The 70,987-nt window shown below is 50.7% G+C and overlaps 1 protein-coding gene across 1 annotated transcript; it reads right to left on the bottom strand.

The window, feature by feature from the left end:
• Nucleotides 1-18,942: 18,942 nt before the first annotated feature.
• On the bottom strand, nt 18,943-44,955 carry MAL (mal, T cell differentiation protein (MAL blood group)). The gene is made up of 4 exons (XM_008007930.3): nt 44,758-44,955; nt 24,550-24,717; nt 23,003-23,128; nt 18,943-19,658 (listed from the first exon to the last, which is right to left on the bottom strand). Exons 1-4 carry the CDS (start codon nt 44,848-44,850, stop codon nt 19,584-19,586), a joined length of 462 nt encoding a protein of 153 aa, XP_008006121.1. The 5' UTR covers nt 44,851-44,955; the 3' UTR covers nt 18,943-19,583.
• Between the last annotated feature and the right edge of the window lie 26,032 nt (nt 44,956-70,987).

Genomic DNA, 70,987 nt, shown 5'->3' with positions numbered 1-70,987 from the left:
ATGTGTAGAGCTAGTTCCCAGGGCCCTCAGGATGGAAGCCGCAGGTGTAGAGTCCCCTTGAGTCCCCAGTGAGAGCTGGACTCGGCAGCGTGCACCCAGACACACACATTCCTGCTTCGCGTGGGCTAGAATTAGCGTGTGACCGTGCCATCTCTGAGACCTTCCAGGAGCCCCTTGATCTCACTGATGATGAGGCTGAGGCCAGGACCTTCCAGTACCTTCTCAGTCAGTGGTTTTCAAACCTGGCTGACCATAAATGAACCTTCTGAAAAAGCTCTTTAAAAATGCAGATTTCTGGCCAGGTGCAGTGGCTTACCCCTGGAATCCCAGCATTTTCAGAGGCTGAGGCAGGGAGACTGCTTAAAGCCAGGAGTTTGTGACCAGCCTGGGCAACATCGTGAGACCGTGTCTCTACAAAAAATAAAAATTAACTGGGCGTGGTGGCATGCACCTGTAGTCGCAGCTACTTAGGAGGCTGAGGCGGGAGGATGCTTGAGCCCAAGAGTTCAAGGCTGCAGTCATCTGTGATTGCACCACTGCACTCCAGCCTCAGCAACAGAGAGAGACCCTGTCTCAAAAAAAAAAAAAAAAAAGATTTCAACGTCCCTTACCCGTTACCTGGCAACTGGATCCGAATTTCCAAGGCTTGGGTCCTGGACTGTATTTTTTAAAGCTCCCAAGTCCAGGCAACACACAAAACAAAATGGCATGTCAATTCCATGGATGCATCCAAAGGTGAAAATCCCCCAAAAATTATGGCACATCTATAGAACATTACAGTAGTCCTGCAGTGGAACCTTCTGAAATAAGAATTATTCCCTTTTCTGGGTGAAGCTTTTCTTTGATTCCTTTAGTATCCGACAGATGAAGTTTTGAGACACCAACAGATGGAGGCCAGTTAAAAGGCTGCTCATCTCTGGTCATCTCTTTTTCAAGGTGCAGTTTCTCCTGAGCCTAAATGTCCTGGACTCCAGAACTGGCGGCTCATGTGGCCCCGCAGGTGGACACAGAGGGGTTTGGCTGCAATGCACAGGCGGGCTCTGAGAGCGCGACCCAGTGGGCGTGGGGCATTCTGCCTGTTAGTTATGGCCCTTAAAGCAGAAAGCACAGGTCTGGGCCATAGTCTTGCTTGACTCCTTCCTTCAGGACCTGAAGTGGGTATCTGGTCACTAAACAATAAGCAAACAGCCTCCAAAGATGGATCCAGCCAGGAAACTGCAGGCCCACGTGATGCAGCCACCTGAGCTGACCTTCCCGGGAAGGGGATCGCGGATCGTGGTGGAACTTGCCTAAGTTCATGGGTCCTGATTTGATGTCTCAGCCTTTCTCCCTGAGAAGGAAAAATCTTCATATGATGGGGTTGGGGTGTCCCTAGGGCTGCCAGAACAGTGGCCCCCAGGACTGGTTCAACAACAGTCTATGACCGTAATTTACTAGAGCATCTGTTTAAAAGAAGAAAGCCTTGCCATCGATCCGCTCCAAGAGAGACCCCTAAAAACTGATAAAAGTCACACCCGTCCTTGATAAGTCTCTTGGCAAACTAGGAGTAGAAGGGAACTTTGTTGAGATAAATGATGCTTCCTAGAGTAAGCCTGGGACTGAGTGGCGAAACCTTAGAGACCTTTCTTCTTTTGCTGCGGGGAACAGGGCATGCGTGCCTGCTCATTCACCGTTCAACTCTGTCTCAGGAACTGACCCAGCACGGCAGGCTGAGAGGAGGGACAGAAAGGAACAAAGCAGTCTTCATTCCAAGGGACATAACTGCCCACACAAATAATCCAAGAGGATCAATGGCAGAGCCTTAGAGCAAATGCAAGCAAGGCTCAAGGCGGCCCGATACAGGTGACCCCATAAAAAACCATAAGGTGGCCAATGCCCCAGCAATGGCCAGTTAGAAAAAGTAACATAAAAGAGATCCCAGGCATGGAGCACAAGTTACAGAGACCACAGGAAGCGGGAGGACTTCACGCTAAGTGAAATAAGCTAGACACAGACAGACAAGCTAGACCGACAAACACTGTATGATCTCACTCACTTGTGCAAGCCGAGAAAGTTGAACTCATAGAAGCAGAAAGTAGAATGTCGGTCACTTTGAGGAGATAGTCAAAGTACACACAATTTCAGCGGGGAAGAATAAATTCAGGAGTCACCTGCTGCACCACATGGTGACAATAGCTACTAATAATGACGGATTGCATTCTTTAAAATTGCTAAGAGAGTAGATTTCAAATGTTCTCACCACAGAAAAATATGTGAGATAATGCATGTGTTAATTAGCTTGATTTAGCCATTCCACAGTGTACACATACATCAAAACATCGAGTTGTACACCATAAATATATACAGTTTTTGTGTTTTCTTAAATTAAAAAAAAAAAAAAAATATATATATATATATATACAGTACTTCATGCCAGACATTCTTTTCAGTGTGTTGACTGTTCTGTTCTTGCAACACCTTTAAGAAGCTGGCATCATTTTTAGAATAGCCAAAGAAATTAATGGAACAGGCTGGGTGCAGTGGCTCATGCCTGTAATCCCAGCACTTTGGGAGGCCGAGGTGGACAGATCTCCTGAGGTCAGAAGTTTGAGACCAGCCTGGCCAACATAGTGAAACCCTGTCTCTACTAAACATACAAAAATTAGCTGGGCGTGGTGGCGGGCACCTGTAATTGCAGCTACTCAGGAGGCTGAGGCAGGGGAATCTGTTGAACCCGGGGGCAGAGGTTGCAGTGACCCGAGATCATGCCATTGTACTCCAGCCTGGGCAACGGGAGTGAAACTCCGTCAAAAAAATAAAAGAAAGAAAGAAATTAATGGAACAGGATGGAGAGTTGGAATGTTAACCATACATGCATGGGAATTTAGAAGATCTTTCAAGTTATCTATTGGAGCAATTGTTCATCCAATTTGGAAATAAAGTCAGACTCCTACCCCACAATACTGACTAATTAACATCATGGAAAAGTAAAAGCAATGATAACCACATTCCACTATTAATACCACTGTGCTAATAATTGTTAATGCGTATGCCTATTAGTAATTGGCATGCTAGTTAACAGCAGTCATTTGTGAGTGCGCTGAGTGCTGTGTGGGCCAAGCTCTGCTCCCCTGCATCATCTCATTTGATCCTCACGACCGCCCTGAGAAGTGGACACAGGCAGGTCATGTCCCCGCCCAGTGTTGCCAGCTGGTGAGTGGAGGAGCCTAGGATGTGAACTCAGACTATGGGGTGTTCTGGAGCCTGGTTATAGCCCTTAAAGCAGAAAGCACAGGTCCGGGCCATAGCCTTGCTTGACTTCTTCCTCCAGCACCTGAAGTGAGTATCTGGTCACTAAACAATAAGCAAACAGCCTCCAAAGACGGATCCGGCCGGGAAACTGCAGACCCACATGATGCAGCCACCTGAGCTGACCTTCCCGGGAAGGGGATCGCGGATCGTGGTGGAACTCGCCTAAGTTCATGGGTCCTGATTTGATCTCTCTGCCTTTCTCCCTGAGAAGGAAAAATCTTTTTCCCTCAACAATAACATGCATATAAAGTATTTATTGTAATTTCAGTAAAAAAGCTAAACGAATATGCGTGTGGCCTAGAAATAGGGAAAGTTGGCTTAATCTAAAAAAATCCAAAGCCATGAAGTCACGACTGACAATTTGACATCCACGCTAAAAACTTTCTGCAACAAATTACATCCTCAATGTTAAAATATGAGGAACAGATTGGAAGGAAGGGACAACCCAGTATAAAAGTTGGCAAAGGATATAAATAGATAATTGTCATAAGAAGAAACACAAATAACCAATATGCTTATGAAAAAGGTGCAGAAACTCACCGGCAATTAGAAAAATGTGAGTTCAAATGACATACATTTTTTACAAAAATTAAAAATATTGATAATATGTGTTGGTGAGGGGTGGAATGAAATAGACTCCTACATTTGGGGTCACATTTAACATTATCTGTCAAAATTGAAAGTGCACATGTATCACCTACTACTGAGAAGTTTCACTTCTTGGCATCTGCCCCAGAGAAAGGCTCCCAGAAGGATTTGCGATAGTCCTGGTACTGTTTTCAAACAGTGGTAACAATTAAATGACTGTTGACAAAAAGTCCTAATCAGCAATGTGGAATATGCGTCTATCCAGATATGCAGAGTTCTGTAGGACATATGATCGTGTGGAGAAAAGTGTCTGAAAACAAGCTTGTGGGACACAAACACGCCCCTGCCCATAAGCAAATCAAGTATCACTGTGTGCCTCTCCAGACCCTTCCAAGGCATCCACCTAGAGATCACTTCACTTTACGGGTAGGAGCTGATGAAATCCTCCAGCCTAGGGGGTCGGGTTTGGACGGCTCTGCACCAAACAGATGACTGCAGCCACCTCTGGGGAGGTTCTGGCGGGGGAGTGATGGGAGAAATTTGGTTTATTTATTAATTTTTAAGAGAAAATGTGGTCATGGCCTCCTTGTTTCCCCTCAGAGCTGCCTGTGAGCCCTCCTTTCCACCCCTTTCATGGATCCATGTCTTCATCGTTACAGGCTGTATTTTGTTCCCTCAAATTCACATGTTGAAGTCCCAATCCCCAGTACTGCAGAATGTTACTGTATTAGCAGACCAAACCGTTAAAGAAGCAGTTAAGTCAAAGTGAGGCCATTAGGGTGGGCCATAATCCAATATGACTGGTGACCTTGTAAGAAGAAATCTGGAATGCAAGGGACTGAAGGGTACACGTGGACAGAGGGCCAACCATGTGACAAGGCAGTAAGGGGGTGGCCATCTGCAAGCCAAGGAGAGCAGCTTCAGCATGAAACCAATCCTTGGAAGATTGAAAACGTTTTCTTTAAGATGGGGAGCAAAGCAGCCAGGAGAGGTGGCTCACGCCTGTAATGCCAGCTACTCGGGAGGCTGAGGCAGGAGAGTCGCTTGAACCCGGGAGGCAGAGGTTAGAGTGAGCCAAGATCACACAATTGCACTTCAGCCTGGGCAATAAGAGCAAAACTCCATTCCCAAAAAACAAAACAAAACAAAACAAAAAAGATAGGGAGCAAAGCAAGGATGCCTGCTTTGGCCACTTCTATTTTATAGTACTGAATCTTAGCCAGAGCAACTAGGCAAGAAAAAGAAATAAAAGGCATCCAAATGGAAAAGGAAGAAGTAAAATTATCTCTGTTTGAAGAAGATATGATCTCATATGTAGAAATCCTGAAGATTCCACACACACACAAACCTGTTAAAATAAATGAATTCAGCAAAGTAGCAGGGTACCAAGTAAATATACCCAAAACCATTGCATGTCTGTATACTAATAATGAACAATCTGAAAAAGAAATTATGAAAACATATTACTATTTACAGTAGCATCACAAAGAAGTTTAGGAATTGACTAAGGAGATGAAAGATTTGTACAAGGAAAACTGCAGAACATTGTTGAAAGAATTTTTTTGTTTGTTTGTTTTTGAGACAGAGTCTTGCTCTGTCACTCAGGCTGGAGTGCAGTGGCATGATCTCGGCTCACCGCAACCTCTGTCTACTAGGTTCAAGTGATTATCTTGCCTCAGCCTCCCTAGTAGCTGGAATTACAGGTGTGCACCACCATAGCCAGCTAGTTTTTTGTATTTTAGTAGGAGACGGTTTCACCATGTTGCCCAGGCTGGTCTCGAACTCCTGAGCTCAGGCAGTCCACCCACCTTGGCCTCCCAAAGTGCTGGGATTACAGGTGTGAGCCACCGCGTCCAGCCAGGTTCTTTCTTTTCATGTTGCTGAGTTTCAGGAGTTCTCTATATATGCTGTGTATTAATCTCTTATCAGATGCATGATTTGCAGATATGTTCTCCCATTCTGCTGGTTGTGTTTTGCTCTGTTGATGTTGCCTTTTGGTGCACAACACTTTTAAATTTTTATGAAGTATGATTTGCCTGCTTTTTCTTTTGTTGCTTGTGCTTTTGGTATCATATCCAAGCAGCCGTGGTTAAACCCAACGGTGTGAGCTCACTGTCAACAAGTCTTTTTGTTGCCCACTTAGTGCCCCTTTGTTCGCATTTGGTGCTTTGTGTCCAGTGACCCTCAAGCACAGTGCTGAAGTGCTGTCGGATGCTCGAGAGTGCTTCCATGTGCCTTGTGGAGAAAATACCATGTTCAACCAGCTTTGTTCAGGCGTGAGTTATAGTGCTGTTGGCTGTTATTTCAGCATTAATGAATCAACGACATACATTAAATAAGGGTGTCTCTAAACAGAAATTCACATAAAACAAGATTACATGTTTCTCAGCTGACAAAAATGTTGTGGCCATAGGCTCATAAGAACCTCATCCTCTGTTTATCCTGCGAGCAGCAGTTCAGTGTTCTCTAATTCAGTGTTTGTGGTGAGTTTATAGAACGTAACTCCTGTGATTAACGAGAATGGAGTCTGTCTCTATCATCATCTAATAGAAAATATGAAAAATATTTGAATGCACATTCACAAAAGAAGCTATACAAATAGCCAATAATGACACAAAAAATTGTCCAACATCATTAATTGTTGGGGAAATGCATATTAAAACCTCAAAGGGCTACCACTATGTACCCATAAGAATGGCTAAAATCTTAAAAGATTGATAATAGAAGATGTGGAGAAACTGGAACTCTCATACATTTTTGATGGGAATGGGAAACGGTACAACCATTTCGGAAACCATTTTGATGGTTTCCTATAAACCTAAGATTCACTGACAATTTGACTTGGCCACTTTACAACTAGATATGCCCACACGGAGACTTTCACGTGAATATTCCTAGCAGCTTTAGTCATAATAACTAAAACTGAACCAAGCCAAATGTCCATTGGCAGATGGATGAATAAATAAAGACATATTCATGCAATGGGTTACTGGGGGAAAACAGCAATAAGAAGAAATGAACTCTGACGTGCTCAAAACATGAATGAATTTCATGCACATCATGCTGGACAAAAGAATGCAGGCACCGTGTACACCTTGGATGAACATACCGTGTAGGATTTGATTTATATAAAATGCTAGAAATGACAAATCAACCCATAGTAAAGAAAGTAGATTAGTGGTTGCCTGGGACTGAGGGGTGAGGATGGTGGGGATTGACTGGGAAAGGCACAGGAACTATCTTACGTGATGGAAATGTTCTTTCTTTTGATTCTCATGGTTGTCACATGCATGCATGTATGTGCCAAACTTATCAAAATGTATGTGGAAAACAGTTGTCTTTTATTAAATGCAAATTGTGCCTCAATAAGGTTGTTTTAATTAATTATTATTTTTGAGACAGAGTCTCGCTCTGTCGCCCAGGCTGGAGTGCAGTGACATGATCTTGACTCACTGTAACCTCCTGGGCTCAAGTGATTCTCCTGCCTCAGTCTCCCGAGTAGCTGGGACTACAGACGTGTGCAGCACCATGCCAGGCAAAGTTTTGTATTTTTAGTAGAGATGAGGTTTCACCATGTTGACCAGGCTGGTCTCAAACTCCTGGCCTCAGGTGACCCACCTGCCTTGGCCTCCCACAGTGCTGGGATTATAGGCGTGAGCCACCGCACCAAGTCCCAATAAGGTTGTTTTTTAAAATATAAACTATTAAAACAAAGATTACCAGAAATCCCAGGAATGCCTTTAATATAAAACAGGGAGATCAAAACAAACAAAAAGTGAGTATAAGGGAGAATAAAACATCCATACGATTATTAATATCCTAGGAGGGGAAAAAAGAAAATATAACAGATCCGTGAAGCAAAGAAGGATGACTTTGAAAAGGAAAATCAGAGCACAGAAGAAATCTCTTAGAAATACGTTTTTAAAAATTAACAATAAAAATTAAAAACTCAGTAGAAGGATAGGAAGACAAATTTGAGGAACTTCCCAGAAAGTAGAGCAAAATGACAAAGAGAGAGAAGACAGTAAAATAGCCGGGCACGGTGGCTCATGCCTGTAATCCCAGCACTTTGGGAGACCAAGGTGGGCGGATCACGAGGTTAGGAGGTCGAGAGCAGCCTGACCAACATGATGAAACCCCGTCTCTACTAAAAATACAAAAATTAGGCGGGTGTGGTGACACGCACCTGTAATCCCAGCTACTCAGGAGGCTGAGGCAGGAGAATCACTTGAATCAGGGAGGCGGAGGTTGCAGTGAACTGAGATCGCGCTATTGCACTCCAGCTCAAAAAAAAAAAAAAGACAGTAAAATAAAGAAACTTAGACAGCCAGTTCAGAAAACTGGATACACAAATAATAGAAAGTCCTAAACAGGACAGAAAAATAGGGCAGGAAATCATGGAAGAAATAGTAACTCTGGAAGCTTGAATATAACAGAACTATGCCTCTCACATTTTGAAAGAAAATTACTTTTAACCCCAATTTTATTCTCAGCTTAACTATTAATCAAGGGTGGAGGCAGAATAAAATGTTGTCCAACAGTAACAGTCTAAAACCCAGCCATACCAACTCCTATTAGTCAGTTTTCTAGGCGGTCACTGGAGAACGTGTCCCTGCATGAACGAACCTGACAGGAGCAAGAGCTGTGCACACAGCAGGAAAGGGGAGAGGTGCACAGGGGCGAGGAGGGGCACCCAGGAAGACGAGGCAGGGACTGTGGGCCCCAGGCCTTGAGGGCACCCCGTGCAGGTGGGAAGGCTCTGGGAGAGACCCCCCAGGAGGAGGAAGCTGATGGAATACCTGATGTGTCTGATGATCTTGAGGGAGACTCAAAAAATTGTCACAGCCCAGGAGTTTGGACCAGCCTGGGCAACATAGCGAGACCCCGTCTCTACAAAGAAAAATATCAGCCAAGCCTGTGGGTGCACATCTGTAGTCCTAGCTACTCAGGAGACTAAGAGGGGAGGACGGCTTGAGCCTGGGAGATTGAGGCTGCAGTGAGCTGTGATTCCGCCACCACACTCCAGCTTGGACAACAGAGCGAGACTCTGTCTCAAAAAAAAAAAAAATTGTCACCAGATTCGAGTTGCATTAATGACAAATAAATAGAAGAAGAAAAGCCCCTTCTCTTGAAAAACAGAAACAAACAAAACACAAAAAACTCCACAAAACCCCAAACTGCAGGCAATTACTAGCTTCATGGGAAACAAAAGAAAGGAGAAGTGGTTCTGGTGCCCTGAATGGCTTGTCTCTGAAGAGCATGACATACGGCGCTACGAAGGATGAACTCTGACCTCTACAAGATTCCCACGCAGCCACGCAGGAGGGTGGAGGGAGGGGAACTGAATGCAGGAGGTGGGGGACGGAGAAGGACAAGAGCTCAATTCTCATCATCCAAAGTGAGGAATCTGTAAATCTACTTGTTTTGTTTTGTTTTGTTTTTTCCTTTTTGTGGAGAATTGGGCCTGGCTATGTTGCCCAGGCAGGTCCGTGCTCAAACAGTTCTCCTGTCTCTGCCTCCCTAAGCGCTGGGATTACAGGTGTGAACCACCACGCCCAGCAAGAAAACCTCACTCTTATTTACGCACAGAGCAAACAAATGCCAACAGGATTAGAGTAAGAGGTGGAAGCGGCTGCCTCTGCCTCTGGGGGAAGAGGAGGGTGCAGGAGGGCAGGAGTGCAGGGCGGTATCAGGAGTTTTTGTGAACCATCTGAGCTTTCAAACCATGTTCACATCTATGCTTGGTAGAAATAAAAATGTCAGGATTACTAACACAAACAAAGAGAGCACACTGGAGGCAGAGAAACGGGCAGAGCTGCAGGCTGACTTTCAAGGAGTTGGGCTGGGCAGGGGAGAAGAGGAGCGGGATTGGCGGTTTTCTTGGGTCTGGTGTGATTTGGGTGTTGTGAGTTTTTTGCCTTTTCATTTTTGCTTATGCATTCATCTGGTTTTGGTTGTGTTGATGGTGCTGTTGCCTTGAAGGACGCAGCGATTGGACTGGAAACTGTGTGGGCGACCCCGCAGGGAGCAGAACGGCCACTGAAGACGGGGGAGACAGCGGTGTTGGAAGGAGGCCCGAGGTCTGGCAGTCGGAGGGTGGATGTGACCGGGAGGTGGGTTTGTAGAGGGGGAGGGATGAGCAGGAAGAAGGGGTCCAGGAAGGGTGCCTTCCTCTAATAGGGAAGCTTCTTCTTTTTTTTTTTTTTTAATTAAAAAATTTCTATTTTTAGAAGTAGGAGGTGAAGTTACTCCCTGTGCCAAAGGGAGTGACCACTAGGAGCTTGAGGGGTGAGTGAGTTCCACAGGGCGCTCCAGTGGCTGGCTGAGGCCCTGCTTGGGTAGGAGGCAAGGGTGCATCGATTCCGTGAAGCCACAGACTGTTCTCAGCACCCCGGGCGGGAGGGCAGGAGGGCAGGAAGGGAGAGGGCTGTGTCTCTGTGGCTGGGGAGGAAGGAAGCCTCCCTGGTGCCCACCATCCGGGCAGGTGGCCGGAGCGCGACTTTGCACCTCACACAGGTCTGCGTGTGGATGTGGAGACCCTGAGGAGTCAAAGCCAGACCCACGGCTGTCAGCGTGCGGGTGCCCAAGGAAGGGGCGCTTTCATCCATGCCTGTCCCTTGAAGCTCTCTCCATCCCCAGCCGCTTGCTGTAGACCTCAGATGGCTTCTGCAGCCTGTTCTCTCTCACAGCTGTCTGGGAAGTAACTCGATCGGAGCTTGCTTGAGTCTGCTGGGGCTTGCTTATAGCGCCTCAAAAGCTGGGTGGAGGGGATGCTCCTGTGGGTTTGTCCTCTTGCCCCTGTGGAAGCACATGCTCAGCAAGACAGAGGACTCAGACCTGGAAGGAGTGAGCGGACCTGAACAGCCAGCCTCTTCCCAAACCTGGACCCTGTGTCGGGACCAGGCCAATGTGGGGGCCAGGGGACCTGCCTGTCTGGAGCGGGAAATGCTTGCATTCTATTCCCCTGAAACAAAACAGGACCAGGCGACTGCCTTCTTTACAAAAGTCTCTTCCGAGTCCTGTTAGGTCAAACGATTAGCACCATCCCTGTTTGGGGTGTATAACAAACACCTTTTTCTTTTTTTTGGAGACAAGATCTTGCTCTGTCACCCAGGCTGGAGTGCAGTGGCCCAATCATAGCTCCCTACAGTCTCAGCCTCCTGGGTTCAGGTGATCCTCCCACCTCAGCCTCCTGAATAGCTGGAACCACAGGTGCACACCACCATGCTCAGATAATTAATTATTTTTGGAGAAGCAGGGTCTCCCTGGGATGCCCAGGCTGGTCTCAAACTCCTGACCTCAAGCGAACCTCCCACCAAAGTACTGGGATTACAGGCATGAGCCACTGCACCCCACCAGTAAGTTTTACTGTAAAATGTTGGTTTTTTGCTTTCCAAATCCCCAAATAGTCCCCATTCTGGTGCCCCATGCACCACGAGGAGCACCTTCTTTGTGGATTTTCAAGGGTCCCTGGCCAAAGTGCAGGCGTCTTTGGGAACAGTAGCCCTTTTAAGCCTCAGAGGGAAGCCAGGACAGCAGAGAGCGTGCATCCAGCGCAGTCTGCGTATGGGGCTAGGGTGGGAAGAGTGCTCAGGGGAAGACAGACTCAGAGGGAGGCAGGGAACATTGAGGATGCAGAAGTCCAAGTGATGCCTCTGCCTGGCTTTATCTGTGTGTGGCGTTAGCCAGGCACGAGTCAGCCTCAGAGAACCCACTTCCTCATCTGCACAGTGGAAATGATCGTAGCGTCTCTGTAGGACTGTCTCAAGGTGATAGTGGAGAATGCGTGTGGAGCTCTTAGTTCCAGTCACATAGAGAATGCACACCAGCCACTGCGGGGCCTCGTGTTTCATACAGGAGGTGACGACATTCGGCAGATGGAGCAGGTGGGATGGGGCGCAAGACTGACCACATGGCCAGCTTTCTCTGTCCCTCCATAACCTCTTTCTACCCACGTTCCCTCCAAGTGAGTTCACACACCCTGCCCCTTCCGTTCCAGCAGGGACAGTGCCAGTGTCCGAGGGCACACTCTGTGCGGGCAGCCCCTTCCACTCCAGCAGGGACAGTGCCAGTGTCCGAGGGCACACTCTGGGGGGGCAGCCACTCCAGCAGGGACAGTGCCAGTGTCCGAGGGCACACTCTGTGGGGGCAGCCACTCCAGCAGAGACAGTGCCAGTGTCCAAGGGCACACTCTGTGGGGGCAGCCACTGCAGCAGGGACAGTGCCAGTGTCCGAGGGCACACTCTGTGGGGGCCGAGGGTACACTCTGTGGGGACAGCCACCAGAGGACTGGGCGTCTTTCCCCTTTGCCTGTCAGCACCGGAGCCAGAAAACTGCCCACCTCAGAAAGTGGGGTGAAGGGCAGGGCAGGCCCTATCCCAGCATCTGGCTGCCCAGACTGGCTTGGCTGGGCACGCCATCTCGGTCACATTCTTGTGACTGTTTGTCCGAGGTGGGGCACAGGCCTAGATTGGAGGCCGCAACCCCGATTGTAGAAGTGAGTAGTCCATGAGAATATGCTGTCCGTCCACCTGCACTTGCCCTGCAGGCCACCATCTCCTGGCTCGGTGGCAGGGATGAACCACGGGTGGGGCCCTCAGGGTCAATTCTCTTCCTCTTCCCTCGGTCACCACCTGTCCTGGGGGACTGCGTGGGGCCCCTCAGTCCTGCTAGCCTGTTGAGGGAGGCTATGGGGGAGCATCAGCAGAGACCCAGCCGTGGTGTCTGGGAGGCAGTGGAGTCCTGGGAGTGGGGTCTGGAGGGTGGGGCCCTGTAGGCTTAAGGACAGCGGGTGGGGTGTGGGGAGCCTGGGTGCCCAGGAGCAGGAGTGGGACAGGTGTAGCGCCCTGGAGGAGGGGGTGTGTGAGCTGGGCAGAGTTTAAGCCAGTGGATTACATCCTCATCACCACCATCATGCCACCAAACACCCGTGGTACAACCCACCTGGACTGTGCTGGGGGATTGTGTACATGACGCGAGGGGCAGTCGTGCCCCTCCTTCCAGCCACCGGTGGAGGCATGTCCTGCACGACCCACAGGTGTCACCAGCTCTCACCCTAGAAGGTGGAGGCCGCGGGGCCAGACTCCCAGTGGGCAACAGACCTGGAAGTTGCCTTCAGCGAGCCTCCCCGGGCCCTTTTCGCCCCCTTGCCCTGTCTTTATCATGGGTTACTCCCTGTTCTCACCAGCCCCCGTCTCTCTCTCTGCCTCAGTGCAGGAAGCGATGAGGTACCATAGGAGAGGCGGGCAGCAGGGGCTCACAGGGGAGGCAGCCTGGGAGGTGGGGCCGAGGCCACCCTGGCGCTGACTTGTCTGGTGCCCTGGCCACACTCCCACCCTCCTGGGGTCTGGGCTCTTCATCTGTACATTCCCGGCTCCTCCCAGTGCCGCTGCACCTGCCTGTGACTGGGGCTTCTCTGGCTTGGCTGCTCCTGCCTGGGGGAGGGAGTGGAGAGGCCCGCCCGGTGACGGTGACCCTCTCAGGCCCTCTGGGAGTTCCTCCCTCACTGTCAGGGGCTGTGGCAGGAATGGCCTCTCCCCGAAGCACTGGAGCTTGTTTTCCTAAGTGGGACTATTTTAAACTCTGTCATGGCTGATTAAACGTTCAGTTCGATGGGAAAAAGCAAAAGTACCAGCCCAAGTTCATGACAGAATGCCAACAACGTGGTTAATGAATAAGCATAATGTGAATAGCCATCGTCTGCCCAGGCTGGAAACTTCAGGATCATTCTAGACCTTCTTTTTCTTCATTCCCACAATGATAACAGCGGCCGGTACTTCCTGAGATGTCCTTGGTCCCAGGGACTCATCTGCACCGAGTCCTCAAATCCTCCCAGCTGCCTGTGAGGTGGAAATACTATTCCCATTCTGCAGACAGGAAGCTGAGGCTGAGGGGGCCACACACGTGGGCTGGCTCAGGGTTCCATGCCCTCGGCCACTCCCTTTGGCTGCTCTCAGTTCACCAAAATCTGGCCAAGCCTCTCCCACCTCCCTGGTCCAGCCTGCCCGCCCACACCCACAGCATCTTTCGGCTGGACGGCTGCCACTGCCCAACAGATATCCCCTCTGGGTTCGCCCCCTGGGTGAAAGCCAAGCTCGGCTCTGCCTCCAGGACCAGCCCGGGCCCTCCCAACCTCCTGAGGCACCCCTCGCCCCCCCAGCCTTTGACACACACCTGGTCCGGATCACCCTTGTTCTACCCCGGGAAGCCCTTTCTGCCTTCTTTGTACGGCAAAGCCTCCCTCGTCTCCGACACCCCTCCCTGGCAGGTTGGGCTCCTGGCTGGGGTTCCTGACACTCCTCAAGTGCCGTCTGGAGTTTTCAGTATTGGTAAAGTCAGCAGTATGGTTGTGATGGACTTCTTAGCATGTGCCCCCTGCTCCCAGAGGGACAAGGACCCTGCCACAGTGAGACATGAAGCATGACACTTAGCCTCAGGGGCCCAGGAGCCACTCTGCTGGAACCAGGATCCACGCCTACTTGCTGTGTGACCTTGGGTAAGTCACTTAACCTCTCTGTGCCTGAGAGTCCTCATCTAAATTGTATCTACCACATAAGGTTGTCACAGGATTAAGTGAAGAAGTAAAGCACTTCAAGCAGCACCTGGCACCCAGCGGCGCTGGAAGTCCTCTCACGCAGTATGTCCTGGGTGCCTGCCTCTGGCTGAAGGAAGTCCTGGCTGCCGAGCACTCTGTGTGGATCCAGCCTCTCTGGGTACCCTCTAGAGAGCCTGGCAGTGTGATGATCTCGTTACCTGGGAAGGCAGAGAGCAGCCGCAGCTGGGAACCCCGTATCTGCTCCAGCACCCAGCTCTTAGAAGCTGCCGTCGCCGGGTGTGATGCAGACAGAACAAAGGCCGCTGAACAGCGAGGAGTGGGAAACATCACTTCAAATCTGTTTTTTCAAATCGCGTTATTTTAAATGCCCTGGGCGGATGCCCACGTGTGCAGGGACACTCAGCCTGTCCAGAGGCGCTTTGTCTCTTTGAAAGGCCTCATTGTAACCCCACACCGGCCCCAATTGATACCCAGAACAACAGGCCCTTGTGTGGGCGCTGAAGGCAGGCTCGCTCCAGCCCACGGCTGGCAGCGCAAACCCTTTGCTGCCTCTTTAAGGTCAGCGTGAAGCAGCCTTCAATATTCCATTCGGGCTGCTTTGCAAAAATAGTCCTACAACCTGCGGGGGTGGGGGTACGAGACGCTTTTTAGAATTCGGCTCTCGAACGTTGAAGAAGCCCGGCTGCCATGAGCCGTGTCTTCTCCAGAAGGGAAGATCGATGGGGCTCTGTCCTGTGCCGAGTGGGGGGCAGGAGCTTTGCTTCCTGGGACACCTCCCAGGCCACCCTGCCCTGCACGGGGAAGGCCACCAGGAGGATACCTCCAGGATCACCCCCTGAAGCAAGGGAGCCACAGCCTCGGAAGTCACAGGCCATAGCCTCCAAAATGTCCTGGTTGGATTTGGCTGGTAGCTACCGTTTGCTGATTGCCCTCTGGTGATGTGCCCCCTCCCCACACACGTGTCCATAATGAATCACAAGCCCCATGGAGCTGCTCGAGGGCCATGGAAGGCAGGAGGGAATGCACTGATCAGATCACTGTCCAGTCAAAGCTACGCCAGAGCGCTCCCAGCCACTGTCCGAAACCCTGGCCGCACCCCCATCAGAAACATCCTTTCACCTGGCATCTCACTACTCACTGTCATTTCCTGATAGGCCAGAGGACAGACATGCCTGAGCACAGGTCAGCTGGAGCCGCCCTGGGGCGCTGGGCCTGCTCACTCATGCGGCTGTGTTTACTGAGCACTGGCCCCATGTCCCTCCTGGCGCCTGGCCGGGCGCTGCATGTTCCTGGGTCCATGGACAGCACACGAGCCACAGGGACAGTCAGGGGAGGGGGAAGCCCTTAGCAGTGACCCACGAGGCTCAGTTGGTCCAAAGCCCCCAGTCCTCTTCTCTGCTGGGCCCATGACTTGGTGGGGACGACAGTGGGGTGACTGACTATGGTCCCGCCTATTCTGCAAGCTTTGGCTCTGAGTCACAGCGTATACATTGGCCTCTTCTTAATCCTTTCTCAGGCTTGTGGATAGATTTTTCTCTTTATTCTGTGAGCTTAAAAATACCCAGTTCCTCACCTTTGCAAAGTTATCAGCCAGACTGTTGCCTTTGGCTCTGTGGGGGCTGCAAAGTGGACCCAGCAGCTACCTGAGCTGGTGTGGCCGTGGCTGCAGCTCTGAGCAGATAGCTCCTCTCCAGCAGACGCTGAGTCCAGGGCCTGGCTGTGGCCGTGGCCTGCTATAGGCCCTGCTGGTGGTCTGGGCTGGTGGTCTGGGGGGGTGGCGGTCTGGGGGGTGGTCTGAGGAGGTGGTCTGGGGCGGCGGTCGGGGGCGGTGGTCGGGGGCCATGGTCCAGGGGGGCGGTCTGGGGGGGCGGTCTGGGGGGCGGTCGGGGGCGGCGGTCGGGGGGGCGGTCTGGGGGGCGGCGGTCGGGGGCGGTGGTCGGGGGGGCGGTCTGGGGGGGCGGTCGGAGGGGGCGGTCGGGGGCGGCGGTCTGGGGGGCGGTCGGGAGTGGTCGGGGCGGTGGTCGGGGGCGGTGGTCTGGGGCGGTGATCGGGGTGGTGGTCTGGAATGGTGGTCTGGGGAGAGTGGTCTGAGGCGGTCTGAGGCGGTCTGGGGTGGTGATTGGGGGTGGTGGTCAGGGGCGGTGGTCTGGGGTGGTGGTCTGGGGGGTTGGTCTGGGGGGTGGTCTGGGGGGTGGTCTGGGGCGGTGGTCGGGAGTGGTGGTCTGGGGTTATCCTAAGTGCCTGGCTTCATCACTCTGTGAAGGCCCCTGCCTACTAGCATCATGTCAACCACTAAATCTCACTGCCACTTCCTGGGAGATGGGAGGACAGCCCGCAACGAGGACAGGTCTGGGTGCCTTGAGGTCATATCAAGCCAGGGCTCCAGGGCCAGAGGGAGGCAGCCCTCAGTCCAGCTGCACTTCTCACCACCTGCACCAGCCTCAGTTTCCCTGCCTGTAGGATGACGTGGCCACTGGGAGAGTAACGGAAAGCTTTGTATGGAAAGTGCTTACACAGTGCCTGGCACAAGACAGGAGCCCCCAGAATGGCAGGAAGATGGTAACACAGGAATGAATTTGGATCTTCTGGGCAGTTGCATTTGATCCAAGTGAGGGCCACCAAGCAGGCAGTCTCTGTCTTGGGTGGCACCAGGCTCTGCCCTAAAGGACGTCCCCTCCTGTGTAACACCCAGAGGCAGAGAGGTGAGGCGTGCCAGCAAGAAGCAGCTTTGGGAGCTAGACACCATCCCCCCAGTGGTCCCAGCACACGGAAGGTGCTCAGTCGGTGCCCCTGCTCTGCAGCTTGCTTCACCCAGCAGGCTTCTCTAATGTCCCCGTTCCCAACCCTTCCTACCCAGGCATCGTGGGCTCCCAGGGGAGCAGCACCCATGGATGGCAGGGCTGCCGCCAGCACGCATGTGAACCTGCAAGCACAAAACAGCCGGACAGGGACAGAGTTGGGAACAGACATGTGGGAGCAAAGAAACCCGACAGGGGATGGGGGGTAAGAGTGGGGGGTGAGGAGGAAGAGCAAGACCAGGAGGGGGCATTTTTGAGGCTGGAAATGAAACCTTGCCCATCCAATTTACATCGAATGTGAATTCGATGCAAGTCAAATGTGAAATGAAACTGCAGATTTAAAATATGCCCAGGGCTAGAAGAAATCAGAAAGTGGTGCCAGAGAACCATCGGCAAAGCCTATGGCTGAAGAAAAAATAGAGAAAGAGTATATGAAAGGTTTTTGAAAAAGAGAATGATTAAAATGTCAAAACATTGAGAAGCCCTTGGGAAACTAAGCCTTCCATTTCTCCTTCTCTTTCTCCTTCTCCTTCTTCCTCTCCTCCTCCTTCTTTATTGTTCTTTTTCTTTTTGATGAAGGTAAAAAGTGAGCTTCATTAACATGTTGCTGGCTTCCTGTGGACGGTTTTGCTGAAAAATGGGACTTCCCTCAATCAACACTTGCTGGAAATTTTGTTAAACACGTAACAAACTTCCGATTACTTCTCATTTGTAGTTTAATTTTTTCAAGGTAAAGCCCCAGTCAAACCTTTTGCTCATGATGTACTATGAAACGTTGGCTGGTTGAAGTTGTGGCCGGTTTCTGGTACCAGTTATCCTGGGTTAACAAAGGACCTCCTGAATAGACCAATTTAGTTGTAGAATCTCCAAGTTGAAGAGGAGTAAAATGTCAACTGAACTCACCACTTGAGGCTTGAATTTTATTTATTTTATTGTATTGTATTTTAGAGACAGGGTCTTGCTCTGCTGCCCAGGCTGGAGTGCAGTGACACCATCACAGCTCACTGCAACCTCGAACTCCTGCGCTCAAGTGACGCTCCCGCCTCAGCCTCCTGAGTACCTGGGACCACAGGTATGTGACACCGTTCCCGGCCTGAAGCTTGAATCTTTGCCTCCATGGCTGCCAGCAAGAGGTCGCAGATGCTCTGCCACACACCTCCACGGCAGGAAGCTCACGGGTCTTCGAGCACCTGTTCCAACATCCCATCTCTGGAATGGCACTAACTGCTCGGAGCCAAGGGATAAAGGAGCGTTTCATAACACCTGGGCTTTCCAGATCCCTAACGCAGTGCCTGCTTCCTAATCCCATCTCCTTTCAACCCAGACATCTCAGACCCAGAACGTGGCATTCACCCTTGTCACCGTACTTCCTTTCACTCTGTAATCTCCTCTCCTTTCTCTCCTATGGAGTGGCCCGAGGAAATTCTAACATAATGTATTATCCACATAATGGGAACAGAGCAGACTGCCCAGGAACATGCTGATGAGTGTCACAATGGAAGGAGGTTCTAGTGGGGCACAGAATGTTGTGTCTTGTAGGAAGGAGAAGCTGCCCCCGGCTGGCACTTGGCCTGTTTCCAGAGAGAGGGGAAAGCCATCTGGGCAGGTGGCTGGGAGGGTGGGCTCCCCAGCACCGAGCTCTGAACGTGCAGTGGCCGAGCACACACAGTGTCTGTCATCTCAACTGCCACCTGATGCTGTCTCTGGAGATTCGGGTTAAGTCAAAGGATTCCTCAGAAAGCTGAAATGATGGCATTCCTGATGCGGAGGAATTTAACCCAAGCCCAAAAAAACACCCAACAAATGTACTGAACATAAAGACACTTTATAAAGTATTTCACAGGGTTGCCATCTTCCACCTTGGACCTCTGGAAAGGTCTGTAGGGTGAATTTTAGTCCCCGTGACACACAGAACATCCGTGAAGACTTAAAACGTGCCACAGGAGGGGACGCTCAGGAGAGCCTGTGGAAAATTCCAGCAGGTAGTTCTCGAGAGCTGGTCCAGGGGTCAGCAGGGGATCCGTGTCTCCTTCTCAGGTCAGGTCCCCACCTCCCACCCCCAAACAAGAAGTTCCCCTTTCACAAACAGGAGGCGACCCTAGCAGACAGCGCAGCAGTCGGAGGTTAGACGCAGCGAGCTCCCGCCCTGGACGCGAAGGCACACGGGAGAGTAAACGCAGCACCCACAAGCAATAGGGCAGGGCTTTTTTTTTTTTTGTCGGGGGCGGAGGTGAGGGGTTGTTTTCTTTGTTCCACCATCCAGGGCATTTCTGTTTTCTAAAAAGTTATGCCGGAAGGTGGAGTGGCCAGTTAACACCGTCTGGGTTTTCAGCTCAAAGTTCTGTGCGGCTTTACGAAGACTTCCATCTGATTAGAGAGAACACCGCATGGACCACGTAGAGCAGAGTGGCTACGTAGGAGAACACCTGGAACCAAGAGAACTGGCCGTTAATGGGTTTGCGCAGGAGGGCGAGGCACAGCGTCTGCACTGCATCCAGCCTCACACGGGGCGCCAGACCCAGAGAGCTTGGGCTGCCACTGCTTCTCGCCCCTCACATGGACGCCCTCCCTGCTGAGCCCAGGCGTGCACCACATCCTCTCAGTACAGAGCTCCGTGTGGCCTAACAGCCGCCTGGACCTGGTGTGCAAGGTCAGACTCTCCACTATCGCCCAGCATCACACCGGTCTCAGCCTGAGGTCTCGGCTGACCTGAGATGGAGCCCTCAAAGGCCCCTCCAATGAAAGCATCTCAGGCAGGTAACTTTCCAGGGACAACGTCCTCTCTCCCCCAGCAGTGAGACCAGCACCCTCCAGCTGTGGTCCTGGTGGCTTGGTTGAGAGATTGTAAACACCTGGGTTTGCTGGCCCCGGTGAGAGTCTCCGTGCCGCCCGGACGCCCTCGCCCTATCATTATTTTGTTTTGGGTTCTTAATGTCACAGGTGTGGCTGAGGGAGCCGGACTTCATAGGGAGTGAGGGACAGCAAAGGGGAGGAGGGAGTTTGAGCTTTTGTCGAAAGGAGGGGCCTTAGTGTTGGGACCATCCACTCAGCCACTGTGGCCCCGGGAGCGATGACCCTGCTCGCTGGGGACTTGCTGTGTCCTCCTGAGCACTGTCTGCTCCCATCACCCCACTCCCTGAGGCCTGCCTGCTGCCCAGCCCAATCTCTGCACCTGGTTTTGTGACCTTGGGTGGAGGTCAAGACTTTCCAGCTCGGGCATAACATCCATTGAGGGCGGCTACGCCTCTGTGACTCCTGAAAATGCCCATCCACCCCAGCCCTCAGGGTGCCTGCTCTCCTGCCTCTACACCCAGGCAAGCCCTTTCCCTCACTGCCCGCAGGCGGCCAGGAAGCCGAATGATTGAATAACACATTTAAGAGAGCGTATCTGGGGCAGGCAGTCAGACACCAGTGGGCAGCCCTCCGTAGACGGTGGGCGTTCCAGACCAACGAGGGCCTTTGGCAGAAGCACCTTGGAAGTCCCCAGCAGGAAGAGCAGTGGAGACTCATTTTCCAAGTGGGGTCAAGAAATGGCCCACTGGGAACACGCAGAGCTGGGCACGAATGGGGAAATTTTGGCTTCAGAAAACTCTCTCCCTAAACTGCAGCCATCGCCACCTACTATTGTATAATCTAGAAACCTCCAGATTTCTCCAGAAATTTCCATCTCGTCCCAGTCAACTTCCACCAATCCCCGGGGTCCCTTTGGCAAAGCAGCTTTGCCACCCACAAAGGAGAGAGGGAGGAGCTCAGCTTGGAACAGGCCCTGATTAGTAGCCACAGAGTGGAGGTGAGGCAGGCTGGCTGCTTCCAAAACCAGGCTGTGTGAGAGAGGGTGTGAGGTGCCTCCTTGCACCCCAGTATCCCCTGGACTGGACGTGCTGCGGTTGGGCGGGTCTGGGATTGAATCCTGAGTAACGAACTTCTTTCTCTCTCACAGTCAGATGCAGTTGATACTGTGAGTTGAAAGGTGTGACTTTACATGGAACACCGTGCAGATTTCCCCTTGGTGGTTTTATTTGGGTGCATCTGCCAGCTGAGAACACTCGGTTCTCAATTGTAACCCTCCTGTCTGCATGAGCATATTTGTGTCTATCCATCTCAACTAAAAAAATGGGAACATGGTCAATCATGGGATGGATAAATAGCTGTTGGTCTATTCCTACAAGGGAATACTACACAGTAATAAGAACAAACAACCCACATCTACACACCTGTCGCTTGAGTGAATCTCACAAACACAAGGGTGAGAGAAAGATGCCACACGAGTTCCCACTGTATAATTCCACTTATATGAAGTTCAAAGGCAGGCGAGACTGAACAGGTGCCAGAAATCAGAATTGGGTGGTTGTGGGGCACAGTGGTGGGGACGGGACTTGAGGGGATTTCTGGGAGTGGTTTATCAGGCCCTAATTCTTAGTCCAGATGCCAGCTACACAGGGGAGTTCGCTTTAGGAAAATTCATCAGGCTGTGTGCTGGTAACTGGCCCTAATTCTTAGTCCAGATACCAGCCACACAGGGAGTTCACTGTATGAAATCTGTTAAGCTGTGGGCTTGTAACTGCGCGCCTCTCTGGCTGTGTGCTGCCTTTGATAAAAGGTAAAAGAGAAAAGTCGGAAGGCAGTAGAGCCTAGTGGTTCCCAACCAGAGACCCGCGCAGCAGGAAGGGGCGTTCGTTCCCCTAGCTGGGTTTTTCCCTCAAGTGCTGACCCACTGACCACATCCCATCAGCATTTCGCAACCCTTGCCCACCGCAATTTTATGGAAATTATTATCAGACACGTCGCTGATGTTTGTTGAAAGAGAAGGCTTGGTTGGGATGGGGGAGGTATGAAGCGGCTTTGGGAGAGGGAGATGAGAGGGAATTGCACGAAGAAGATGGAGGGTGGGTCACCAGCCTCCCCAGGAAGGAAGATCAGTCAGGACGCCACCTGGCTGTGCTGCTGCTTGGAAACCAGCCGTGTTGGGAGATGGGACAATGCGGGGCATCACCACATTCTACCTTGGGATTTGCATAATTCATAGGTCAAGTTCTAGATATCTGAAGAGTGCTCTTTCTGAAACTTCTTACTTTTTAACGATATCCATAGTCAGAAGCGTGTTTTATATCGTAGACTGGTGCAAGGGCACACATGCTCAGCTCTGAAAACCACGTGATGAAACAGTATATTCTGTTACCCTGTCATTCTGATCCAGTTCATTAAGAAGACAATCCACCTGACTTCAGTGTCCCCACCCCTGGTTGGATGCTTCAATGGACGGCCACGTGGGGAGAGTCAGGAGACCCATGTGGCCAGACTCACAGCCCCAAACCGGTGCTGAGGGTGTGGGGACTGGGCCCCCAGCCTTGATGCTGGGCCCTACGATGCCTGGTGATCTTGGGCCCGTCACCCACACTCTCTGGCCCACTTCACCTGTGAGATGGGTGTCATAATCCTGGGTTGTAGGGTTGCCATGGATGTTGAATAAGATTGTTCACAGAGCACCTGGGCAGGGCGTTGGGCAGCTGCATCCCCTCACACGTCTGCCCTCTGCAAAGCCCACCCAGGCCTGGGGCATGCAGCCCTGGCCGGACGACTAAGCAGAGTCTTGGGCACGACACGACACCCCCTTTCTCCGGGGCTTTCCTGCTCCAGGGATGAAGGCAAGGTTTGACCTCACTCCAAAGTTAGTGAGCTGAAAACAGAGGGCCTGGGCAGCCTCCACACACACCCCCTGCCAGCCGCGGAGCCGCCCGCTGTGGACACAGCCCCGGGTGCCCGGACTCACCACGGCAGCGATGTTTTCGTGATAGTGCCTGTAGGTGAAGCCGTCTTGCATCGTGATGGTGGCCAGGGCCTCCAGGACTGAGGCGCTGAGGTAAAAGAGGGCAGCGGTGCAGTGGTAGGCTGCGTCCTGCGGGGCAGACGGAGCGTCAGAGGGATGAGGAGAGAGAGATGGGGCCCGGATGCAGAGCTCAGGTACCCCCACCCCGTCCCTTGCCTCTCCCCCGACTTCCTTTGAATCCCACCCCTCCCAACCTTGTCACGGAGGTCCCATGCCTGCCCTGCTGCACTGAGTCTCACTTCACTGCCGTGGGGCCAGAGCAAGCACTTCGGATGGGACGTGGGTCTCCCCTGAGGAAGGGTCGAGGGAGAGGTGGAGGAGGGGCCAGCAGCTTGGGGTGTCCCAGGGAAAAGCTCGTCCTGGATCCGAGAAGCGTCGTGCATGGCCACGGTCCAGCGTGGGTGTGGCCTCACTGACCAGTGCAGGATGAGGGAGGACCATGCTGTTTCTATTGTTTTGTTTTGTTTCATTGTTTATTTTTGGCTCCTGGTATATTTAAAAGCAAAAAAGGGCTCGGCGTGGTGGCTCACGACTGTAATCCTAGAGCTTTGGGAGGTTGGTGCGGGAGGATCTCTTGAGGCCAGGACTTGAGACTAGCCTGGGAAACATAGTTAGATCCCCATTTCTACACAAAACAAGAAATCTTAGCTGGGTGTGGTGGCACATGCCTGTAGTCCCAGCTACTCAAGAGGCTGTGGCAGGACCATCACTTGAGCCTGGGAGGTTGAGGCTGCAGTGAGATGAGATTGTACCACTGCACTCCAGCCTGGGTGACAGAATGAGACCCCCAACTCAAAATAAAAAAATAAATGAAAGCAAAAAGGTACTGAAACAGGGTTTTATGTAGTTGTGATTTGGAAGTGATTTCAAAAGTCTAAGTAGCAGAGATTTTGAGAGTGACAGGCTTGGCCAAATCGCCCCACCACCCCTACAGCAGGTAACGGGCAAGTGTCCTACATGTAAAAGTTACCTTTTCGTGGGCCTCAAAGCAGAATTTATACAGAATAACGACCAACGGCCACTTCTGTTTCCCTGTGCTCTGTGGCAGCCCTGCTTGGAGCTGGACAGTAACCATGGCCTGACCCTCAGAGCCAGGGCCAGTTTCCGGAGCCCAACACCTCGGTCAGCCTCCAGAGCCCTGCTCCCCTGAGATGAAAACAGCCCTCGTGGGTGATGGGAGGGGCAGGCAGGCACCTGGTGGGTACAGGTGGTGTGGGGGCTGGGCTGCTGGTTATCCATGGAAAGGCAGTCATGCGGGAGAACAGAACAGGTCCAATGAGGGTTGGCAGTGGAGACCTTGCCTCTGCCCCTGCCTCTCCTGATTCCGCTGCCGGGAGCCCTGGGCAGGCTCAGCCTTGGAACATGGTGGGGTGACATCTACGGAGAAGTCTCACCTGGCACTGGAAAAGCCCACCCTACCGGGCCAGGGGCCAGTACTACTGCCGCCCCGCCCCCCACTACAGCCAGCAGGTGCCCTGGGCTGCACTCACCAAGGTGACCCAGGAAGTCTCTCCACCGTGGGCTCCAATTAGGTACAGGATGATCAGGGTGGTGGTGGCCACGAAGCAGAACACAGACACGAACATCACCCAGCCCTGGACCAGGGGCCAGGGCACCAGGGAAGAGGCCACCAGGATCCACACCAGGCCCCCGAAGATCTGCGGGGGAGGAGGAGCGTTGAGTTTCGGCCCAGAGGAGAGCCCCAGCCCAGGAAGGGCCCCCGAGCAGTGGTCACATGGGGTGACTGGGCTGCAAAAAACACAGGAAGCAGGCAAAGAGGACAGGGCAGGCATTTTCCTCTCCAAAAATGGATCTGTCGTCCCCGCAAGGCCCTGTGCTGGATCTAAATCCCAATCCCCAGCATGCCTGCTCTGAGTAACTTTTTAAAAAATTTTTTTCTTGAGACAGAGTCTTGCTGTGTCACCCAGGCATGAGTACAGGGGCGTGATCTCGGCTCACTGCAACCTCTGCCTCCCGGGTTCAAGCGATTCTCATGCCTCAGCTTCCTGAGTAGCTGGGATTACAGGTGTGCGCCACCACGCCCAGCTAATTTTTCTGTTTTTAGTAGAGATGGGGTTTCGCCATGTTGGCCAGGCTGGTCTGGAACTCCTGACCTCAGGTGATCCACCTTCCTCGGCCTCCCAAAGTGCTGGGATTACAGGTGTGAGCCATCACGCCCGGCCTCATTAACTTTTTAAATACGGATTTAATTTTTTATTTAACAAACACTTATATCAGACCTGCATTCCAGGCACTATCCTACGCACTTTACAAATAATAACTCAGTGATACAGCAACCCTATGAGTAATGCCGACTCGTTTGCCAGATGAGGAAACTGAGGTAGGTGGAAGTTAAGTAACTCACCATTCCAAGAAAGTACTTACGCCATTTGGTATTGTCATGAGAAGGGCTGCTATTCCTTCTGATATTCTAGCCTTCCTACTTGCTTTGATATTAAAACGTCCTTTTTTTTTATGCAATGGTAGTGGCCAGCAGATCTTTTTGGTCTTTATTTGGCAAAACAAATTAGCCACACTGTCAGTAGCCCTCTGGCCTCCCTTCCTTTGTTTCTCTCTCTCTCTCTTTCCTTCCTTTCTTCTTCCCCCTCCCCTCCCCTCCCTCCCTCCCTCCCTTTCTCTCTCTCTCTCTCTCTCTCTGTCTCTCTCTCCCCCGCCCTTTCTCTTGCTCATTGTTTCTTTTTCTGGATACAACCCCTTATATTCCCAAGTCCAGAAAGTGTTCTGACGACCAGATTTGGAGTTTGAATGCAGTAACCCAGGCCAGCCTTGTCTCCTTGGATGGCTGAGGATGGGCGTACAGTGAGGGAAGTACAGTCCTGTGGTTATCCAGAATACACCCCAGTTGAGGTCACCAGGGTCAGTGAGCTCCATACAGTCAAAGAAGAGCAGACACTGGGGCCAGCATCGCCCCTCAGTAGCCCAGCCCTGCTCCTCGCTGTGGCTGGACACGTACAAAGCCGCTCCCCACTGCGGATGGGTACGTACAAACCCTGCTCCTCACTGTGGACAGGCACGTACAAACCCCAGCGGAGACTTTCTGCACTTCTCTTTCCCTTCTCCTCATCTCCCCCTGCGCCGCCCCCGCCCCGTGCTCCTGCCCCCAGAAAGAATCAGCTCAGCCTCATCCACATGTTCCGCACTTGGATGAGGACAGGGCTCGGAGCACTCTAGGCCTATGTGGAGATTCCTTTGCAGCCAAAAGCCTCCAAGGTACTGCAGATGCATCTGGGGGGCTGAGGATGGGACTGCCCTCCCAGGCCTGTGTCCCCTGTGGTTTTAATTCACATAGCCCCTTGACCCCCCACCTCCCTGAACCTGCTGACCACCTGTCGGGTTAGAGCTACCATTGTCTTCACAGGCATTGTCTGAGCTGCTTGGCTGAGAAGCAACCAGGAGAAAATTGCATTTAGGTAGAAAAATCAGTGCAATGAAGATTTTGGATTTATTAAAACCAAGTTGTCCCGAAGGAATCAGATGTGGACATCTCTGACCAGAAAGCGTCCTCTGCTGATGGATCTTAGGCCCCCTGAAGGCACATGGCAGGGCCGGTGGGATGCACTGGGAGCAAAATCAATTAAATAAAAATGCCCAGACCGCCATGGGATAAGATGTGTGCATGTAGATTTCATCCACAGTTGAGTTTCAGATCCAGCAGATTATGCGGCCTTTTCCATAATGGGCACTGCTGGAGGGACAGGAGCGCATCGGTGTAGGCAGGGCTTGGATTCAGGAGGCATGTAAGGGTGGCGTGGAGAAATGGGAGGATCCAGCGGGCACATCCAGTGGGCAGAGGGAGGCCCCGGCCTGGGAACCCTTCTGCTAAGCGCCCTTTGCCTGGCGGCTACGTGACCCTCCCAGGAGGACCAATTTAAGTTGCTTCCTTGTTCACACAGTCTCGGGGAGTCCTGCATGCTTTCTCTGTAGCGCTCGGCACAAACACGGTTGTATTGGGTTAGGGATAACTTGGGGCTTTCCCTGACCCGGTGATGGTGGGCTTGAGGTCTGCCTTGCTCACAGCTGCCTCCCTGGTGGGGACCTGGAGAAGACCCATCCAGCCATGCGCCCCGTGTCCAAGTCAGCTAGCGGGACTTTGGTCTCCTGGTACCCGGGTGTGGCTAAACTGGAGCCACTTACGAACCAAATCCCAAAGGAGCAGCTTGGGTTGCACATGGCGGGGAAGAGACTCCGTTGCGGAATCCCAGTGGGACCCCGTGGGCCAGAGGCGCTTATGGGTGACCAATACGCATGCTATCGAAGAACACTGAATTTCACAGTGAGGGAACGATTTCCCCCTCCTTTACTCTCTTTGGTTTTTCTGATGAAGGCAAGAAGGGCTCAGGGTGGAGCCAGGTGTCTGGAGTTCTCTAATAGTGCGGATAGGCAACGGTAAACTGGATAGTGACGTTGTTTCTACGCTTACGGTCCCAAGGTCGTTATTTTGGGAAAATTAACTGTAAAATACATACGAAGTGAATTAATGCACAGGTGGCACCTGGAAATGGCAAATCTGAGAAGGTGGCCCTCAGCTCCTGTCTGCAGAGTCATCTCCACTTCATTCTTCCCGTGTGGCTTGAGACGTGACTGATAGGAGGAATCAAGGGCAGGAAAAGTGAGGGGAAGTCAGTACGTGGAGGGCTGGCCACAGCCTCCTGTGTGCATCTTGCTGGGCACAGCCACAGCCTGGGCTCTGAGCTTCCAGCAGCTGCGCAGAGGGCCTCGAGCTCAGGCCAGACCTCTGCCCTGTTCCAGTGTGTGCTTTTACCAACCTGATGAAGACCATTTCCCAGCTCCCTGGGAAAGTCCATGCTGCCCACACTGGCACACAGATTCCTGCTGTCTGTAGTGGGAACCCTGTCCACAGTTGTCCATAGAACAAAGTCTACTGTGGGTTTAACCCCAGCCCCTGTCCCCTGACACATCTCAGGACCCCACCCAGCCTCTGAGGGCATCACCTTGCAAGGGTGTCCTTCAAAAAATGAGGCTGACTGTTTTCCTTTGCGTGGTATATGTAGAGCGGTATGTTTCAGAGTGAGATGGTGGGGAGACATTATCTTTTTCTTTCCTTAAACAGTTTTATGAGCTATAATTCACAGCCCATACAATTCCCCCATTGAAACGGTATGACTCCCTGGTTTTCAGAATATTCACAGATATGTGCGTCCATCACCACAGTCAATCTTGAAACATTGTCATCACCTTGGAAAGAAATCCCATGAGCTGTGGCTTCCCTGCCCCCATTCCAAGCAACCACAAATCTACTTTCTATCTCTATAAAGTTCTGTATTTTGAACTTTCATATGAATGGAATCATTCAGTATATGGACTTTTGTGACTCACTTCTTTCATTTAGTACAATGTGTTCAGGTGAGAAATTCTCTCTCAAGGGGACTGATACAGAATATCTCCGCCGTCGAAGCCGCACAGTGGCCCATTTGGACTCCACCATTCAGGGGTCTTGGGTGAGTGTGTCTCATCTCTCTGGAGCCTCCAACACAGGAGCATCTGAGGAACGGCGTTCCTAGGGACGCTCTTACACCAGCCCTTGCGTGTCCCAGAAACATGTGAAGGTGCAGCTAGTGACAGATGTCTCAGCACAGATGACATCACGACAGCCGGTGGTTTGCTCCCAGGAGATGGGCAGTGGGGCGGCGGGCCTTCCCCTCAGCACTGCTCAGGAGGTGCCCAGGGAGGACTGCAGAGCCCGGGGTCACAGGGGCTATCTGGGGGGCGGGGCGGAGGAGGGTGCAGAGCAACCCTGAGAAGAAGAGGAGGAGACGGAAAGACGCAGCCGAGCCAGGAGAGATTTCATTCCCGGCCAGGTGTCTGTGGAACAGAAACAGCTGCTGCCTCAGCTGAGTCATGGCCCCTTCCCTTCGGAGCACAGACCTTTGCTGCGGTCTCCTCTGGAAGAATTCTAATGCAGAGGTGCCCTGCTGGCTCCCTCCCCGTGGCAGGGGACTCCGTTCTCAGAGGAGCTGTCCTCTGAAGTCTGCAGGAGGCTGCAGCAAGTGATTCTGCCTCTTGGCCTCAGCTTCCTCTCTGCAAAGGGCAACTCGCAGCCGTCTCCCCACACTGTGGGCTGGTGTGAACTGGCTGAAACTACGGATGTGAGTGTCAAGCTTCTGGCACTGAGCCCAGCACTACCAATACCTGGGAATAAGACGTCGCTCATGCAGGAGACTGACGGCTCCGTGGACACAGACACATAAGCAGCCACTTACGATGCAGGTGGACAATCAGCCCTGAGTGGGCAGAGCAGCCTGGACGGGTGCATAGGGTCAGTCAAGCCTTGGAGAGAGAGGTGGACTTAACTGGTTAACCAGGCCAGAGAACTGGGAGAGTTCTTCTCAGCACTGCCCAGGAGGTGCCCAGGGAGGACTGCAGAGCCCAGGGTCACAGGGGCTATCTGGGGGGCGGGGCGGAGGAGGGTGCAGAGCAACCCTGAGAAGAAGAGGAGGAGACGAGAAAGGTGCAGCCGAGCCAGGAGAGTGCCAGGGGCTGGAAGGGGCACATGCCAAGGTCAGAGGATGCTGAAGCAGCTGTCAGGGCTTCGGAGGCTGAAGGCTGGGCAGCTGGGCATGGGTCAAGGAGTAGCAGAAGGTGGGGCTGGAGCAGGGTGAGCCTCCAACCCCGCCGTATGCAAAGCTGAGATTTGGTGTAAACCATGAGTCAAAGCTGGTTCTTGCCCTGCTCCACCTACTAAATGTACAGAGAGCAAGCAGGGCAAGAAAGGCACCCACACCAGGGAGATAAGGCACTCCTGGGCATGGCGCAGTCTGTTCCAGTCTGGCCTCAGGACCCCACTGGCCAAATATTTGTCCAGAGCGAGGGAGCAGGTGAGGGTTCAAGGATTTCCTTTCATCAAGGAAACTCCAGGTGGCTCCCAGTCTCCAGGCGGCAATGCACAGAGGCAATTATTTTGAAAACATTATTGGCACCCTGGTGGCACGGTCTGTGTCCCCTTTGTTTCTGCCAACAGGCCAGACTTCCCCCGGGGCCCGCAGCTGCACCCCCGTCACTGTCCATCAAAATAGAGATGGTACAGCTAGCTGGGTCATCTCAGACAAAGGTCTCCAGTTGGGTGGCTGCAGAGGGACAAGGGTTGAGTGCTCTGAGTCCCAGGACCTTGAGTTAGAAGATGGGGGTGGGGCCTCGGCAAACACGCTATCGTCCTCAGCCCTGACGATACGTTAAGTCACCTGGGGTGCCTTTAGAAAAAAACACCAAAGCTCAGGACTCATGCCCAGCGTCTGATTCCCAGGAAAGAAGCAAAGTGATGGGACAGACGCCCCGCACTCTTGGCCAAGGCCTCATGTTGTGTTGCTGTAACATAAGGCCGTGGGCGATGCTCTGTAACTCCTGTAAGACAGAAGAGGAAATGGCTCCTGTCTCAGGGTGCTGCCTGCCTTCCAGCAATGCCAGTAGACTGCCCTCGTCCAGGTCCTGCCCCACCTCTCAGTGCAAAATGTCACCATAGCATTTCCTCTCCTCTCCCCTCCTGTCCTCTCCTCGAGCTTGGGTCCCTGTCTCGCCTGGAACATGAGACTAGGTCATCCTTGGGTGTCCTCTGAACTCTGAGATGCAGCCTCACTGTCTGAGGATGGGGACCGAGGGGGTGCATGAACGTTTGGAGGCCCCTCCCAACGCTGGTATGACAGAGCTGGAAACCAGCCACCTTTAATTCAGACCAGTTGGGGGTGCTGAGCAGAGTTGAGCTTCTCTAAGAACATGGGATAATGTACACAACTGGACAAAAAAGTTTCCAAAGAGTTCACATCCATGGTCTACCCAATGAAATGATGTTTGTGAAAAAAATTCTGTCAGGAATTGTCTTCCTGGGAGCTCTCGTGTGAAATCGGAGAAGCTTCTCATGTTTTCTTTCCAAATTAATCCATGGGAAGCAGCCAGGGTGCTTAAGGGGTGGTTAAGGGTATGCACTTTGGAGCCAGGGTTGATGAGTTTGAAGTGAGCTCTGTTGGTAGCTGGGTGACCTGCTGTCCCTGGGCAAGTTATGAATCTCTCTGTCCCTCATCTGAAAAGTAGTGATAACCGTAGTTGTGACTCAGGTTATATCTGCAGGGGTCCGGCATCTGGCTTCCACTAAGCTCTTGCTGTCACGACGGTCTTTAGATGAAGCAGCCTCTTCTGTAACTATGTGAAAAATCCAAAATCCCAGCAGTCTGAATATGATCTCAATACGCACAATCATCTACTCCAAAACTTGTCCAAAGAGAGCCAGAATATTTAAATAACCTCAAGAGAATCAAAAAGGGAAAACCTACGGTCCCCGGAAACCCAAAGTTGAGAAAAATGTGCCTGCCCCACACAGGGAAGCACAAAGGGCACTAAGATATGAGCCAGCCTTGCCTCCAACAACGGGCCTGGTCATGGAGGACGGGAAGACGCATTCTCTGGCACATTCTTGAGATTCGTCTGGAGTTTCCATTCCCTGGGGCTGAAAGAACTCTTCATCCACAGTCCCCAGCGTTTCTGCTGCAGGGCTGCGTAACCGAGGCAATGCAGAGGGCTTGTTCACATTCTCTGGATATTTTTGTGGGGCTCCATTTCACCCTGTTAGGGCCTCCACAAGCGGAAATTCTTCCAAGGACACATCAAGACGTGAACCAAAGAGGTCTTCCTAGGCAAGGCTTTCCATCTGCACACCCGGGGGTGTGGTCCCCAGAGCCCAACAGCACGGAGCACGTGGTGTGTGCCTTTAAAGGTACATGTGAACAACAGTTTGTGCCTCGAATTCCTGAGAAGTAAAGGAAACCGGCCACAGAAGAGAGGCTGAGCACCACTGCTGAGCTCCCCTGCCACTTAGGTCAAGCGGCAAAAATCATCTCCCCAGGAAGGAAAAGATGTCCTCGCCGGACGAGGGAGGCATGCGGATTCATCCCCGTGTGCTGGGAGGACTGCAGGAAGCTCCCAGCCCTTCTGTGTCCTCTCAAGGCCACCACGAGAAGCACCCCCAACTCATGTTGCTGGCAATCTACTCACTCACTGAGTCGTTTTAGCAGCCAAGGGTTATTTCAATGCCAGGAGGACATTTTGTGCAGGTGATCTGACCAGAAAAACAACTGTGAGGCTCAGGAGATGCTCAGCAGTCTTTGCCCAGCTCTATGGGATGATTGATTTAAAGCTAATCATTCCAGGAGTGAGACAGAGGGTAGGAAGCATTTTTCTGTGCGCATGTATGTATGTATGTGTGTGTGTACATGTATGCTTGTGTATAGGTGCATGTATGTGCCTACATGTATGTGTATGTATGCACGCACATGTACTTCTCTGTATGTATATGTGTTTGTGTGCAGGCGTGTATGCGTGTATGTCTGTGCATGTGTATGTATGTGTATGGTGCTGCATATGCATGCGTATTTGTATGTGTGCATGTGCCTGTGTATGCTTGTGTATATGTGTGTGCACATGCAGGCATGTGGGTGCATGTGAGTGCACGTGTGTGTGTGTGTGTGTGTGTGTGTGTGTGTGTGTAGGTAGAGCTGGGTTAAGGATGAGCTACTGTGGAGCAGGTAAATGGCACAACAGGCTTTGATGCCAGGATGAAGTGAAGAGGGCCCCGTGCACCAGGTGGTGGGAGAATGAATATGCACAGAGCAGGAGCTCAGGGGAAGACCCAAGACCCCTAATGCTGAAGCCTTCCCGAGTCCCGCAGCTCTTCCCCTAAGAAGACACATCTGAGAGGGAGGGCCGGGGACTCTGCTCCAGTTCCCAGAGGCAATGAGCAAACATGGCTTGGCTTCCTTACTTTTGTCAGCCTACCTACCTCCCGGTACAAAGGAACTCAGTCCCAGCAAGCCAGAGAAGTTTCCCTCACTCGCTCAGTCACTCATTCACTCACTCAGTTACTCACTCACTCACTCAGTTACTCACTCATCCACTCACTCACCAACTCAGTCACTCAGTCACTCACTCACTCACTCACTCACCCACTCACCCAGTCACTCACTCACTCACTCAGTCACTTACTCACCAACTCAGTCACTCACTCACTCACCCACTCAGTCACTCACTCACCCACTCACTCACTCACCCACTCAGTCACTCACCCACTTACTCACTCACCCACTCACTCACTCACCCACTCACTCACTCACCCACTCACTCACTCACTCAGTCACTCACTCACCAACTCAGTCACTCACTCACTCACCCACTCACTCACTCACCCACTCACTCACTCACCAACTCAGTCAGACACTCACTCACTCACCCACTCACTCACTCACCCACTCACTCACTCAGTCACTCACTCACCAACTCAGTCAGTCACTCACTCACTCACCCATTCACTCACTCACCCACTCACTCACTCACCCACTCAGTCACTCACTCAGTCAGTCACTCACCAACTCACTCACTCACTCACCCACTCAGTCACTCACTCACCAACTCACTCAATCACCCACTCACCCACTCACTCACTCACCCACTCACCCACTCACTCACTCAGTCACTCACTCACCAACTCAGTCACTCACTCACTCACTCAGTCACTCACTCACCCACTCAGTCACTCACTCACTCAGTCACTTACTCGCTCAGTCACTCAGTCACTCATCCACTCAGTCAGTCACTCACTCTGTCAGTTACTCACTCACTCAGTCAGTCACTCAGTCAGTCACTCACTCACTCAGTCAGTCACTCAGTCAGTCACTCAGTCAGTCACTCACTCAGTCAGTCACTCAGTCAGTCACTCAGTCAGTCACTCAGTCACTCACTCACTCAGTCAGTCACTCAGTCAGTCACTCACTCACTCAGTCAGTCACTCAGTCAGTCACTCAGTCAGTCACTCAGTCACTCACTCACTCACCCACTCTGTCACTCAGTGAGTCACTCTGTCACTCACTCACTCACTCACTCACTCAGTCACTCACTCAGTCACTCAGTCACTCACTCACTCACTCACCCACTCACCCACTCAGTCAGTCACTCAGTCAGTCAGTCAGTCACTCACTCACCCACTCACCCACTCAGTCACTCAGTCAGTCAGTCACTCACTCACTCAGTCAGTCAGTCAGTCACTCACTCACTCAGTCACTCACTCAGTCACTCACTCACTCAGTCACTCAGTCACTCACTCAGTCAGTCACTCACTCAGTCACTCACTCAGTCAGTCACTCAGTCACTCACTCACTCAGTCACTCACTCAGTCACTCACTCAGTCACTCAGTCACTCAGTCAGTCACTCAGTCAGTCACTCAGTCACTCACTCTCTTACTCGCTGACTCACTCACTTAGTCATTCATTCACTCACACATTTAACAGATGCTGGGAGTGGCATGGTCAACACTGAGGCAGACTCACCCAGTGAAACGGATCTCATTCGAAGACACACTTTAATGAACAGAGCCCACCTCTCCCTTTCTCCCCTCTCTCATGCAGTCTTGTGACAGTCCCCACTGGAGCAGCTCTGGGTCCACCAAGGGTAGATTCAGGCCCTGGTGAAAGTGTGTCTGAGCAACGGTGACCAGATACGAATGCCACACAGGACAGGGACAGAGCCCGGCAGTTGGCACAAGATGCCCATCTGAGCCCATGGGGAGAGATCAGGGGGAGAGGTCTGAGATTCTCTGGGTGGTGACCCTCTCCCTGCATCAACTGAAAAGGCAGATTATTGGGAGTCTGACCCCTGGGGCTGCTACAAAAGAGAACCCTGGGAGCGGGGCTGGGACCTGACTTGGTTTACCTACAGCAGTCACTCTCCCCTCCTGGCTTCTTCCTCCCAGAGGGACCCCTCATGCCATCCTCACCCCCAGCTGGCCTTAGACCGTGCTCCTTATCTAATCTCAAGGCAAGAGCACGACTCAGGGGGTTTGGATCAGTTTGTGAAGAAGAGGATAGAGATTTGGGATTAAAAGCTCTAAGAGCTGTTGCCAGGCGCGGTGGCTCATGCCTGTAATCCCAGCACTGGGAGGCCGAGGTGGGCAGATCACGAGGTCAGGAGATCGAGACCATCCTGGCTAACACAGTGAAACCCCGTCTCTACTAAAGAATACAAAAAATTAGCCAGGCGTGGTGGCGGGCGCCTATAATCCCAGCTACTCAGGTGGCTGAGACAGGAGAATGAAGTGAGCCCAGTAGGTGGAGGTTGCAGTGAGCTGAGATCACACCACCGCACTCCAGCCTGGGCGACAGAGTGAGACTCTGTCTCAAAAAAAAAAAAAAAAAAAAAGTCTAAGAGCTGAGTTCAGGGCCATAGTTTATATTAACAAGGCAGGTTGGACTGGGAAGAGCCCCCTGTTCAGGCTTGCAATCTCACCAGCCTTCAGCCCCAGGGAAGCCTTCTCTCCCATAGCATACGCAGCCAGCGGGACAAAGTGACTGCTGACTTCATACCCGCCCCCCTCACGAGCTAGAGGACGGTCGGTCACTAGTTCCTGCATGAATGAAAACTCCACTCAGATCCACAAATCTAGGGGTTTTCTGATAGGCACGTCTTCATTTGAACAGAAAATTCTGCCTACCACGTCTACACCCGGTGGCCTTACCCAGCAGGATAAACAGAAACTGAGAGGTTCCATGAAAATACAGGGTAAGCCACCTGGAAAAGGCAAAATCTGTGGAAATGCTAGACCAGACAGGAGTGGCTTAAAGGCAAGAAAAACAGAAGGGATTTATGGGAGTCACCAGGTAGGTTAGTAATGTGAACAAACCCACAAAACAGGTGTACAACTGCAAGAGAGAGGCGAGAGGAGGCAGCCTGCCCTGGTCTGGGAGGCTCCAAGGGAACTGGAACTCCCAGAGCCTCTTGAGGACTGGCGGCCTTTGTCAGTTTCACCCTCTGTCCGCCTTTGAGGTCAAGGACTCATCTTATGATTCATCAGTGTTGGGTAGGTGAGAGTGGAGACCTGAGCCCTTTCCCTACCGATGCTTGCTGAGAACAAATGTCTCCGAGTTCTTGATCTGGGCCAGGGATGTGGGCAGACTCAGGGTGTAGGCACGAGACAGACAAAAAGCAAAGGTCTGCAGGATGTGCTCTGAGTGCCAGGAAAGGGTGCTAGGAGGGTGGGCTTCCCGGTGGAGGTGATGGGTTAGCTCGGGCCTGAAGGGCCACCTCCAACAAAGAAGCATTCCCACTGCCGCCCCCAACCCGGTCACACATGGAGATGAAGGAGGTCTGTGGCTGGTTTTAGAAAGAGTCCTGAGACCCACAAGCTGGGTGGTTCCTTTCCTGCCAGGCCCTTCAATCCAACTCTGCCCACCTGCCAAGCAGCTGGGAGCCAGGATGGAGGTTGGGGGAGGTGAGGGCACAGGTTTTTGCCAGAGGCTGCCCCCTCCCTGAACCGATGCCCTTGCATACAGCCGACACACTGACACTGATGACAAATCGCTTTTGAAAGCTTTCATCTGAGCCCACTGGTAATTCGTTCCTATGCCTGCGGGCGGATGTAGCTATGCGTCACTCAGAACCCGAAAAGCTCTCCCTGCCCATCCTGGCACCCGGCTGGCAGGTGATACAGAGAGGCTTAGAAAGCAGCCTGCTCCCTGGGCAGAAGGCAGGCTGGGGCTGCCACCCTGTCCTCCACCTCCTGGCTGTCCCCATCAAGGTCCCAGCCGAGGACACACTGACCTCTGACCTCAGTTGTTCCTTCCTCGTGAGAGGAGAGCCACTGGGAAGGCCCCAGGAAGGTGGTGTCTGTGCAGGACTCAGTGACCCCAGAGAAAAGTCAAGTGTGCCCTCCACAGCCTGGCCCAATCCCAATCCTCATGCAGCACCTGCCTGAGAATGGAACAGAAGGCACCTACGGCAAAGGTGAGGCGGGCGGGCCTTGTGGACCCCGCGGTGGGTACGGGTCGTCCAGTTGGTTTCAGAGCAGATGTTTAAATTATTAGTCAACCAGTAATAACAGCACTTGATAGCTAAGGGGCAGTAGCTATGTGAGGCAGGTGCTGCTATGTCCCCATTTTACTGAGGCAGAAACTGAGGCACAGTTACCTACCCATGTTCCCACAGCTGCCGGGTGCTGCTCTGACGACCTGGCTGAGGCCCAGATCCAGGACTCCATGGGTGTGACAGTTACCTCCTGTGTCTAGGGTCAGCTTTGGAAATGGCCATGGATTTTTGTTTTGGTGACAGTTTCTCACTCTGTCACCCACACCAGAGGGCAGAGATGCAATCACAGCTCACTACAGCCTTGACCTCCAGGCTTAAGTGATCCTCCCACCCCAGCCTCCTGAGTAGCTGGGACTATGGGTGCAAGCCACCATGGTTGGCTAATTTTTTATAGTTTTTGTAGAAATGGGGTCTTGCCACGTTGCCCAGGCTGATCTCAAACTCCTGACCTCAAGTGACCCTCTCACTTTGACCTCCCAGAGTGCCGGGATTACAGGCGTGTTAACGTGGAGGAGGGAGAATAACCAATTAGTCGTCAGGCCACTCCCAGCCGGCTTTTCCCTCCCCAGCCCGCCACTGAAACAATGAGTCTCAATAGCCTCTGTTCCTTCAGAGGAAAACCACAGCAAGGTTTGTGTTGAAGACACATACAGCACAAGATGAAACGCCAAAGGGTCCCGCTCCCTCTTCGGCAGATGTGGGCCTGCAGTTCAGTCTGAAGAAGAGGGAGGGGCCACCATGCAGACCCCACCCCTCCCCACTCCACTCGTAGGTCAGGGGACCTATGACCTATGTTCTTCCCCATGGCCTTATTCCTGGCGTGTCCACCTGCTGGGCCCCCTCCCTCCAAGTTGGTTCTGGGACTTTCACTTTCTGCCTCCTCCCCCTGCCCTTCCAGCCCCTCCCCTGCCAGCCCACTGCATTCTCGCAGGGACTGGAGGCTCTGGCCAGGACCTGCGGGTCAGTGAGGCTGGCTGTGGCTGGTGACAGGCTTTCCTTCGATTTCCTACATATGTTTTTCAGGACCCAGGGCTTGGATACATTAAAATGATTCACCCATTAGTAGGGTAGAACACTAGCTATGAATGCGGTAGGAGTGGCAGAGAGCCTGGGGAGATGTGCTGCAGACAATCGGAGTGTGGCACATTCATGACCCCAAGAAGGGAAATGGTTACGCTGCTCATGCCCAGCCAGGAGCTCACTGGGAGCCAAGCCTTTCACCAGGGTGTCAAAGGCAATTTGGAGCCTTCCAAATTGATGAGAGACCACGAGGGACCTGTGCCATGCTCCACACCTTTGGGAACAATCTGAAAGCTGTGAGAAGGAGCTGGCCACACACCCCAGAACATTCCTCCTTCAAGGACAAGGAGCACTATCCCCCACTGTCCTCACACCCGTCAACACCAGGAGCGAACACCTGCTGGGGTATCCTATCAGCACCTGCCCCTGAGGCCTGCTGCTCCAAGTCACCGTGTCCAGGGACTGAGACTAGAGGGGCCAGGAGGAAGTCCCAGAGTGGCTTAAGTCAGCCCCCAGCCCCTTCTAGTTCAAGTCTGGCTGGTTCTGTCCTGTGTCAAGGCAGGTCCCAGGTGGTCCAGTCCCTACTCCCAGCCCGTTCTCTGGAGAATGTGTCTGGGCTCAGGGCAAAGCCAAGCCACTACTGAGTCTGTGTAGAGCGAGTCTGCGCTGGCGGCACAATGTGCTCTGCCCCTTGCCTGCTGGTGTGGCGAGTACAGGTACAAAATTCAGCCCTTGTCCCTGGCCGACCTGAGGGTGAGCTGGCAGCAGCATCGTGGGGCTTCCTACTCACTTCTGAAAGCACTGGGACAGAACGGGTGCCTTCGCACCAGTCCTGGCATTGCCCCATCCCCGTGAGGTGGGGGAGTGACTTATGAAAAGCTAACAGCCAATCTTTTAAAATGTAGCTCAGGTGTGATGACACGTCCGACAGTCCTGTGGATCTGAGCCCTGTCATCGCTCAGCAGTTTCCAGGGAGCAGCTCAGAGTCACTGAGTCCTCAACAAAGCTGGCCTCTGGTCCCGAAAAACTGGAAAAGTCACTTCTCCACCAAACCCCTGTGGAACCGCTGTCTAGAACACTTCTCCCTTTAGAGAGGAAGAGAGGAGAAAACAGGGCAGATCAGGCAGTAACCCTCCCTAAATAGTTACAGAGAGGGGACAGAGCCGGAAGCCAGTGAACACAATCAGGGAAGGCCAGCTCAGACACCATCCTGTGCTGGCCAAGCAGGGCCTGCTTCACTCCCTGGTGCCTGTAGGAGAGGTTCCTAGCTAGAGCAGCAGGGAACTTGCTCCAGGAAGAGAGGAGGTCCCTGGACTGACTTGCGAGAACCTCAGAGCACCTGCCTGCTTGCCCCAGCCTCTCCCTGAGAACTGTTCCCACTATTCTGTTCCCCTTAAAAATATCAAGAGGGTGGCCTGGCCTCCAGACGCCCGCTCCAAGTCTCAGAGACTCAGTGGAGGGTGTGCAGTGCAATGCGTGTTCTTCAACCTGCCTTGGACCTCGTGACTCAGAACCTGCAGGGTGTGTTTTTGACAAGGAGACCCAGAGGAGGTGAGAGCGTCCCAGTGGTCCTGAGCTGTCCCTTCATTCTGTAGGGGGGGAGAGAAGGGACCCCAGCCTTGCCCAGGGCTGCCAGGTGGGCAGGGCTGCCTACTCAGGATCCCAGGGTGCCTTCTAGCACAAGCAAAATCTCGCGTGGCTGTTTAGGTGAATGGAGAAGGCTGGGCATGACCTGCTCACTGCTAGAAGTGCTCGCTGGACCCTGGAGACCCCGTGACCCAGGCAAGCTGCTCCCTGTCTGAAAATGAGGTTTCTGTGATTCTACATCTCTGGTCTCCTAGGAGCTCCCACGCCACCTTCTCAATGCAGCCACAGCTTGGATCACCGGCCCGTGGTCCAGTCCCAGCTCTGTCAGGCTGGCTCTTCCCCAGCCAGGTAGAAATCTAGCGTAGGTCCCCAGACTTCTCTGGTCACTCTTAATAAAAGTCCGGTCGCTTTGGGTCACAGAAAAGGTGTCATTTTAGTCATAACTCTGTCCAGTTCACAGAAACTGTCAAAACTGCAAACTGATTTCAGGTGTCTCCCCACCCCAACCCCAGTCCGTGATGTGACCGCACTTCTCTTGGTGCTTCTGAGGCACAGAGGAGGAGGGCGTGCCCCTGGAGGGCTGGTGGCATTCCTCAGGCTCTCACTCACAACCTTGCCTCCTTTGTGGCCTGGGGAGGAGAGGCTGAGTAGATGATCTCACAGCCCTCCTCAGCCACTTCCTTCACAAGTCCTGAAAGGGTAGGGGTCTCTCCTGGCACAGGGGTCTCTCTGTGGGAGACCTTGCGTCTGGGGGCCATAGCTGAGACAGAAAGCCTTCCCTGCACATCTTCTGTTTCCTGAATGGTGGCTCAGTGTCATGAAGCCCCTGGCTTAGAATGGAGAATGAGGAGATAGAGAGTGGCTCCAAAAGGAAAAGTTCCTCACTGGGTGGGACTTTTGCAGGGGAGCAGACCAGAGGCAAAGCCCTGGGTTTTGTTGGAGGAGGAGAGAACACTGGCCATTTCACCTGTGGCCTATATGGGGCTGCGCTGATGACCCCACCACCTGCAATAGGGGCACAGCCTCTGTGACTTTGGAGGTATTTGGAAAGGCAGTCTCACTTCCTAGTTGGACCTGCCTTCCTCTTCCTGTGAGGACTCTTCAGATTTCAGAGGTCAGGAGGTCTGGGATAGGGCTGCAGGGCCAAAGAGAGATGGCTATGCCCCACCCTGAGCTGCCACCCTCACTTGCTCCAGTGGGCGGTCCCCTCACCATGGAAGTGGTGCTCCACCCTGATCGCCTTGGACATCTGCGCCTCCCAGGCTGTTGGGAGGTCAGGCATGAGAATGTGAACCATGAGTCATCAACAACTCAGTGGACTACAGATTTAAAAAATAATCAAGCATTTCACACCCATCGGATTAGCAGAAAATTATAAAGTCTGACGCTAGCAAGTGATGAGGAACAATGGCGACTTTCATGTGCTGCTGGTGGGGGCCGGGGAAGGTCCAGGTTTAGCCTGAAGCTTAAACAATTGGGGGGACCATCTTTATAAAAGAATACAAAATCAGGCAGAGTCTTGGAAAGGGCTGGAGTAAGGAGGGGTCTTGAACTTAATTAAACATCATCGGCTTCCCAGTAAATCTGCTCCTGGGGTGTGTAAATTGGAATTACTCTTTTGGACGGCAATGTGGTAACATCTGGGAAAATGACAATGTGCACATCCCCTGTGACCCAACAAGTCACATCCTCCACGTGTTTATGGGAGAAATTTCCAACAGGTAACTACAGAGGCAAATATGAGAATGTTCTTGGCAATGCTGTCTGCAGTAGCTAAAGGCAGCAAATTGGAACTATCCCAAGTGTCTATTAACAGAAGACTGGATAAACAAAGTCAACATGTATAAATCTTAGAACGTAATGTTGCCTGGAAAGCATGTTGCAGAAGGATATGTACGGTACGCTGGCATTTTCATAAAGTGTGAAAACGTAAAACAATGCCATGTGTAGGTCATATGTGTGCAGTGAAAGTCTAAACTGTGCTTGGAAGTGAACACCACATTCAGCCTACAGGTGGCCCTGAGGATGGAGGGAGAGAGAGGATAAGATAACAGAAGGATGTCTAGGGGGCTTAGATGCCATCTGAAAGCTTCATTTCTTTAATACATAAAAGCAAACAAGGCAAAATATTAAGATTTGACAAAGTTGGGCAATAATTATGTAGGTGTCTGTTAAAGTATTATATATATTCTTCTGTGGTATTTGAAATATTTCTATTTTTGTTTTTTAAATGAGCGAAATTCACGTATCATTAAACCAATCATTTTAAGTTGACAGTTCAGTGGCATTTAGTGCATTCATGGTGTTGTGCACCCACCAACTCAATCTAATTCCAAAGCATTTGCATTACCCCCCAAAAGGAAACCCCATAGCCATTAAACAATTGCTCCCCTCGGTGCCTGGTTAACCACCAGGGTTTGTGTTCTGTCTCTACAGGTTTATCTATTCCAGATATTTTATATAAACGGAATCATACACTATATGACCTTTTGTGCCTGGTATCTTTCGCTTAGCATAGAGTTTCCAAGGTTTATCAACTTTGTAGCACGTATCAGTACTTCGTTCCTTGCTATGGCCAGGTCGTATCCATCGTTTGGGTGTGTCACACTTTGTTATTTAGTTCATTGCTGATGGCCACTGGGCTGTGTGTTATTGTGAAGAGTGCTGCTATGAACATGCATGTGCCAATACTAAAGTCCCTGCTTTGAATCCTTTGGTTATATACCCAGGAGTAGAATTGCTGGGTCAGAGGGTCATTTTTTGAGGGAACACCAAACTGTTTTCCACAGTGACTGAACCATTCACATTCCCACCAGCGACATACAAGGGTTCCAATTTCTCCACACCCAATACTTGATGTTTTCCATTTTTTGGATGCTGGCCAGCCTAATGGATGTGAAGTGGTATCTCATTGTGATTTCTTTCTTTCTATTTATTTATTTAATTTATTTACTTATTTATGTATTTTTTTGAGACCAAGTCTCACTCTGTTGCCCAGGCTGGAGTGCAGCAGCGTGATCTTATTGCAACCTCTGCCTCCCAGGTTCAAGCGATGCTCATGCCTCAGCCTGCTGAGTAGCTGGGACTACAGGCATGAGCCACCACGCCTGGCTAAGTTTTTAAAAAAAATTTTTTTATTTTTAGTAGAGACGGGGTTTCACCACGTCGGTCAGTCTGGTCTCGAACTCCTGACCTCAGGCGATCCATCCACCTCAGCCTCCCAAAGTGCTGGGATTACAGGCGTGAGCCACCGCACCTTGCCTCATTGTGGTTTCAATTTTGTTTTCCTAACGCCTGATGCTGTTAAGCATCTTTTTATGTCCATATTGGCCATTTGTATATCTTCTTTGTAGAAACCTCTGTTCAAGTCCATTGCTCATTTTCTAATTGGGTTGTCTTTTTGTTGAGTTGTAATATTCCATAATTAAAAAAAATACCTCCCCCCGGGTGGCCAGCGCCTTCTCAGGGCCTTTAATTCCGCATTCCTTCCACACATCAAATATATACAGCTTCATGTTTACAGTCCACACAGAGGAGAACTGAGAGGCTTGGGGCCAGCTTTCTCCTCTTCTCTCCCAGGCACCTGCTAGAGCACCCCTAATCTAGAGCATGAGGAAGACACCTGGAGGTGACTGTGCGTTGCGGGTCTCCTGGGAAGTGAGGAAGGGAGGTGGGGAACAGGGGTGAGGTGGAGAAGTGACTTTCTAAGTCAGCTGAGAGAAGCGTTCTGGGCGAGGGGGAGTTGTTTGCTCTGGAAGCCCCCTATGGGCAGGCCACAAAGCCACGCGGCGCTGGCGGAGCAAGCTGCCAGTAGTAGACGGTTCCAACGTTTCCCACACCCCGTAGTCTCTGCAGCATTGGTGGGCTGGGTGGGAGCCTCCGGGCACCTTTCCCGCAGATGAGATCGCCCCGTCTCACTGGACTGTTCCTGCTCTCAGGGGCACTCCCTCTTGTATGTTGAAGGCCAGCGCGGGGCTGGCTCTCTGTGAATGGTGGGGCTGCGTTCATTGGCGTCCCGGGTTTCCTCTAAATGTAACGGCTTTGATTCCGCCTATCCCTAGGATTTAAAGTCACCGGTTCCACCCAGGTTTGGGTTCGACTCGACTTTCACCCCAAGTTCAATGACAGCCCTGCTCCCAGGCCGCCGCAGCGGCCCCTGCCTAGCCCCTGCCCCCAAGCCCTCGTTGGACGAACTGACCCTCCCCCTCCAATCAGGCAATAACAACCTGGGGTCCAATTTTTAAACAGCCAGGCTCCGACATTTTCTTTCCCCTCCAACTCTCCACGCCGGTGCTTCTGAGGGTGGGGTGCCGGAAAAGGTGTCCCTGAGGCGGCGACGGACCGCACCCACAGAATATACAGGGCACCCCCCCCCAGGTGAGGGCCAGTGGGCCCCGGGGAGTTGAGGCTGAGGGAGGTCACTTCGGCTTCGCGACGCAGTGAGCGCTTATCAGGAGTTCTCAGTAGGAAGCGCTTTCCCGCAGCCTCAGGCAGAGACCGTGCGCGCAAGGCGGGACCGACCGCAGGTGCAGAGGCCCCGGGGCTGCCCAAGGTCAGCCGAGGCACGCGGATCGTTCTCGCCGCCCCCCCAGCCCCGCGTCTCCTCCACTCCCACCCCACACACGGGGCAGAAGGACTGCGGCCGCGCAAACTAGGGCCTCATTTCCAGATCGAATTGGTCGCAAATACGTCCCCTCGCCAGAAACTGTAAAAGGCCAGAAGAAAATAAACCGGATTCAACTCCCTCTCATCTCCAGATCTCGGTTGGTAACACTAACATTTCTTTTGGTGATTTTATTTTTTTTCCCGACACTGTCTCCCTTCAAAAAGCTGCGCACTTCTACCCAACCGCGCAAAGCGCGGCGTGAGCTTCGGCGGCGCCGGGCGCGTCTGGAGGGCCCCGCGCGAAGCTTTGGGACCAGCGCACCAAGAGTGGTCCCCGCCTGACCCGCTGCCAACATCCGACCCCGGTTGGGAGCCCGGTTTTTCCTCTATAGTCCTGTAGACTGTTTCCCTCATTCCGTTGGTCTAGAAGGGGACAAACGACCGGAGGTGGGAGGGGGCTTCCCTGGCTTAGTCCCCGCCCTGTCCCTGCTGCCCCGATGCTCCCGGGACCTGCGCAGCTAGCGGATCCAGTTCGACAGCTGTGCTGGGCGCCCGAGAGAGCGCACGGCTCAGCCCCTCCCCGTCCCTTCCCTGGCCAGGAGTCACTCACAAACTCAAAGATGAAGAGCAAGTCGGGGAAGGTGGTGAAGACCGAGAAGCCACTGGGCAGGGTGCTGCCCCCCGACGCCGCTGCGGGGGCCATGAGGGCGTGCTGGCGTGGGCCTCGGGACTGGACGCGCGCCGCTCAGACTGCGCGCAGACCTCTCGCTTGCTCCGCGGAGCCCAGTGGCCTGGGCGCCCCCGCGCGCGGGTTAAGAGCAGGGGAGCCCGAGCGGAGAAGGGAGGAGCCCCGGCCGCCGCCCAGCTCCGCCCCCCGCCCCACGCCCCGGGAGACCCGGCCCGAGTGCCGCGGGCACCGCCCTGAACCTACTCGAGGGCCCGCTGCGGGCGTGCAGAGCTGGGGACGGGGAACCTGACTCCTGCGTTCCAGCCGTGGGTGGCACCTCTTGTGGGAAGCAGGGCAAAACCACTTTGGTCAGGCGCTCCTCATGCCTTTCTCACTTCGTAGGTGACCAGTATCTCCTAAGAATGTTAACCATCAGTAACCGGGACCCCAAACCTCACCAAGGCACCCCTCGGGTCACCATTGCTCTAACTTTGAATTTGGGTCTCCTTCATTTTGCCGCTGGATGCGTTAATGTGCGCGACCCACAGCTCCAGGTGGCGATTTCCTGGCGGAACGGGACCGCCGCCACAGCCTGGGGGTCTGCAGTGGGGGCTGGGACCAGCCCCGGCCGCCGGCCCGTTCCGCGTCCACCGAGCCGGCGCTGGTTCGGCGCTGAGAACGTGCACGGGGCCTCTCTACTTGGCGCTGCGCTCCTGCCTCAGGGTGGGAGGTTGCTCCCAGCCATGCCGGCCCCAGCAGAAGGCTGCTGGTGGTGGTGCTGGGGCAGGTCTGCCTTGGCTCCATGGGACAGGAAGGGACGTTACCAGAGGAGATTCATCTCTTTCTCTTGGTCTGAGCAGCCCGGGCCTTTTGAGGGTGGGAGCGCTGCTACCTCCACCCGCATGTTCTTTGCTGCCTGTTGACGGCCAGTGTTTCCTGTTTTGTTTCTGTTTCACTATTTATTATTTTTTGCCTTAAAAAAAAAAAAACAAAACAAAACAATTATTACCATACAGCAGTTGCCCGTTTATTTTAATTTACTATTAATAGTGGATTGCTGTGTTTCCTCCTACAAACACTGAAGCCTGAAATCCGCCCCAGTCCGGATTCTCTCCTGCCAAGAGGGAATTGGCCCCGCAGCCTCCAGCTCAGACTCCCAACCCTTCTTTCTTTTCACTGGCAGCTGCTGCAGGCAGGACAAGGGGCTCCCCTCTCTCCAGTGGGGCCCTCATCTCTCCCTGCTGCACAATTCTTCCTCCTTCCCAGTCCCTAGGGAGAGAAGTACATTCGTAGAGGCCTTTTGCAAAGAAAAGTAGAGCTCCCATCAGCTGGCCATTCTAAGCGCCTCTGGAAAGGGGCCAGGCATTTGAAATGAGAAAACCCCGCTGTGCCTCTGTGAGCTGCTAGCTCGGATGGCTGCAACCAAGTTGCCACTGTGTCGGGTCCCCAGGGCAGCATCTCTCTGGGCACAATGGGCTGTGGGACTTCAGGAGCCCAGGTCCTCACCCACCGTGGGCATCTCATAGCTCCTTAGTTGGACCCGCTGGCCTCTGAGAGGACATCTTCTTCCTCCCTAGGAGACCGTCCTGGGAACAAGCCTTAAAGCAAGGTGGCCACAGGAAGCCGCAGCGGGGGTGAGATGACCCTCGGGCAGTCCAGCGAAAGCAGCTTGGAGATTTCCCATCAGCACACACTAATTAAAAACAAGAAGATCCTATCAACTCCTAATAATGTCCTTGCCTGGTCTGGAGGGGTTTTGTTTGTGGTTTTGTTTGGTATTTTGCTACTTCTTTCAAGCCTCTGTTGCTAACTCTTTCCTACTTGGGCCTGAGCCTTTGGGGAAAGCTCACTCCCGGAGCAGCTCAGTGGAGCTCAGCAGTCCCAGCCCTCCTTTGATACGGCAGAGGGGCGGCAATCTCTGAAAGAGGCTTCAGAGGATGAGGAGGGCAGCCCGGCCAGCGTCAAGCGAGTTTGTCCCTATCTCTGTGACCCCTTCCTTCCACCTGGAGTTCTCCGCTTGATGTTCATCTTCATGACTAGACTCTACCCTCAGCAGGGCGTCCTCCAACCACCCCCATCTGCCTCTCTCCTTCCCCACCCTAGCATATCCTCAGCCCCAAGCCGAACCCAACCTCTGGTGAGTGCTCATTAAACCTTAGCCAATGCTGGATGGCTCCAGCCTTGTCTGTGCTTGACCACCAGAGGAGGACATGTAAGTGCCCTGTTTGGATGTAAGAAGCACTGGTGAGGAGTGAGGCACTGGTAATAGAGAGGCATTGGTAAATAGAGAGATATTGGTAAGAGAGAGGCATTGGTGAGTAAAGATGGACCTGTCTTCATTTCCCAGCACAGCTTCCCCAAGTGCTCTGGGCCACCTGCTGATCAGTGAGGTGGTTGATACTTATCAGAAGCCCAGGACCATATTTCGGTTTCCAGCAGGATATGGAAAAATAACTTCAGCCAGTAGTAACTCAGTGAGTGTCCTCAGTCTTCCCAGTGGGTGTGAATAAGAGGGTGGATCTGGGGCTTCTGTCAAATATTAACTTGGCCTTGGGCAGCTTTCCACAAAGTAGGAATTGGAAAGTTGCCATTGCAGAGCCAGCCTGGGGAAGGAAGAGGTTACCTCCAGCTTGTATGTGTTCAGGGGGAGAGAGGAGATTGTGGGGAGAGGGACGTGTTTAGGGAAAGATTAATGGGGCAGGAGTTGCCCATCCATAGTAGCAGGTGCATTGATTTTTGAGGTAGGTAAGATGACTCCCATTTTACTGATGAGGTAACAGAGGCTCAGAAGTGTTAAGTAGCTGCCCAAGGGCACAGAACTGCTGAGTACCTTGAACCTGAGTGACACTGCACCTCTAAAGCTTCGAGCCCTCAATGAAAACCCTGCTCAAGATTAGCAATTGCCAGTCAAATGCCAGCTCCATGCAGACATCGGCAGCCTCCCAAATCCAGTCTTCATGGTCATCTCAGGCGTGGCCCTGAGCACCTGCCCTGGTGGACAGGGCTTGGGACCTTCACCTCTGGGAACAGAAGGTAGTGGGGGTCGTCATCCCCATTTATGGATGCCAAGGCTGGGTGCAGACATGAGTTCAGAGAGCTACCCTGAACCCACACTTACCCCTAGGGATTTTATTTGTCTCACAGACACAGTCACCCACAGCCCTGTGTTCCATTGAAGGCGTGAAGCAGTGAGGGCACCTGCTGGTGGATGGGGGAATGGCAGCCGCAGCTGCCTTGGCCTCAGCGCAGGAGGAGAACCTGTTACTGAGGGCCTGCTAAGTCCCAGCACTGCCACAGGCACTTTGCCTGCATGGCCTCATTTAATCCCACAGAGCCTTGCTGGCAGGTGTCACCCACCATACAGGCTAGCAATGGGAGTTAATGTGCCCAGACCACATGGCTGGTGACCAGGCCTCTTGATTCCAGCAGGCAGGCTCTGTGTCTACTGCACAAATCCACAAACTGGAAAATCAGAAGTGGTGGCTGCTCACCAGGGCACTGTCCTCTGACAGGCCACGGGCTCCGTGTGCCCACTGCCTCCAGGGACAATGATCTGCATGAGCTCTTTTCCCCACCCTCTTGTAGGATCATGTTTTCTAGAACCAGGGAGATGTGGCACAACAGGCTGGCATTGTCTGGGTGTCTTGTGGATGGGGATGGAGGGTAGAGGGTATGTGAGTAGGAAAGACAGAGTCCCTGCTCCCTAGGAGAGCTCTTTTCAAGAGGGACAGCAAGTGAGGCTGAGAGGCACCTGGCCAGGGCTTATGCTGGGCACCCTTTGCCCGTGACTGCAGGCAAAGTGCTCAGAGACCGTGTCTCAGTCTGTTCGGGCTGCTGTAATAAACTACGGTAGACCAGGAGGCTTGTCAACAGCAGGAGCCTGTTTCTTGCTGTTCTGGAGGTTGTAAGTCCTAGATCAAGGTGTTGCAGATTCCGCGTGTGTTGAGGGTCCGCTTTCTGGCTCACAGACGGCACCTTCTTGTGGTGTCCTCACACGTTGGAGGAGGTGAAGGGTCTCTCTGGGGCCTCTTTTCTAAGGACACTGATACCATTCATGAGGGCTCCATCTTTATGATCTGATCACCTCCCGAAGGTCTCAGCCCTGACACCATCATCTTGGGGGGTTAGGATTTCAACATAGGAATTTGGGGAGGGGACATAGATATTCAGATCATAGCAGGGAGCACATGGACCAACCGTTCTAGAACAAAGTTGGGGTGGGGGCAGGCTGCACAGTGGGTCCCTGTTTCTGAATACCTTTTGGGTAGTACCCCTGTGCCCACCCTGTGGATGTAACAGTAAGCTCAATAGAGCCTCCTGCCTCCAGCCCACATTCAGTAAGTGCTGGGCAATGGGGACGCCATGGAGGAGGGGCCCCTGCCTCTTTGAAGCTTATCATGAGGCTCAGAAGGCAGATCTGAGTCAAGCATAGCACACTGCAGGGAGCCCAGGTACACCACCGGCCCAGCCTGGTCTATAGGGAAGCTTGTGGGAGGAAGTGCCCTTTGGACTGGTGGGCAGTGGTTACCAGGTGAAGGGAGAGAGCCTTCCCAACACAGGAACAGCACACACCAGGCCTCATGCCATCTCCTGGAGGAGGGTCTGGCACTGCACCACACATTGCAGGCTTCAAGCGCACATACAGAGATCAACAGTAAGAGTCTGAGGAAAGCGATGGAGCAGGGAGGAGGCAGAATATAAACAGCCACAGGAGTCCAGGGCAGAAGGAACAGGCATTGGGGGCAAGTTCTGGAAGGGGAGGAGAACAGAACTGATGCTGCAGTGGAGTTTGAGGAAGGCCTGTGAGGCTGCATGGAATGTGGATGTGCAGGAAGAGGGAGGGAGGGTGCCAGGCCAAGGGGACAGTGCAGGTGAGTCCTGGGGCTGGGGAGGCTCCTGGTCAGACCCAGAAAGGCCAAGGGCAGCCTGGGCTCAGGCAAAATGTAAAGGGCATGCCGCATACCTTGAACTTAGTCCATTCCCTCTGTTCAACTCCAGGAGTAAGATCCCTCTTCTTCCCTGTTTGGAGCCCGCCTTCTCTGCCCCAGAGAGGGACCGGACCCTGCACCTCCCCCACGAGAGCTCACAACCTGCCCAGCAAGCTGCACCAGGAATTTGGCCCAACTTGCCCGAAACATCAGAGCCACAGGGCTGGGCCAGTGGGTCTCTGGAATGCAGTCTCAGCATGTTTGGGGCTAGGTTGGTTTGCTCCAGTGCAACGCATCGTCCTTCAGGTTTCACTCACAGCACCCCTCAGATAGCCGCCGCCTGCCTTCTTAGACTCTGGAGTGGTTGTTAAGTAAATAACAGAATTTAGCAGATGCATCCTGCAAGGACCCTGGCCCCAGGCCTTTCTGCTCAAACTTATACTTCCACCTGGGGCTTCCTCCAAAGGCACCCCACCCGCCTTTGTCACTCCCTTGTGGATGACCAGGAATCCACCTTCCAGAGAAGCTGCCTGGCCCTACAGTCAAGGAGAGAGACTGTGGCAGTGGGGGCTCAAGTGCTAGATACCCTTCTTCTTAGCATTCCTATTTTCTGCTGGAAAAAATACACCCTTACTTAGAAAACAGAGGAAAACAGCGTTGTCCTAATGCCCCCGATTCTTCCAAATCAAGGCAACTATTTTCATTTGTGCACATGATCTTTTAGAACTCATGGAGAGGTGAACTCATTCCCTCTCTGAGCTTCTCTTTCCAGCTGGTGACTTGTCCATTCATTCAGCCTCAAACACACTCCCCTAGTGTCACACCCAGGCTGTGTGAACACAGGGAGCCAGGCTGGACAGGGAGGTGCATGTGGGAGCCTGTGAGGTGCAGGCACTCCAGGGTGGGGCCATCAAGACCTTTAACAAGGCCAGTGTGGGTTCTCCTCTAGGGGAAGAAAGCAGGGTCCAGTGAGGGTTACTGTTTCTTCTGTCCCTGGAATGCTTGGCCAGGGCCAAGCACTTGGAGCACAGCCAGAAGAAACAGGGCACAGGGACCAGCCCAGATGTCTCTGAGTTGGCCCAGGGGACTTGGAGATCAGGGACAGCATGAGATCAAGAAACACATCAAAACCATAAAACCTCAACAAAGCAGAATGCAAAAACCTGCTGCAAAAGAAGAATGGAATGTTTGCATGGAGGGTAGTAAGAAATTGCTACTTCACGTCTCAGTGCCCAGTGCTTAGCGCAGTGCCTGGTCCATGGGCAGGGCCATGAGTGCTTATTGAAGGACAGGGAGAAAGGGCGGGAAAAACGAGCTCACAGGCAGGCATCTCAAAAGCCAAAGAACCCTCAGACTCCACAGGGTCTGTCCTGTTGGTTTCCTAAACTTGCAGCCCATGACACAAAGTGTGTCCTTTGGGTGCATTGGTTCCTGTTGTGGCAACAGACCTGTTTTTCAAGCAGTAGGGCCTAAAGGAAGAGGAAGGAAAAGCTCTTGGCTGCCCCAGGTCTTGGTCTATGATTCAGAGCTGCTAAGCCTTGGAAAGAAGGGAGGGGACTCACCACCGTCCCACCTGGATGAGAGATGAGGAGGCGCCCAGAGAGGTGCACCTCAGAGGTGTGTAGGAAACCAGAGGCTGAGTAGCAGAGGGCAACCACAGCTGCGGAGGGGAGGGTTGCCTGCATCTGACCGGCCCGGCTTGTTTGGGAGCCACCCTGACCGTGCAGGACTAGGCATTGCATCCCAAGGAGTATTCAGACCCATCCCCTCTGCCTCACCTCCCAGACCCCAACCCCCAGGCCCATCTCTTTCCAGACCCCACCATCTTTCCAAACTATCACTTGCCAGACCCCATCACCTCTCAGATCCATCACCTCCCCCAAACCCCTTAAAAAATCAGAGAGGTCAGAATCTTGGCGCTACCTGGTCCTCTGAGACATGACGGTCTCTCTCCACCAGCTGCAGGCCTGAGCACTTGCTCTTTATGTGAGAAAGTACAGTCCCTTCTCACGAAGTGTTTAATCTGCTTGGCATAGGAGGCCTGTGTCCAGGCTGTGGGATGACACCCTGCTGTGGGTGGAAAAGGGACAGTAGGGGTCCATGTACTGACACTGGAGGATGCCGGGACAGTGCTCTTTCAAAGTAAAAGAAGTGGCAGAGCCGTTGTTAAAGCATAATCCATTGTTTGCTTCTAATAGAATGTGTCTGCAGACACAGAGGTAAATGTACACCTGGATGGACAGAAACTGGGCTCCTCACAACGGCTCCCTTTGAGGATGGTAGGATGGTATTGGGGCTGAGAAAGCACTGGACTGAGGACAAGAGATGTCACATTTTCGTTAAACAGTGGACAAAGGGTGTAGAATTTGCAGCTGAAATCTCACTCAAGGAATGCATGCCTTGGCTCCAGCCTGCTGATCTGTGGAGGTCGCTTCACAGGCAGGGCTGGGCAGAGATGGCTGCGTGTTTGCTATCCCTGGAGGCCCAGGGCTGGTGAGCGGCCCCTCCGTGCTGGCCTCACTGCCCTGTGCCTTAGCCTTCCTTCCCAAGAAAGGGTTGCCTGTTTCCGTGCCTGACACTTCTGACCTGGGGCCTCTGGCTTTCTCTTCTGCATACTGCCTTCCCCAGAGACGGCTGCATGCAGGGTCAGCGTGGTACCTCTGTCTTCTTCATAGGCACCATCCTCCCTCTGGTCACATCATGAATGTACCACAGAATTCCTCCCTTCTGGGAGACCTCAGAGAGCACTCAGATTAGAGTGACCTCGGGTCCTGGATTAAAAATCTCCCTTCTAGGATGACTTGAGCCTGGGAGGCGGAGGCTGTAGTGAGCCAAGATTGTGCCACTGCACTCTAGCCTGGGCTACAGAGTGACTCTGTCTCAAAAACAAACAAACAAACAAACAAACAAACCAAACAAACAAAATCTCCCTTCTGCTATTTCCTTGCTGTGCAACTGTAGACAAATTACTTGACTTCTCGGTGCCTCGGTTTCCTTGTCTACACAATAGTGATGCTAATCTCTCTCCCAGGGCTATCTGTGGATTAAACGAGATAATGTGTGTGAGCGCCCTTGGCAGTACCTGGCATGAGGTAGTGCCCAGGACATGACAGCTGGTGATGACATAAATGGAGGCTACCTGGGCTCCCCCAGGATTCTTCACTGTCCTGTGCATGCCATGCCCTGTCTCATAGCTTCAGTCTCAGGAGAAAATTTTTCTCCCCTATTTGAATGCAGCTTCTATTAGGGAACATTCTGGTTCTCACACACACACCCAGATCCCCACCTCATCTCCAGGCTGTCACCTCCCAGGCCTAAGGCTATTTCTGTACGTACCCTTCTAGCAAGTGGCAGTTCTTGTTCTGGTCACCGCAGGAGCCACCACACTATGAATTCCTATACAGCAGAAGATGGGACGGCTACGTGAGCCAACCCCACAGCTGACAGCTGAGCCTTCAGTGAAACCCAAGGCTGACACAATGTGAGTGCCTCACTGTGAGCTCTTACAAGGGGCCGTGTGGCCTTGCAACGCTAGGGAAGGAAAGCAAATTCAAAAAGCTCCCGGAGCTGTCATCAGCAAATAAAGTCTCTCAGTCCCAGTGGTAGCCCAGCCTTCATGGGAACCCAGCTCTCATGGGCTCACTCCCTCCACGGCTCACTGGACCACTTGGTGCACTGACGGGGCCTCGTTAGCCCTTAGTCACCTGCTGAGCTGGCTCTGAAGGTTCCACCTCCGGTGGCCTCTCGGGCCTGTGAGGGAGGGCTGGAGCCCGCCCAGCTCAGAAGTATGACAGGACAGGTTTACCACTGGCAGGTTCTGCTTGGGGTCGGGCCTGGTTCAAGGGTCCTGAGGGATGGCTTAAAGCTCAGAGGCTCCGTTTCACAGCTAGGAAGCGAACAGAGTTCACAGAAGCCCCACCCATGCATCTGGACCTGCTGTACTAATTTGGGGACTCGGTTCTTTCTGCTCTTTCTGTGTTGGGGAGGAAGGGGTGAGGAGTACAGGTGTACACCACTACACCTGTCTAATTTTTGTATTTTTTTCTGTAGAGACAGTGTTTTACCATGTTGCCCAGGCTGGTCTGAAACTCCTAGGCTTTTTCTTTTTTTTGGGACAGAGTCTTTCTCTGTTGCCTAGGCTGGAGTCCAGTGACGTGATCTCTGCTTACTGTAACCTCTACCTCCGGGGTTCAAGCGATTCTCCTGCCTCAGTCTCAGTAGCTGGGATTACAGGCACGCACCACCACGCCCGTCTAATGTTTGTATTTTTGATAGAGACAGGGTTTCACAGTTGGCCAGGCTGGTCTTGAACTCCTTACTTCAAGTGATCCACCCACCTCGGCGTCCCAAAGTGCTGGGATTACAGGCATGAGCCACCGCAGCTGGCCCTGGTGGTGGTTCTTAACAAAGGTCAGTGGCTTCCTGGACTTTCTGACTAACTTGTGGACAAATGAAGAGAGTCCTTAGGGACTTTCTGAGCCTGGCTAAGTTTGATATTCATAAATGAGAAGTTCGGTACCAGAGTTTTCTAAGGCCCCAGTTCAGTATTTCCCTAAGAAATCTGTCTGGCAAGCTGCATCTAGCTTCTGAGCCTGCACACATGCACATACGCGAGTGTGTGCACACACACAGTTACCGTTTCTGCAATTTTGAGAAAGGCCTCGATATCACAAGCATTGCTACCATGAGTTTCTCATGGTTTCCAGCTGCTCCTGCACTCGTATTGACGAATACAGCCTTAGAGAGATTTACTGCTTTCTTTTGTGGATGGCTTTGTTCCTGTGTTGATGAATCACTTCCATTTCATCGTGGTCTGCGTGGTCATCACGTTCTTCCTGCATGGGAAACTAGAAGCAAGTCTGGTGAGCAGCCACCGAAAATCTTGCAAGCCCTGGCCCAAGAGCTCGTGTCTAGAGATGGCCTCACTCAGTTAATCCAAGAGGCTTCCAGATAGCCAAGGGGTCTGGGGAGGGTGACCTTACAAGGGACTGAGGACATGGGAGACCACCCTTCACGCTGGTGAAATGGACCAGTGGCTGCAGGCTTGGCTCCATCTAACATCAGGGAGGCCTTGGTAGCTGTGCCAAGCTGTGGGGGGCTGTTGTCATGATCCAAAGAATAATGGGCAACTGTAGGGAGGCCCACGGGCTCAGGGGCTCAGAAAGCCTCTATTTTCAGGAGAGCCCAGTATGTGGCCAGCAATGTTTTCTCTAAGGTGTACAGCGTGGAGCCAAGGAGGGCAGTTTTTTCTCAAATGAAGCCCACAGGGCAACTCATGGCTGCATTGGCGGTCCGGAGACTCTGGGAGGCTGCAGGAGGCTGCCAAAGAATCTGCAGGGGAGGAGTCTCCGAGTGCACCAATGGGAGTGGTGGCGGGGGGAGGAGTCTCTGAGTGCAGCAATGGGAGTGGTGGCAGGGGGAGGAGTCTCTGAGTGCACCAATGGGAGTGGTGGCGGGGTCGGGAGAGTGTGAAGTTTGCTGCTGACGGCAGCAAGGCGTGTAGCACGAAGGAGACACGTAGGCTGCAGCCCCCACCTGAGCAGCGTCAGCACTGAGGCCAGGCTTCCACTTCTGTGCCGGGGGAAGTCCGGCAACACCTTCCTTCACAGGAGTTGCTTGAAAGACACAGACAAGCCAGGATTCTGCCCCAAATAAGACTAAACACTGATGCTGTAGAGCTAATGAGCCCTAGGACAGGCCTCCCCCCGACACACAGGAACGCCTCCCCCAGGAAGAGAAGAGCTGCTGTGGTTCTCATCACTCCCCTCGCCCTAACGTGAGCCTCTTGGGCTGGTGTCCAGTCCTGGAGTTTAGTCAGTCAGCTCTGTCCACTTTGAATAGTCCCACACTGAGGACATTTGGGTGGGGAGAGACTCGGCAATCCCTGGCAGACGCAGCAGCAGGCAACTGGGCTGAGGTGCAGGATCGAGTTCTGCCCCAAGCCCTCTCGAAGTGGCCTGGGAGAAAGCGACAAGCCAAGGGCAGTCCCTGACGAAGCTGTCCAAGCGCCAGCGTCACGGCCACGCCATCCTGCTCACAATGCCGATTGTTTTGTAAGATTTCAATGTTCTTTTGACGGTGGACACAACACAAACACTCTGGAAGAGGTGAAAGGCAGAGCTTTTGATTACTTACAGCTCCAAAGGAGAGCTGGCTGCCAGGCAGGGCCACTCAGGGGGCTCACCCGGGACGACGGGCCAGCACGCCGGGGCTGTCTGAGCAGCTCATACGTGGCAAGTGGGGTGGGCTTAGGTGGGCTTCATGGGCTCCCTGGGAATTGATTCATTGATACAATTTTGCAGGCTCAGGAGGCTGGGAGCCATCCCGGGTTGTCTGGAACTTGACACCAGGCAGCTAGGGCAGGGGCATGGCGGTCTGGAGAGATGGTCATAGTGGCAGCCCCCTAAGGGACGTGGTTAGAATGTAGACTTAACTGCTCAGGAAAGTAAACCAAGTGGCATCTAACCAGGGCCTCAAAACTGGATCAAGACAGTATATACATATAATTTTATTACAACTGGCTCAGGTGGCAGAGGCCTCTTCCAGGCCCGAGGAAGCAGCACCTCAGCACCCTGGACCTGCACACTGGAGTAGGAGCCCAGGTCGAGGCCAGTCCTGGTGATGCCAGTCTCCCTGCCATTGTTGGCTCAGGTGTGGGCATGCTCCACAGCCCCTGCCAATGACAGAGCTGAACTGTTCGGTTTCCGCTCTCACATTTACTTTACTGGCATCAAGCACCTGCTCTTTTCTAGGCACTACTGTGCGAACAGGGAATTCACACGGGATAGAACAACGTCCCTTCCTCGGGGAGCTTCTGCCCTAGGGAGAGAGCTCTGCTGTGGGTCAGGGTGTTCTCATCGCCTCCCACTCACCCTGCTGTTGAGGGAGGGATTCTCATTCCAGGGTTATGGGGATGGCCCAACACACAATGTTGACACACTGGACAGATGGCACGGACAAAAGTTTATGAGGCTCGTATGCCCACAGGCTGGGAGAGGAGGACACAGGGCCCATGGGAGCTGTGGTGGAAGCAGAGGGACCTGGCAGGGGCTGAGGGAGGCAGACTTCGCAGTATTAAGAGAATGGGGTGACCCTAGTTTCTCTCTGGTGATGTGATTGGTTTGTTTGAATCATTCTGTGGGCCGATAGGGAATGGAAATGCAGGGACAAGCAGGAACTGTGACTGGCCCCCTTGAGAAGGAGGGTAGAGGCATGCAGAGGGGAACTTGTGGTTAGGCCATTCGAAGCCCTCCCGGTTTCACCAGATGTCAAGGCAGCGCATAATTTCATTAATAATATTAGTTTTAGACCTTACACAAGAGAAGGCTGCTTCTGGGATGTGGCTTTTCTATGTCCTTGGGCCTTATTGTGTAAATATATGATGCTTGGAGCTGCCACAGCCTCTGTGGGAAGATGAGTGAAAAGCCATAGAAATAACAGAGAGGCTGACTCGGGCCCTGACTGGGGTGGAGCTGCTGAATTACTCAGTCTGGGGGTGCTGTGCCTCCAGCCTTTCCATTATGTGGGATGTGGCACCCAGTTCCTCATTGTTTAGGCCTCTCTGGGTTGGGATTCTGTTCCTGCCACTCAGAAGTAGCCTGGTCCTGTGCTCATACTGCGTGATCCTGCATGTATCAGTGGCCCTAGCTCTACGGCACTGAGCAGCACAGAGCAGATGAGGGCTTCTTCTGCGTCTGTGCATTTCTCTGTGCTGGTCTGATGAAGTCTGGTGTGCATTCTTTTTTCTTTTCTTTTCTTTTCTTTTTTAAGAGACAGGGTCTTGCTCTGTTGCCCAGGCTGGAGTGCAGTGGCACAATCATGGCTCACTGCAATCTCGAACTCCTGGGTCCAAGTGATTTTTCCTTCTCAGCCTCCCAAATAGCTAAAACTACAGGTGCATGCCACCATGGCTGGATAATTTTATTTTTATATTTTTGAAAAGACAGGGTCTCATTATGTTGCCCAAGCTGGTCTTGAACTCCTGGCCTCAAGCAATCCTTTCACCTCCGCCTCCCAAAGTGTTACGATTACAGGCATGAGCTGCTGTGCCTGGCCTGATGTGCATTCTATATGTGCATTTTATATATATATATATATATATATATATATATATATATATATATAAAACAAGCCTCAATGTCTCATTGGAGGGTAACAGGAGGAGAAGTCCATGGAGGGGCTGGCCAGTCCTGGAGCCAGAGTGTGGGCCTTTCAGGAGGGATATCCCACCTGGTCTGCAGGACTGGAGACCAGCAGGGCTGAGGTGAGTCCTGGGCCACTCTGGCAGCAGAGGAGGTCAGAGCCAGTGACCCACACTGGGGATCCAAATACGAGGAAGCTTTAGAAGAGGGGAGTGTCCCCTCTGCTGTTGGCACTGACGACCTGAAGACCCATCTAAGTGCTCACTGATGACCGAGAGAACAAGGTGATGATGCCCATGACCTGGGCCGCCATGAGCCACTGCCCCTGGAGGTAGGGGGCCCCTCTAGAGGATGGCAGCCTATCTCATGGCCAACGATAACTTACCTGTGAGCTTGTTGGGGCTTGGGGGCTCTTCCTTGCACCCAATGACTTACATGCAAGGTTGCTGGTACAAGGAACTCTTTGCCAGGTTTCTGATTGGTGGCTGGAGTCATCTGATGGCCACTTCTGTCCTCTAAGCCCCACCTGCCCTTCTGAGGATGAGAGGATGGGCGTGGCCACTTATTGAAATATATTAAGTGCCAAAGGCTTTTTACTCACGATCTCTAAACCTTACAACCTTCCTTATAAACAAAGGAATTGATGTTCAGAGAGGCTGAGTGACTTTCCTAGGCCCACACAGCAAAGAAATGGTGAAGCCTGATTTGAACCCAGGTTCCTTCTTCAATGCAGAGCCTGCTCTTCCCTCTGGCTACCATCCTGTGTATTCAATGCTTTGAGCAGTTGCCTCAGTGGCAGGCTGGGCTGTGACATCTTCCCTGAGCTGCAGTCCCCTCATCTGTAAATTGGGATCACAAGAGTTGAGAAGGAGGTGCCTGGTGCCTGGCACAAAGCAGCACTTGACTACCCATGCCAGCCCCTCTGCATGACCTGCCTCTGGGTCAGACTCTGACCCTCTTTAAAAATCTCGGCAGTGGCTCACACCTGTAATCCCAGCACTTTGGGAGGCCGAGGCAGGCAGATCATGAGGTCAGGAGATCGAGACCATCCTAGCTAACATGACAAAACCACATCTCTATTAAAATACAAAAAATTAGCCAGGCGTGGTGGCAGACACCTGTAGCCCCAGCTGCTTGGGAGGCTGAGGCAGGAGAATGGCGTGAACCTGGGAGGCGGAGCTTGCAGTGAGCCGAGATCATGCCACTATACTCCAGCCTAGGGGACAGAGCGAGACTCCATCTCCAAAAAAAAAAAAGAGGATGGGGGCAGTTCCAAGATGGCCGAATAAGAACAGCTCTAGGCTACAGCTCCCAGCATAACAGACACAGAAGACGGGTGAATTCTGCATTTCCACCTGAGGTACCGACTTCATCTCACTGGGACGTGTCAGACAGTGGGTGCAGAACAGTGGGTGCAGCCTATCAAGTGAGAGCCGAAGCAGGGCGAGGCATCACCTCACCCAGAAAGTGCAAGGGGTGAGGGAATTCCCTTTCCTAGCCAAGGGAAACTGTGACACACAGCACCTGGAAAATCGGGTGACTCCCACCCTAATACAGTGCTTTTCCAAGGGTCTTAGCAAACAGCACACCAGGAGATTACATTCCACGCCTGGTTCAGAAGGTCCCACACCCATGGGACCTCCCTCATTGCTAGCGCAACAGTCTGAGATCTAAGTGCAAGGCAGAAGCGAGGCTGGGGGAGGGGTGCCCACCATTGCTGAGGCTTGAGTAGGTAAAACAAAGCAGCCAGGAAGCTTGAACTGGGTGGAGCCCACTGCAACTCAAGGAGGCCTGCCTGCCTCTATAGACTCCACCTCTGGGGACAGGGCATAGCCAAATAAAAGGCAGCAGAAACCTCTGCAGATGTAAATGTCCCTGTCCGACAGCTTTGAAGAGAGGAGTGGTTCTCCCAGCACAAAGTTTGAGATCTGAGAACGGACAGACTGCCTCCTCAAGTGGGTCCCTGACCCCTGAGCAGCCTAACCGGGAGGCACCCCCCAGTACGGGGAGACTGACACCTCATATGGTGAGGTACCCCTCTGAGACGAAGCTTCCAGAGGAATGATCAGGCAGCAACATTTGCTGTTCAGCCATATTCATTCTTCTGCAGCCTCCGCTTCTGATACCCAGGCAAACAGGGTCTGGAGTGGACCTCAAGCAAACTCCAACAGACCTGCAGCTGAGGGTCCTGATTGTTAGAAGGAAAAATAACAAACAGAAAGGAATCCACACTAAAACCCTATCTGTACGTCACCATCATCAAAGACCAAAGGTAGATAAAACCACAAAGATGCAGAAAAAACACAGCAGAAAAACTGAAAATTCTAAAAACCAGAGTGCCTCCTCTCCCCCTCCAAAGAAACGCAGCTCCTTGCTAGCAACGGAACAAAGCTGGGTGGAGAATGACTTTGATGAGTTGAGAGAAGAAGGCTTCAGACGATCAAACTTCTCCGAGCTAAAGGAGGAAGTTCGAACCCATTACAAAGAAGTTAAAAGCCTTGAAAACAGATTAGACAAATGGCTAACTAGAATAACCAGTGTAGAGATGTCCTTAAATGACCTGATAGAGCTAAAAACCATGGCATGAGAACTACGTGATAAATGCACAAGCTTCAGTAACTGATTTGATCAACTGGAAGAAAGCATATCAGTGATTAAAGATCAAATGAATGAAATGAAGTGAGAAGAGAAGTTCAGAGAAAAAAGAGTAAAAAGAAATGAACAAAGCCTCTAAGAAATATGGGACTATGTGAAAAGACCAAATCTACATCTGATTGGTATACCTGAAAGTGATGGGGAGAATGGAACCAAGTTGGAAAACACTCTTCAGGATATTATCCAGGAGAACTTCCCCAACCTAGCAAGGCACAACAACATTCAAGTTCAGGAAATACAGAGGACGCCACAAAGATATTCCTCAAGAAGACCAACTCCAAGACACATAATTGTCAGATTCATCAAAGTTGAAATGAAGGAAAAAATGTTAAGGGCAGTCAGAGAAAGGTCGAGTTACCCACCAAGGGAAGCACATCACACTAACAGTAGATCTCTTGGCAGAAACACTACAAGCCAGAAGAGAGTGGGGGCCAATATTCAACATTCTTAAAGAAAAGAATTTTCAACCCAGAATTTCATATCCAGCCAAACTAAGCATCACAAGTGAAGGACAAATAAAATCCTTTACAGACAAGCAAATGCTGAGAGATTTTGTCATCACCAGGCCTGCCCTACAAGAGCTCCTGAAGGAAGCACTAAACATGGAAAGGAACAACTAGTACCAGCCACTGCAAAAACATGCCAAAATGTAAAGACCATCGATGCTAGGAAGAAACTGCATCAACTAACAAGCAAAATAACCAGCTAACATCATAATGACAGGATCAAATTCACATATAACAATATCAACCTTAAATGTAAATGGGCTAAATGCTCCAATTAAAAGACACAGACTGGCAAATTGGATAAAGAGTCAAGACCCATCAGTGGGCTGTATTCAGGAGTCCCATCTCACGTGCAGAGACACACATAGGTTCAAAATAAAGGGATGAAGGAAGATCTACCAAGCTAATGGAAAACAAAAAAAGGCAGGGTTTGCAATCCTAGTCTCTGACGAAACAGACTTTAAACCAACAAAGATCAAAAGAGACAAAGAAGGCCATTACATAATGGTAAAGGGATCAATTCAACAAGAAGAGCTAACTATCCTAAATATATATGCACCCAATACAGGAGCACCCAGATTCATAATTCCTAAACAGTATAATTGTGAATTAGCGATGAGCATATTTTTGAAAGTTCTTTAAGAGATTCAAGCAAGCACCCAGGTTTGAGAGCCATTGACACCAGGCAATCCTGTCACTCACAGATGAAGCCGTTAAGACATCCAGATCAGTCCGAGCTGACAGTCACTGCACACTTGCGGATGTGCCAGGGGTACTGCTGGTTGTTATGACCACCATCTTTTCTCATTGGTCAGTGGCCATCCTGTGTCCATAATGATGGTTAGTGTCCATGATGAAAATTTCAAATACAATTATATTTTGCAGCTAATAAGGAGTAACATTGAATTAGCCCTCAGAATCTTCCTGCCATGAAGTCAGTTGTGTGTTCTCTGCATTCTCTGACCCTCACTTTTTGTGTAGAGTTTTGTGTATCACCTGATGAATAGAACAAAACTTGTTTGTGCCCATTAAACAGGTAGTTCATGTTTTTGAAAGATAAGCATTATCTTTCCTTTATCACTTCTAATAATTCAACTCTGTAGTCCTGATCAGTGTGGCTTACAAACTGGAAGACAAAAGACATTTTAAAAAACCTAATACCTAAGTTAGTTTTTGAAGCTATTAATATTGCTAAAATTATTGCTATAGAAAAGAGAAAAAAGCATGCTGAATAGAACTCTGTTCTTAGAGATTTCTCCTGAAAAAGTCACATGTTATTTCTTCTCACCTCCATTGGCAAAAAAAAAAAAAAAAAAAAAAAAGCTATGTTGTCATGCAAAAATTTAAGTAGGTGGGTTGGAATACTCAGAATGCATTCATAAAAATGGAACTGAAAATATTTGGAGGACAGCACCAATGACTATCATGAATGCCAACATGCATCCCTGACAAACCCATGCTGTTACTCTCCAAACTTTTTATGTCTCGCAAAGTATTAGAACTTCCTATCTGAAGCCATACCACTCAGAGGGATTGCAAAATACATAAAAGACATCTCCTTTAGGATGTCCTTAGATAATTCAAGGAAAAGAAGTTAAATAATTCAAAAAGTGCTTTTGGGTACAGCTATTTAGCAGTAGGGGATAAGATTAGAGATAGATTGTAAAGATAATAGTAGGGTTAGGGTTAGGAGTAGGGTCTGGGTCAGAGTCAGGGCCGGAAGTATGGTTAGAGGTGGGGTCATGGTCAGGGTCAAGATCAGAGTCAGGGTCAAAGTCAGGGTCAGAATTAGGGACCAGGGTAGGGATCAGGGTTTAGGGTCAGGGTCAAAGTCTAGAGACAGGATTGGGGTTAGGATTAGAACCAGAGATTTGTTCTCCTCAGGAACCACCAGAGAAGAGGCCATGGCTTTGGAGCACCTGGTAGTGTGTCCACAGTGAAGACCAGAATTTCATTGTCCTCAAGACTGACCTGGGGAGATGTGGCTGCGGGCCAGTGAGGAAGGTGAGGCAAAAGCTTCCTGTCTGCTCCCTGGGTGCTAAAGGGAGCTCTGCCATGGGCTTTACTTCACAAGTTATATCCTGCAAGTCTTGTTTTACAAAAGCATCCCTTCCTCGAGGCTTTGGTTGCTCATCATCACAGCGTGTCATAACATATGGTAAGATTTGGGTTTGCTTCAGCGGGGAGATCTTGGTACAGAGAAAGGAGCAATGCTTAGAGCCACTATCAGGACAGTTGGGATGAAAGCTGGGGATGGGCAGAGGCTGGAGGAAACATGTGCACCCCCTGTAAACACTTTTATTCATGTTTTCGTTACTCATTTTTCTTACAGTGTTAAAGTAGTAAAAATGGTATTGAAAAATTGAAAAGTAGGCATATTAAAACTTGCAACATTATTTAAGTTTAAATATATTATGTGTACCTCATCAACATTTTTTATTTTGTTGAGAAAGTCTAAGGTTAATTGGTAGCATATTTTAATAGTAGATAGAATAATGTCTGTTTTATAAACATTGACATCCTACACTACATGTGTGAACCCTGAAAATCTGAGACAGGTCTCAGATTTTTTAGAAAGTTTATTTTGCCAAGTTTGAGGATGCACCCCTGATGCCTCTGCAGGAGGTCCTGACAACACCGGCCCAAGGTGGTCAGGGCCCAGCTTGGTTTTACACACTTTAGGGAGACGTGAGACATCGATCAATATGTGAAAGATATACCTTGGTTCAGTCCAGAAAGGTGAGACAACTTGAAGAGAAGGCCAGACAGGGAGCTTCCAGGTCATAGGTAGGTAAGACACAAATGGTTTCATTCTTTTGAGTTGCCGGTTACCCTCTCCCGATGAGGCACTCAGATATACATTTCTCTGGGTGAGCAGACGGGTGACTTTGGACAGAATGGGAGGTGGGTTTGCCCTCAGCAGCCCCAGCTTGACTTTTCCCTTTAGCTTAGTGATTTTGGGTCCCCAAGGTTGATTTTCCTTTCACAAGGTCTACTATGGTTTCCTATGAGCACTAAGTATTCATTGGGTATTTTATTACACAAGGCACGGATTTTAAAAAAATCATCAACTTCATGACTAGCTCTATAGACATAACAACATAGAGGTTCAACTAAATTTGGAAACATTCCAGAGTTTTGGTTTCTAATACTTCTTTGTGATTCTTTAAAAGGTAAAGTATTTTTTTTCTGTAAAGCATAGTAACATCTAAAATCACCCGTAGAATGTCCTGCCATTTTTTTTCTCTAGTTTTCCCATTTTCTGCAAAGCCTCATTGAGGAAATTGACTTTTAATATCCTTTTACACGCTTTTGTTTTAGAAAGCTTTGTGGTAAAACATTGAATCTTCATGGTCACAAGTTCTGTTCACATTCTTTCTCTCTTTGAATATTTTTTTTCCAGTGGCCAATATTTGATTCTGTTGTATTACGGCTAAAAGGTAGGCATGGAACAAAATAAAGACAAGAAGTCTTTGGAAGAAGTGATCCAGTCACAATTAATCAATTTGCCATTGGAACATATTTTTACAAAGTCACTCTTTTGAAAATATTTAGTTATGAATTGAAACAGAGTCTGGTAGGTTATTTTTTTTTTCCTGGTCTGAGGTGAACAGCATTTTAGAGAATGAACCCAGGACACAACCGCAGCACAAGAAAAAAATGTGATAAATAAGTTTACACATATGCGTTACCACTGTAACAGAAAACATGTAAAGAACATTTATTTTGATTTATATATCAGTCTGCATTAATTTTTTTGTGTCATAAATGCTCTTATTTAAAAAACAGGACTAGTTAACAGTGTCAATTACTAGCAATTCATGGTATAAATAATTAAACAAGGAAGTGTTCAAAAATATAACAATGTTTCAAATACAGTTATATTTTATAGCAGTTTTTGACTTACACAGAAATTGCAAAAAAGAAAAATTGCAGAGATTTCCCTTGTAGCTTCAACCTACTTTCCTCTCTTATTAACATCTTCTGTCAGTGTGTCTCACATGGTTTATTAATATCTTACATAATGTGTCACAGTTAATGATAGATTATTAATGATAAATACTGATAGATTATTATTAACTAAAATTCATATTTCATTTGGATTCCCTTAGTTCCATCTTACCCCGACCCATCCAGGATCCTGCATGACATGTAGTCATCACGTAGGAGGCTCCTGGATGTGACAGCGTGTCCGGCTTTCCATCTCATGATGACCTTGACAGTGTTGAGGAGGATTGGTCAGGAATTTTGTAGAATGTCCCCCATTGTGATTAAACATGGAATTTTTCTTATAATTAGACTGGGGTTATGGGTCTGGAAGAAGTAGATCACAGAGGTGAAGTGCTACTCTTGTCACTTCATTCTCTCAAGGTGAACTGTCGCCTTTGATGTTCACTTGGATTGTTCGGCGGAGCTAGTTTGTCAGGTTTCTCCACTGTGACGTTATTTTTCCTCCTTGTCCATACTGCCCGTGTTCTTTCGGAGCAAGTCACTATGCGGAGCCCACACTTACAGAGTGAGGAGCTCCACCTTCTTGATGGCTGACTGTCTACCTCAATTATTTGGAATTCTTTTGCAAAGGATATTTCTATTCAACTCCATTTGCTTATTCACCTATGTATACAAACACAGACATCTAGATAATTACTTAAAGCTTTAGTTACTATTCAGCACTACAGCATTATGTTGCACAATTCATTCCTGTGTTGGTCATGGGTAGCTCTTTTTATTGGCTCCTGTTTTTCTTTCAATAAAAGAATTAATTTTTATTTATTTTTATTACATATTTTAATTTTTTTTTCGTACATACTTACTTTCTGATACTTCAAGATTATCCTGGCTCATATATTTACTGTCCCAGTTCTAGTACCAGACATTTCTTCAAAGAGCCTGATTCCTTTGAGAATGGTAGGAAAACTTACATCTGACTGCTGAATGAGCACATTGTATCTTGTCTGTCCTTAGCAATGCTAGGAAGTATATGTGTGCATCTAACAGACCTATACACCCCTAATTATAAAGGTTTCTATGTGGAACTGTTTGTATCTATATTAAACCAAATGTAAGTTTATGTTGATGTCTCCACCTCTGATCTACTATCACATGAATCATTCTAGCCTTCTCCCCTTGCTGATTTGTAACCTCCCACTTCAACAGTGAGAGACCTTGTTCCTACCATCTGCAACTTATGTAAGTCATTGTTTTATTCCAGATACAGATACTGTGGTTTTACAATTGTTCACAATTACTCCTGTTGGAAAGAACTTTATAAAATGGAATCCAGTGATGAAGTGTAGTTCATTTGCCTTCAGCCTACAGAATCGATTCATTTTTGAAGTGACTTAGGTCAACACCATTTTCCCTACACCTTCATTGAGTTTTTTCCTACATTTGTGTCTTAGTCCACTTTGTGCTTCTATAACAGAATACCTGAGGCTGGGTAATTTATAAGTAAAAAAGGTCCAATTGGCTCACAATACTGGGGGCTGGAATGTCCAAGATTAGGCAGCTGCATCTGGTGGGGCCTCAGTCTTTTTCACCTCATGGTGGAAAGTGGAAGGGGAGCAAGGAGTGCACCAGAGATCTTATAGCAAGAGCGACAGCAGGAGGGAAGCCAAAGAACTCAGACTCTTGTTAACTCCTACTCCTGCAGGAATTAATCCATTCCTGTGAGAGCAGAACTCACTCATCCCCATGGAGGACATTAACCTATTCATGAGGAATCCATCCTCATGAACCAAACACCTTCCACTGGGCCCCACCACCCCACACTGCCACACTGGGGGTCAAATTTCAACACGAGTTTTTGCAGGGACAAACCACATCCAAACCATAGTAATTTGTAGTATAGTTAATTTCTTTTTCACATGATGTATTCTGTGTTGGGATACTCCATATCCTGAATAACTTTATTTAATTTGAATAGAGTTTGGCTTACCCGTTTGGCTGTAAAATTCTGTGTGTTTTGACAAATGCATAGTGGCCGGTATCCACTATTAAAGTATCATATGGAATGCTTCAAACCCCCACCCCATGGAGCCAATGGCTTCCCATCTGTGTAGTTTGCCTTCTCCAGAGTCTCATTAAATGAAGTCACACTGTGTGTATTCTCCTCAGACTGTCTTCTTCCACTTAGCAATGTGCATGCAAGATTCACTAAAGTCTTTGTGTGAGTTGGTAGCTTGTTCCTTTTTACGGCTAAATAGTATTCCATTGCATGAATGTACCACAATTTGGTTATGCATCTGGGGAGAAAAACCTTCCTCTTCTAACTTTGTTCCAGGGTTGGAGACCTTCAAATTAACTGACAATAGATACATTAATAGGAGAGACAATATTTGGCTTCTTATTCCACAAGTATCATTGTAGGACAAAATTCATCAGATGGCAGGATCCAGTTTACAAACAGGTAAAAATAGCCCAAAGACAAGAAACTAGACTAGAATCTGATAACTCACAAAGGCTACAGATTTCCTTTTATTTATTTAAATTTTTTATTATACTTTAAGTTCTAGGGTACATGTGCACAACGTGCAGGTTTGTGATGTAGGTATACATGTGCCATGTTGCTTTGCTGCACCCATCTACTCATCATTTACGTTACGTATAGTTTTCCTCAAAAAAGGTTTTTTTGAGACAGGGTCTGGCTCTGTCTCCCAGGCTGGAGTGCAAAGGTGCAATCTCAGCTCACTGCAACCTCTACCTCCTGGGTGCAAGTGATCCTCCCTCCTCAGCCTCCTGATTAGCTGGGACTACAGGCACATGCCATCATGCCCATCTAATTTTTCCATTTTTAGTAGACACGAGGTTTCACCATGTTGCCCAGGCTGGTCTTGAACTCCTGGCCTCTCAAAGTGCTGGAATTATGGGCATGTGCCCCCACACCCATCCAACTTATAGTTTTCCATTGAAACATAAAATTTATCTCCATAGTAACCATCATTTTTGATCATAGATAATCAAAGTAAGATTATTCTTGTTTCAAAAATAAGTCTAGCCTTGTTAGATTTTGCCTGATCATTTATGTAAGTGCAGCAAGAACAAGAGTTGACCACATAGGTGCTTTCAAGCTTCCTTGCTGCAAATTTTCCTACAGAATCTCCGATTGGACTTTTAAAGGCCTTATTGAGGCTAAAAGCCAAGCCAAGAACATACTATCAAATTTCAGCTGCAGTCCTTATAGCTTCGTGTGAATTCCTTTCTGCTTGAGGCCCTCAAAATAGCCCCAAATTCCTGGGCCAATAAGGAAATGACCTTCCTTACTAATCTGTAAGGCTGTGAACCCCATAATCTAGGTATCAGACTGGCTTTTCTCAGAGTGCTTTGTAAGCATTGACTCCATAAAAGTCAACCTTAGTTCCTTACAATTGCTGGTCATAACTAGTCCGAGGTATACTTCCTAAATATGATATTTCAGTAAAAGCCTTGATAATATAGCCAAAGTTTCCAATTATGTCCTGTTACAAGGTGAACAGATTCTTACTGGACTTTTGCTAACAACTATATTGTCATGAAAGTAAGAGTATTCAGTAAGAATTTCAAAATTCTAGAGGAATCAGGTGGGGAAAAAAAGATAAATGCTCCATTTCTGTTTACAAAAGCATAATCTACTAAAATTGTTGTGAGTTAGAGTTAGCTTAAGAGTGGCCAGGTGTGGTGGCTCACGCCTGTAATCCCAGCACTTTGGGAGTCTGAGATGGGTGGATCACGAGGTCAGGAGATCAAGACCATCCTGGCTAACATGATGAAACCCCGTCTCTACTAAAAAATAAAATAAATTAGCCTGCGTGGTGGCGGGCGCCAGTAGTCCCAGCTACTCGGGAGGCTGAGGCAGGAGAATGGTGTGAACCCGGGAGGCAGAGCTTGCAGTGAGCCCTCCAGCCTGGGTGACAGAGCGAGACTCCATCTCAAAAAAACAAGAGTTAGCTTAAGAGAAAGAGATTTCTTTTTTTTCTTTTTTTTAGAGACTGAGTGTCGCTCCGTCTCAATTTCTCAATGTAGTGGGCAAAAACATGTTTATTAACAGGCCAAAATATCTAGTTTCTCTGTAAAAATAAGAAGCCAAAAGTATATAAACTTGAATTACTTATGTTCAGTAATTAATGTTTTAGTATTATATCTTATTTATAAATGATGTAGATATTTAATGGAAATATTTTACTTAGCTTAACTTTAAGGTTAAAAATTACCAAAAGTATTTTGGAAACTACTATTAGGCAGATTTACTGTAAAAAACTTATTATTGAGATAATGTTTTTCGCTTTTCACAAGATGGCACCAAAAACGAAGGAAGCTCCTGCCCCTCCTAAAGCCGAAGCCAAAGCAAAGGCTTTAAAGGCCAAGAGAGCAGTGTTGAAATGTATCCACAGCCCCCCCAAAAAAGAAGATCTGCACCTTACCCACCTTCCAGCATCCCCAGACACTGCAACTCTGGAGGCAGCCCAGATATCCTGGGAAGAGCGCCCCCCGGAGAAACAAGCTTGACCTCCATGCTATCATCAAGTTTCCACTGATCACTGAGTCAGCCATGCAGAAGACAGAAGACAACAACTTGCTTGTGTTCACTGTCGATGTTAAAGCCAACAAGTACCGGATCAAACAGACTGTGAAGAAGCTCTGGGACGTGGATGTGGCCACGGTCAACATCCTGATTCGGCCTGATGGAGAGAAGAAAGCATATGTTCAACTGGCTCCTGATTACGATGCTTTGGATGAAGTCAACAAACTTGGGATCATCTAAACTGAGTCCAGCTGGCTGATTCTAAATAGATGTATATCTTTTCACCATGAAAAAAAAGGAAATAATGTTTTTCATATGAATGACAACTTAAAATCTTTAAGCTTATAGATTGATTCTAATTATCTAGTAAGTATAATATTAGCTTCTCGTAAGCACGCAAGCAGAATAGAAACTTGTTTGTTGGCTGGGCACGGAGACTCACACCTATAATCCCAGCACTTTGGGAGGCTGAGGAGGGCGGATCACGAGGTCAGGAGATCAAGACCATCCTGGCTAACACTGTGGAACCCTGTCTCTACTAAAAATACAAAAAAAATTAGCTGGGCGTGGTGGCAGGTGCCTGTAGTCCTGGTTACTCGGGAGGCTGAGGCAGGAGAATGGCCTGAACCCAGGAGGCGGAACTTGCAGTGAGCCGAGATTGCACCACTGTACCACAGCCTGGGTGACAGAGAGAGACTACATCTCAAAAAAAAAAAAAAAAAAAAAAAAAGAAGAAAAAAAAGAAACTTGTTTGTTTTATATTTAATAGTGGTAACTCTGAAGACATAGTTGTTTTATTACACAAAAAATATTAAATTTATCTTATTTAACTAAGTTGTATCCAAACCATGTTAACTTGAAAAACATTTGGATTGGTTTCTATATTTCTAGGAGTTTGGGGAATATTTATTTATCAATGATTTTTTTTTCCAAGCCAAGTTAGAACAGAACACTTTTAGAGGATTTTATAAATGAATTTTGCAGTGCTATCCAGAGTTTAAAAAAATCACATAAACAGAACATACATTAATAGACATACAAACACAAATAGAGATCTCATAGCTTTCATCCTGAAATTTTAGCCATGAATCAGACATAAATATTCTGATGGTTAATTTTAGATGTCTGCTTCATTGGATTAAGAGATACTAACATAGCTGGTAAGGCACAGTTTCTGGGCATAAGTGTGAGGGTGTTTCTGGAAGACAATGAGATAAGGAAGATCCACCCTGACCCAATGTGGATGGGCACTGATACGGTTTGACTGTGTCCCCACCCAGATCTCATCTTGAATTGTAGTTCCTATGATCCCTACATGTTGTGGGAGGGACCTGGTGGGGGACTATTGAATCATGGTGGTGGTTACTGCCATGCTGCTCTCATGATAGTGAGTGAGTTCTCATGATCTAATGGTTTTATAAGGGGCTTTTCCCCTTTGGCTTA

This window comes from Chlorocebus sabaeus, chromosome 14, assembly GCF_047675955.1.
Source record: "Chlorocebus sabaeus isolate Y175 chromosome 14, mChlSab1.0.hap1, whole genome shotgun sequence".
Lineage (NCBI taxonomy): Eukaryota > Metazoa > Chordata > Mammalia > Primates > Cercopithecidae > Chlorocebus > Chlorocebus sabaeus.
Note: the sequence above shows the minus strand (reverse complement) of the source record. Positions and strands in the feature narration are given on the sequence as shown.

Excerpts from the sequence above, each read along its gene's own strand:
- MAL (XM_008007930.3), bottom strand. The coding sequence starts at position 44,850 with ATGGCCCCCGCAGCGGCGTCGGGGGGCAGCACCCTGCCCAGTGGCTTC. Across the intron at positions 24,718-44,757 it reads TGCTCTTCATCTTTGAGTTT|ATCTTCGGGGGCCTGGTGTG; the intron begins GTGAGTGACTCC and ends CCTCCCCCGCAG. Across the intron at positions 19,659-23,002 it reads ACGAAAACATCGCTGCCGTG|GTGTTCTCCTACGTAGCCAC; the intron begins GTGAGTCCGGGC and ends TCTTGGTTCCAG.